The following is a 71,540-nucleotide window of genomic DNA, read 5'->3' on the forward strand; positions in this document are numbered from 1 at the left end:
TCTCTTTACTCTTAAAGTTAACAAATATGTTTTTTATATTTATCAATCTAAAAAAATAAACATTTAGTCTGATTTGATGTTACAATTAAAAAAGTGTTTGTGTTTTTATCTGAAGAGTACATAAATATCTGGTTTCAACTGTAGATTTGATGATGTTTGTGTTTGGCTTGATTGTCAGCACAAAGAGGGAGAGAGAGGGAGAGAGAGGGGGAGAGAGAGGGGGAGAGATGAACAAGAGCAGGTGAGACTCACATGTTAGTCAAATGGTTGTTTGCTAAAACTCATCAGAACATGTATCTCGTACCTGGTGTTTCTTTTTAGATGGCATTTGTTACTTTTCAAACTCTATATTTATTAAGTTCTGCAGCTTGTTTGCACAACAAGGATAAATAATTATATAAATGTTTCTGAATCTAAATATTGGACTTTGGTAGAATTAAAAAATAAGTGTAGTGCAGGTCTATGATGATTTTTAGTGCTACTATCATCTAGTTCTGATTCTGGTTCTGTCTTGGTTAAGTCCTCAGTAGTCCTGATTTTGAACTGTTGTAGTCCTGTTTTAATTCCGGATCAGTTCTGGGTCTGGTTGAATTGGGGTTTAGTCCCTGTGTCTTGATGCAGCCCTGACCTTGTTCTGCCTCGCTGCTTCATTAAAAAACTAGTTTAAGGTGTCCTGCACATGTATATAGAACAGCATCTGGCTGCAGTTTAAAGACTTTTTTGTCTCGGTCTTGGTCTCGGTCTCGTCTCGACTCGGTCTCGGTCTTGTCTTGGTCTCCATACCCTCTGGTCTTGGTCTTATCTTGGTCTCGGATTAGGCGGTCTTGACTACAAGTCTACTGTACACTAATGAGAACATGTGCACAGTGATCTCCACATTCGTTTCAGTGACACAGTGCGCTGACGTTTGGTCTTTCTTTCATCTGTGAAATGATTTTGTCAGTAAAATCTTCCACTTTTGTGACACAGAGGAGGAAGATCTGTGGATCACATGTGCACCAGAGTCTTCAGATCCTTCTTAAAATAACATCCACATGAATGCCAGCGCTCAGGATGCACTGATCAGTGTTACCTTTGTCTCTGAGTGGTTTTTATGTGGTGGCTGATCTGTGTACTCGCTGTTAAACTGTGCTGTCTTTTCTTTTCTCAGCATGTGGCAGCAGGGCTGTGAACAGCAGCAGCATCACAGGAGCTCATGATGCAGCACCAGGAAGTTGGCCCTGGTTCGCTGTCATAAACCTTTTTGTTGGAGGGTCCAGTGGTGTTTTTGGAGGGTCTCTGATCAACGACCAGTGGGTGCTGACAGATGCATTTGCACCAACGTGAGTTACTGCTGCAAGTTTACGCTTTGTTGAGGAATAATATGATGGTGAAAGTGTAACATTTATGAGCAGTAAATAATTACTAGAGATATTTATTAAATGTTTTCTCACTTCTTTTGACATTTAAAAACGGGCTGTCTAAAATTAATCTGGATTACACTAATCTGGGCGATCGTGGCTCAAGAGTTGGGAGTTCGTCTTGTAATCGGAAGGTTGCCGGTTCGAGCCCCAGCTCCAGCAGTCTCGGTCGTTGTGTCCTTGGGCGAGACACTTCACCCGTTGCCTACTGGTGGTGGTCAGAGGGCCCGGTGGCGCCAGCAGCCTCGCCTCTGTCAGTGCGCCCCAGGGTGGCTGTGGCTACAATGTAGCTGCCATCACCAGTGTGTGAATGTGTGGATGACTGGATGTGTACAAATACAGGCCATTTAAAAACAACAAGCTGAACTGCAAAGTACAGAGTTGTCTCCACAACAATCAAACCAGATGCCACATTGATTTCATCTCATCCAAGACTATAAAGTACTTCCATAGATTTCATGGTGTTTTAGAAGAGTTCATTTGTCATAGTTGTGCTGTCAAATGAAAATATTGACCTCGTTCTGTCCATTGATGTCATAAGATGGTTAGCTTAGCATGAAAACTTTAAATGGCAAACCTGCTGCTATTAATTACAACTACCTCTGTGAGGTCATCAATGAACACTGAAACTAAGATCAGGTGCAGCAATGCAAAGTGGGGAAAAGACTCAGTGAGGAAAAGTCGTTTGTTTTGTTTGTGTGCAGCTGTGATCAGCTGACCTCACGTCACAGTCACTGTCAGTTCAACAACATGTAAACAGATGTTACATGAGCTCTGTGGCTGATATCCACACCCTGTAAAGCTTTGATGTCTGCTAACCTTGATGCACTCTGACCACGCTCTGCACCAGTCCAACATAGAGCACCTCTGTAACCTTCACCACAGTGTTGTAAACTAACCAGTTTGACCTGTCTGACTCTAACCTGTGTGTCCTCAGACTCGTCCATGTCTGAGTCAGAGAGGAACAAGCTCGCCATCGGAGCCTCAGGACTGATCCTGGGTCTGATCTTATCTCTGGCTGGATTAATCTACTACAGGAGGAAGGCCCGAGGTCAGAGCAGGACTCTCACTCACAGACCAGTTCATACCTGAAACCAGTTTAAAACCAGACAACTGTTAGTTACATTAATGTTTCAAACACAGGTTTTTACTGTTTTTTGGAGGACTCTCAGATCTGGTTCAGGCTGCATGTCTTTGGACGGTGGGTGGAAGCCGGAGTACCTGAAGGGAACCCACAAACACGGGGAGAACATGCAAAAGCCACACAGAAAGACCCCGGCCTGATGTTGGAATTGAACTCAGGACCTTCTTGCTGTGCGGCAACAGTGCTAACCACTGTGCCACCAATAAAAATAAATAAATAAATTAACTAATAAATAAAATTGTAATTATATAGCACCTTTCTAGATAGAATCACAAAGTGCTGCACATAAGATAACAAGTCATAAAAATAAAAAAGACTGAGTATGATTTTTACCTAATAAGTAAATTTGTGACCCACCACACAATTAGATTTATACTGAATATAAAAAATAACTCATAATCAGTTGATAACAATTTGGTCAAAGTTAATCACGTAAACATATATTTAAAATTTATATTCTGTACCTTTAAAGAAGCCAACAAAGTCCTTTCATTATTCATTTTAACATTGCTGCAGTTTTAATGTTCAGATAATGATGTGAGGGCAAAATGATGAAGTCCAGATTTCTGGGTGGAAGTGATATCAATGAAACCAGGCGTGAACATTTTATTAAGAGGCCGGGGTTTATCCAACAACACTGACTGTATCACAGGATTAAAGCATAAATCACAGGATATCAGTTTGTATACAACAATGAATGTCAGCTGACATATTCACACAGTGACTTTGTTCAAACAACTGAAACAAAACGATTAACACTGAAGTGTTTAAAACTGTTAGGGTGCCTGAGTCGTTGACCCGGAGTTTTGAGTTTATTATATTATTTATCGTTTCTAGTCTTTGGTGTCTTTGTTAGAGTTCTGTCTTATGGTTTACGTCTCTGTTCCCTCTGTTGCAGTGTCTGCCTGTGAGTCTGTGTCTGTAAGTTCAGTCTGTGTTATGTTTCCTGTTTTACTTTGAAAGTCCGTGTCTGATGTTAATGTGTCTGGTTGTGCTTCCTTTGTCTCGTTAGGCCTGATTTGCCCCCAGTTTCATAGATCAGTATTATGGGTATGTGCAGATATATATAGCTAGTCAAGTGGGGGGTGGCAATAGTAATTCTGGACTTTATGGAAAAGATTGGGAAGAGAATTATTAATGGATTGTCTGTGTTTACAGGAGAAATGTTAGCAATTCTATTAGCAGTACAGTGGGTGAAAGATTTGAGGCCGCTGAAAACATTATTTGTTCAGATTCAAGTGCAGCCTTGGTTTGTCTACATGTAGCCGAGTAGTAAATTAATAATAATAATTTCCATTTCAGTTAACCAGGCTACATACAGACTGGTCACTCGAAAGGTAGGTCAGATATTTTATTAGAGGTTCAGCAAACTCTTTTCAGGATACATATGATGGGTCTGTCAGTAGTGTTTGTATGGGTACTGGCTCACTGGGGTAAGGGGGAATGAAGCAGCGGACAGGTTAGCAAAGGCAGCCACTAATCATGAGATAGTTGATCTGGCAGTGAATTTTGGTCAGGAGGAAGTAAAGAGTATTATTAAGCTAGAAATGAGGGGTAGATGGCAGAAACCGTGGGAAGAAGACAGGAGGGGAAGGTGGTTATATAAAATCCAAAGGGGGGTGGGAGTGAGGAGAGCCACAAGAAGGAGTAGGCGAGAGGAGGTGGTGGTGTCAAGACTGAGATTTGGACATACGGTTTGAATTCCACACTGTTCTTGATAGGGAAGCATGCCTCGGGGAAATGTGATTATTGTGGAGAGGATGAAACGTTGGAGCATGTTATTTTGCAGTGTCAGAAATATACGGTATAGAGGAGACGGTTGGTCCAAAATCTCAGTAGCATTGCTATGAAGCTTGATCTTGTAGGGTTAGTACAGAAGGAGTCAGGGGATAAATGTTATCAGGCTTTTTTCAGTTTTTGAGAGAAGAAGAAGAAGAAGAAGAAGAAGAAGAAGAAGAAGAAGAGTCCGTGTCGCAGACCGCGAACAAGTCCAGACGCTTTTCTTCCAAGCTCCTTAGACTACCCTTATCTACCCTCATCGTGCTGTGTGTTCTGTCTGCGTGAGCTTATTTTGTATTCTCAATTTTGTTACCCTTTGGAGTTCAGCGTTAAAGCTGTTTAAGTTCAGGTTTGTGTCCAGAGTCTGCACTTTGGGTCCTTTTCCTGCCTGCACACAGCCGTCACATAACAGAGGATCGCGGATGGACCCCGCAGAGTCTTCAGCCTTTGAGTTTAATGCTGAGATGGAGCGGATGATTAAGCTTCTTGACCGCATTGCCCAGGCCAAGGATTTGAGGACCATGGCGGACGGGCTACGCGCAGTAGATGCTGTCATTCTGAGCATCCCTCGGCTAACTCAGTTTTCTATGGACACTGTGCTGGGCAGCTCCATAGCTGCCTGCAGGGAGCAAGTCAGGGCTGGCGAGCTTGCTCTCTCTATCTTTACCTACACTTCTTTACTGCCGCCCCAGGACAACACACACTCTCCACCTGCCTCATCGCTACCACAAACTTCCTCTCCCTCCCCACACCAGCCGGGACCTCATTCGCCTGCCTTTTTCCTGGCGGCTATGTGGTCGGAGGATGAGGAGGAGATCTCCATTTCTCCACCGGTTCTTGTTCTCTCATCCCATAGGAAACGGCACCCTTGCCACCAACACTCCTCTCCTCAGTCATCTGTTCTGCCACCTGTTCCTGCTGAGGGGCGAGGGGCCTGTCCGGCCTTCGTCTGTTGTTCCTGCTGGGGGTTCTGGAGAACCGCTTCAGTCGTCTGTTCCCGCTGGAGGGTCCGAGGAACCGCTTCAGTTGTTTTCTGTCTCTGCCTGGGGGTCCGAGGGGCCCGTCCAGCCTTCTGCCTCCACTGGAGGGTCTGAGGGGCCCGTCCAGTCTTCGTTGCCTGCAGCGCCACCATCTGCGGCTTCCACACCGTCGCCTGCAGCGCCACCTCCTGCAGTTTCCACCTGTTCCGTCGCCTGCAGTTGCCATGCTGCCATCTGGTCCTGCTTCATCTTTGCCTGAGGTCTCCACACCGTCTGGCCCTGCCTCACCTCGTTCTGTCCGGCCTGCTCATGCTCACCCTGTCCGGCCACTTTCCAGGCTGATGGCTGAACGTCATCGGCAATGTCGACGCCCTCCTGAACGGTGTCGTTCTGTGCTGGCTTCCACGCGGCCAGCCTCCAGACCTGCCTAGTCGCCACCACTGCCCTCTGCGAGGCCAGCCTCCGGACCTCCTTCGCCTACATCGCCGCCATTGATTTTCACAGGGTCGGCCTCCTGAACTGCCCGGGTTTGGACTTTTGTGCTGTCAACCTCCAAGCCGGCCCCCTGAACTTTTTTCGGAACTGTTTTACTGGCCGCCTGTACCTTTTGTGACCCTTTTTGGTTTGGTCGGTTTTCTTTGAGTTGTTTTCTGGGCTCCTGTTTTTGCCGTTTTGGTTTCTGGCTCTTTGTGTTTCGTTTGTTTCGAAACGGGCCTGTCTAAGGGCCTGTGGGCTGAAAACCCGTGCCAGAGTTCTGACAGACAGGCCGATGATTTTAGAGCACACTGATGCAGTGTGCTGCAGTCTGTTCCTGTATGAAGGCTGAGGGAGTGGAACCAGCAGGTGATGGAGAAGGTCATGATGCTTTCCTCCTGAGAATCTCCTCTGTGTTGGCAGAGGATTTCAGCAGGTTGAGAGATTTAAGAAACAAATTAAAACGTACAGCTCTGCTATCAATCTCAACATAAATAAGGACAGGAGAGTAAACAGCAGTGACGTTTGTAGGGTTACTGAAGTTGGGCTGCCTGGTATATAATTATGTGCTGTGCGATCGCTAACGAACTGAGGACTTAATAAAAGTTAACATGAGGGTTCCTGATGGTCAGGGACAAATGCAATCACATGGCAGGATGCTGTAAACGGACCAAACTTCAGTCAGGAGAACAACTGAGATAATCCATCCACAATACGAGGTTAGTCATTAATATACTGCTGCATGGGCTGGGCTGGAGTTACATCGTAAGGGTCTAAGGAGCTTGGAAGGAAAAAAAAGAAGCCATCTATGTCCACTGTGAGCGACCATCTTTGAACAGAGGTGGTGATTTACTACACCAACTGTCTGCCATCTATAATCCTGTCTGTCAGTGCGCCCCAGGGTGGCTGTGGCTACAATGTAGCTGCCATCACCAGTGTGTGAATGTGTGTGTGAATGGGTGGATGACTGGATGTGTAAAGCGCTTTGGGGTCCTTAGGGACTAGTAAGGCGCTATATAAATACAGGCCATGCAGTTTTGAGTTCCCTCCCCAGACGCCTTAACACCCACTCACATCCTGGGCCATCTGACCTCAGGAAATCATATGATAGAGTGGAGCTAGGTTTCACAATGAGCTCACCTTAAACCCTGGCTGACTGTGACCCACACCCGTCTTCACACCTTGGCTCATTTGATTAGGAAGAGGATCAATAGGGGGTCCACTGTCCCTCTTGGAGCAGGGCTCTAGAGTGCGACCAATTTGGTCATAAATCCCAGGTCGCACCAGTGCGACCAATTGTTTGAGTAAAAAAAATAAGAAAAGTCTCTGCAAAAAAAAAGTCTCCGTGTGGTCAACAACAGACACACATTATGGCCCTATCATAGTCGAAACCAATCAGAGATAGTCAGGGGCGGGACCTCTCTGATTGGCCGTGGTCCAGTTGAAAGTACAGGTGGATAGAGAGAGGTGAGTAGCTTGAATGAAGCAATAAAGCTCAAAAACTATTTCAACAACCACCAAACAGCAAATGAGAGCAAATAAACAGATTCCACACAAAGGCGTAAACACAGAGCGACCCGACGCATCAGAATCAGCTTTCTCTTTCTCGGCTTTCTCACTCAACAGCCCGCACACGGACGCGCCGTCGGGGCTGAAAGCTGACAGCTCGCTGTTTCTGATGCGTCGGGTCTGTGCTTTGTGTTTGTGTGCGCTAGATTCTGAGATGCAGGTTTTGTCTCTCTCGCCTAACTTTTATGCAGGTGCGCCTAAGAAAAAAAGTGTGCACCAGGACAGCTGTGGCAAACAGCTTCTCAGATGAGAGGTGAAACATCTTCAAGCAACTTAGAGAAGTCCAGACGCTTCTGTGTGTAACATAGTTAAATAGAGTTGAAGTTAAATCCCGCTAAATGGGGACAATGGCGCCACCTACTGTCGAAAAAGTCACCCTGCAATATTCACAAAGGGCAAGGGATTCTGGGTAATCCTCAGAACAATGGAGGATTCCTGCGAGGTAAGGAATGCGCAAATGTCGTGGGGAGGAAAAATCATATCGCAGGCTATTAAAGTAATACAGTCTGACCCGATTATTTTTGTTGTTTATACATCATTCGTTGCGGGTCATTTCTCCAGTCTTTATGTTGAACTGAGTGCACGTTTATATGAGATTTCTTTATTGGGAGGAGAGGAAACAAAATGGGAGCATAGTTAGCTAACTCTGTTGTCGCTTTCCCATTTAGGTTTTGTGCTGATTGCCCACGACATTAAAAAGAGAGCATTCTGCCTTTTTGTTGTGAATGCAGGTATGTGACTGTGCCACACTGTTTAGAATTTACATTGTTTCATGTACAGATTTAAAATATATTTCTATATTCCTTTCATTTGGGAAACTTAACATGCAATGTTAATGGTGTTGAAGTTTTTTTCTATTTTGGTTGTATAAATTTACCACTATACGATCACATTGCAAGTGGAAATGTAATCCTCAGAATAATGGAGGATTCCTGCGAGGTTTTGTGCTGATTGCCCACGACATTAAAAAGAGAGCATTCTAACCATTGCCTTTTTGTTGTGAATGCAGACCAGAGAGGACACTACACAGAGGTCACATTGGTGCCATGACTCGTTCGTGACGCTGCTGAATCGGGCTGGTGTCTTCTCGTCGCAGCATCATCGTGGAGCATCAGCTTCCTTATTGTTTAGTCTGTTGGGTAACGGAATCAAACTTTGGGGACTGTTGGACATACTTTTATATTGGCTTTGTATATTGCCATATTGTATTAAGTCCACCTTAGCTCTATTAATATTCTGCTGGATATGGATCTAAGTGACTCTGATGACACCCCAAATGTGACTCCCCTTGTTGTGGGTAGGGGCAGAGGGTTCACAATGTTCCTTTTTCACTGGGTGACCGTCGGGTGGGGCATAGAGCAGCAGATAGTTCTTGTGAGCTTGTGGCTGAGGCGCAGTCAGTACAGTGCACTAAGTTATCTACCTCAGACCCCCCAGTAACTGATGTGAGTCTAGTCGACCAAATGAGCGACATTGTGCAGGAAATTGGGCAACGCCTGGCTGATAGCATTCTGTCACACCTGACTACGCCACACACTTTGAGCCCTGCATCTGCTACATATACATGTCCTGAGGTGACACATGAAACAACAGATCTCCCCTCCAGCCGCTCACTAGATCTCTCTCAAGTCCAGCTGGTGGCTCCACGACAGGTTAAAGACCCACCTGTGTTTCGGGGGGAGAGTTCGGACTCATTGTCTGTTGATGAGTGGCAGGAAGCCATGCAGAGCTACATAAAGAAGAGTGCCATTCTTCCAGAAAACCAAGCTGAGGAGATTTTGATGCATCTGAGAGGCAGGGCAAAAGATGTTGTGAAATTTGGTGTGAGGAATGGTGGAATTGATGTCCAGCATAATCCACAAGCTATCTACAGACTTCTGCACAAACATTTTAGTTCCACCCAGTGTTCGTCTGTGCCCCTGGCTGACTTTTATTCCACCCTGCCGAAGGACCGAGAGGATCCATATGAGTACTGGCTGAGGCTGAACAAAGCTGCTGATGTTGTTGGCAACTGTCTTAAGGAGCAGGGGAAATCTTTTGAGAACTCTGGTGTGGAGGTTGCACGCATGTTCATCAGACACTGCCCCTGCAGAGACTTGGCTCTTATTTTTAGAACCAAAACATGTGATAAATGGGCCGCTCGTGAAGTTCAGGAGGTACTGGATGAGTATCACCTGGGTAAGGGGTTCCAGTCTCCTCCACAGATGGGTGACTGTGTCTTTGTGAATAAGGCAGAGGTTAGCACAAATGGTACTCCTTGCTTGGCTGACCATGAGCAGAGGCCAGCTGTGAGTCAGGATGGCTCTGCTATTGAGAGGTTGATCAGCATGCTAGAGAAGGTGCTGCTTCAAGGCCCAGGCTATGCTCGAGCTAATGCCAGGCGACAGAGTGCCCGACTGCCGAGAATACCGGGCTTAGATGACACACCATGTTCCATCTGCAGAGATCAAATCAAATCAAATCAAATCACTTTTATTGTCACATCACATGTGCAGGCACACTGGCACAGCACATGCGAGTGAAATTCTTGTGTGCGAGCCCCACAAGCAACAGACAAACACAACAACACAAACGAGCAAAATACAAGAATGGCTACATCTGAAACTAATAAATATATGTACAATATATAATAGTGTATGCATTTCTGGATGTGTATACTAAATATTATCCTACGTGTGTGTGTGTGTGTGTGTGTGTGTGTGTGTGTGTGTGTGTGTGTGTGTGTGTGTATACACATTTTTACAAATTAAATAGTAAAAAAAATAAAATAATAATAATAAATAAAATATATAAAAATATATAGAGTTGGATATGTGCAAAACAAGTGGCATTTATATACAGTGTGGAGTGCATAGTGTTGCAGTTCCCGTAGTGAAGCTGAGGTGTCTATGAAGTGTTCAGCAGTCTGATGGCCTGATGGAAGAAGCTGTCTCTCAGTCTGCTGGTTCGGGACCGGATGCTGCAGAACCTCCTTCCTGATGGAAGCAGTCTGAACAGTTTATGGCTGGGGTGACTGGAGTCCTTGATGATCCTCCCCGCTTTCCTCAGGCACCGCTTCCTGTAGATGTCTTGGAGGGAGGGAAGCTCACCTCCAATTATCCGTTCAGAGCACCGCACTACTCGCTGGAGAGCTTTGCAGTTGTAGGCGGTGCTGTTGCCATACCAGGTGGTGATGCATCCAGTGAGGATGCTCTCAATGGCACAGTGATAGAAGGTCCTGAGGATGCGGGGGCTCATGCCGAATCTTTTCAGTCTCCTGAGAAAGAAGAGGCGCTGCTGCGCCTTCTTCACTGTTTTGTTTGTGTGTCCTGACCACGTAAGATCCTCAGCCAGATGTACTCCAAGGAAACGGAAGCTGCTCACTCTCTCCACAGCAGCGCCGTTGATGGTGATGGGGGTGTGTACTTCTCTGCACCTCCGGAAGTCCACTATCAACTCCTTTGTCTTTGCGACGTTGAGGGTGAGATGGTTGTCTTGACACCAGTGGGTCAGGGCGCTGACCTCCTCCCTGTAAGCCGTCTCATCACCGTTGGTGATAAGACCCACCACTGTAGTGTCGTCCGCAAACTTCACAATGATGTTGGAGTTGTTAGTGGCTGTGCAGTCGTAGGTGTAGAGTGAGTACAGGAGAGGGCTCAGTACACACCCCTGTGGAGCACCAGTGTTCAGTGTGATGGGGGATGAGGTGATGCTGCCCAGTCTGACCACCTGGCGTCTGTCAGACTGGAAGCTAAGGATCCAGCTGCAGAGGGAGCTGCTCAGTCCTAGATCCTGCAGTTTCCTGTCCAGCTTCAAGGGAACGATGGTATTGAATGCTGAGCTGTAATCTACAAACAGCATTCTCACATACGTGTCTCTCTTCTCCAGGTGTGACAGGGCAGTGTGTAGTGTCAGGGCTATGGCATCATCAGTGGACCTGTTGTGGCGGTATGCAAACTGTAGAGGGTCCAGTGAGTCGGGTAGTGCAGAGCAGATGAAGTCCCTGACCAGCTTCTCGAAGCATTTGCTCATGAAGGGGGCCAGGGCTACAGGTCGCCAGTCGTTCAATGAGGAGATGGTGGAGGATTTGGGTACAGGGACGATGGTGGCCATTTTGAAGCAGGCTGGGACTACAGACAGAGAGAGGGAAAGGTTGAAGATGTGCGTGAACACTCCAGCCAGCTGAGCCGCGCATGACTTGAGGACGCGGCCGGGAATCCCGTCCGGACCAGTAGCTTTGCGCGCGTTCACCTTCCTTAAGCACCTCCGCACATCCTCCTCAGACACAGTGTGCGCACTGACGTCATCCGCGGTGCGCACACTGTCCGGTCTCATGGTGTTCGCTGTGTCGAATCTAGCGTAGAATACGTTTAGATCCTCACACAGAGAGGCCGTGGTCTGCGGTGTGCTGGTTTTCCCTCTAAAGTCTGTGATCGTGTTTAGTCCCTGCCACATACTCCGAGGGTTGTCAAACTGTTGCTCCACCCTGTCCCTGTACTCACGTTTGGCTGCTTTGATCGTCTTCCGGAGTTGGTAATGTGCGTGTTTGTAGTCCGATGTGTTCGCGGAGGCAAAGGCGGTGTTCCGTGCCGCCAGTGCCGCGCGAACATCTCCGTTAATCCAGGGTTTTTGATTTGGGAAGGATTTAACTGTTCTGGATGGGACGACATCTTCCACGCATTTCCTGATAAATCCACAGACTGAGTCTGTGTATTCATCAATGTCTTTTGCGGCTACGTGAAACATTTCCCAGTCCACGTGATCAAAATAGTCCCGCAGCGCAGACTCCGATTGGTCCGTCCAACAGTGCACCGCCCTCCGGGTTGGAGCTTCCTGTTTCAGCTTCTGCCTGTAGCCGGGCAGGAGCAGGATGGAGCAGTGATCTGATTGGCCGAATGGGGCACGGGGGAGGGCTTTGTACGCATCCCGGAAAGAGGTGTAACAGTGGTCGAGAAGCTGGTCTCCACGAGTGTTAAAGTGGATGTGTTGATGGAGTTTTGGTGAGACTTTCTTCAGGTTTCCCTTATTAAAGTCTCCGGCTGTGATAAACGCTGCCTCTGGGTGCGCGGTTTCCTCACTGCTGATCGCGCTGTGCAGTTCCCTGAGTGCACGGTCAGTGTCGGCTTGTGGGGGGATGTAAACAGCCGTAATAATCACTGCTGTAAATTCCCTCGGTAGCCAAAATGGCCGGCACTTAATCATCAGGTACTCCAGGTCCGGTGAGCAGAAGGATTTGACCGGGTGCACGTTCGCATAATCACACCAGCTGTTGTTGATCATGAAACACACACCACCGCCTCTGCTTTTCCCAGTAAGATCCTGTGACCTGTCCGCGCGGTGCACAGAGAACCCCCGCAGTTGTATTGCGGAGTCCAGTACTTTGTCCGATAGCCAGGTTTCTGTGAGGCAGATCACGCAGCAGTCCCGCATCTCTCGCTGGAATGAGATCCGTGCCCGAAGCTCGCACAGCTTGTTCTCCAGAGACTGCATATTAGCCAGTAATAAACTGGGTAACGGTGGTCTGTAAGTGCGCTGTCTCAGTCGAACCAGAACGCCAGATCTTCTCCCTCTGCGTCGGCGTTTGCGGCCTCCAGGGACAGAGAACAAAGGCGTCTCAGGTGAGATGAATGGGGGGTCTGCAAACGGAGCGTCCGTGTTGCAAAACTTGAACTCCGGAAAGTTATAAGAAAGACCGTCTTTTATGTCCAGTAAGGTTTGTCGGTCGTACACAAGGAGACAAGTGCTGCTCGTGAAAAAATAAAGGAAAAGTAAAATTAAACACAGAAGAAAGCCGTTGCTTGGGGGAGCTCGCGATGAGGCTGCCATACTCGGCGCCATCTTGCCATCGAGATAGCTCCCACTCCACACTCACGCACTGTCGGGAAAACAGATTGTGCTTCCTGTGTCACCTACCTGGTCATTCGAGACATAACTGCCCAGAGGGCAAGCGTACTCCTTCCAGTGGTCATCAGGGAAACTGAACGATCTGCGTGGAGGGGAGGACAGCGCAGATCCAGCAAGTAAGCCTCCCATCTTGGATGTGACTGATATTAATGATTATGACACTTTGTATTCCACTTACAGTGGCATTGTCCCGCCAAATAAAACACTGATTGCACAAGGCTTGCATAGGCTCTCAAACACTGATAGCTTATTCTACTCTGCAGTGACTACTAGTAGTGGACAAGTTTTTAAAGCATTAGTAGACAGTGGATCTATGGCGTGCACCATAAGTGAGACAGTTGATGAGAAACTTTCACAATCTATACCTGATATTGAGAGACGTTCAGCCGAAGACATTGTCATTGTTGGTTGTGGGGGTCACCTCGTTACGCCTTCTGCTATGTATGATCTTACAGTGTCAATATATGGCTTTAAGGTGGTGATTCCTGTTCTGGTGGTTCCGGGCCAGGCTGATGACATGATTCTGGGCAGCAATGCGATAAAGTGGCTTATTTCACAGTTAAAAATGACTGTTGGTACCTAGGATGATGCTTTTCCTCATTTGGCAACTTTGCTGTCCTATTCTGATGACTGTGGTGGCAGAGCAATGCCTCCAAGTTTTGGCACTGCAAAGCTTAAGAGACGTGTCACCTTGCAGCCCTTGTCTGAACATTTAGTGTGGGCTAAGCTGCCCGCTCCTGATGCCTCAGCAGTAGGAAGTGCTGTCGTTATTGAACCCACTCAGTCTCGATCCAAACCTGCACAGATCCTAGTGGGGCGAGTTGTCACTTCCTTGTTTGGGGATGGTTGGGTCCCTGTTAAAGTGGTGAATCCCTCCGACAAGCCCCTCACTCTCAGGAGAAATGCTAAGATTGCTGATGTGTCCCCCTGTCTTTCTGTGCAGGACTTACCTGAACCTGTTCAAATTCAATCCAGTTCACAATACACACAGAACTCGTTGCCCGCACCGAGATCAGAAGCGGAGATGTCACAGCGCTTGTGTGATTTGGGCCTGCAGGACCTGGACCTCTCGTCCTGTGAAGTTTCCCCAGAATCGAGAGATAGGCTGCTGCGACTCATTGAGCAGTATGAGTCCATCTTTTCAAGGCACAAAATGGACTGCGGTGAGGCTGCTGACTTTGTCCACAGAATCCGCCTGGTGGATGACAAGCCCTTCAGACTGCCATACAGACGGGTCCCACCATGCCATTACGAGAAGCTTCGCACTGCCCTAGATGAGATGGAGGAGTCAGGGATAATCCGTAAGTCCCAGAGTGAATTCTCATCCCCCCTTGTCTTAGTTGTTAAGCCAAATGGTGACCTGCGCATATGCAATGACTTTAGATGGTTAAATGCAAGAACAGTTAAAGATGCACATCCATTGCCTCATCAGTCAGACGCCCTCGCAGCACTTGGTGGGAATGTTTTTTTTTCTACAATGGATCTCACATCGGGGTTTTACAATGTCAGACTCCACGAGGACGACAAAAAATACACGGCATTCTCCTCCCCATTTGGCCTTCATGAATATAACAGGATGCCTCAAGGCCTGACAAATAGTCCTGCTACTTTTATGCGAATGATGATGTCCATTTTTGGTGATGAGAACTTCACAAGTTTGTTGTGTTATCTGGATGACCTTATGGTCTATGCCCCATCCGAACAGGTGGCTCTTGAATGTCTGCAGATGGTTTTCTCACGACTTTCTGCCAACAACCTGAAGCTTGCACCAAAGAAATGCCACTTTCTCCAGCGGTCTGTGAAGTTCCTGGGACACATCATATGTGGTGAGGGTGTGAAAACAGACCCAAGTAAAGTGCAGGCTATAGACAATGTGGAGGAAGCAGACCTGATGGAGTCTGACGGGGTGACACCATGTGCAAGGAAAATCAGATCCTTCCTGGGGATGGTTCTCTACTACCATCATTTTATCGAGCGGTGCTCTGCAAAAGCTAAGCCACTGTTTGATCTTGTGGCTGAACCAGCTGCGCTACGCAAGAGAGGTAGAGGCCGTAAGCCTAAATTTAAAAGGGGCCACGTGAAGCTGTCTCCGGCTGACTGGACTGATGAGTGCAGGGAAGCATTCAAGGCCCTAAAACATGAACTTGTGCATAGTGTCACATTAGCCCATCCAGATTTTACTGCGCCCTTTCTCCTTGCAGTTGATGCTTCCTTTGACGGCCTTGGAGCCGTCCTCTCACAGTTGCCCCCTGATGGTAGCATCGCCAGACCAGTGGCATTCGCCAGTAAGACTCTGTCACACACTCTCAGCTAAACTATCCAGCGCATCGTTTGGAGTTTCTTGCTCTGAAATGGGCAGTCTGTGACAAGTTTAGCCATTGGCTGAAAGGGAGCCACTTCACAGTGTGGACGGACAATAACCCGCTGACATACATCTTAACCAAGCCTAGGTTAGATGCATGTGAGCAACGATGGGTTTCAAAGCTTGCAGCATACAGTTTTGAACTGAAGTATGTCCCTGGCACCAAAAATGTTGTAGCGGATGCATTGAGTAGAGCGCCATTTGTCCAGTCGTGCATAGGCCACAGGCTAGTCACTGAACCTTATGCTGCCCTATTGAACCAAATGCACGGTCTGGTGGATGGGACTGTGCAGGATATGTTGCGGTGTGCTGCAAACTGCCAGTTGGTTGTGGATCAGTCTGAGGAAGGAGCTACAACTATCCTAGCTAACCCTCAAGGTTCTCTCTCGTCACAGGATGTTTCTGCTGTGTTGGCTGCGCATGACACTGGTGGTATCAGCCATGTGAGGGGTGTGGGATCTGATATCCCTCAGGTCCCAACTATTGCCCGTCCTGCCTGTACGCCGAGAAGTGAACTCGCTAACCTGCAGGAACAAGATGAGGTTTTGGGCAGAGTTTCCTTTTTTGTCCGGCGTCACAAGAGGCCCACCAGGCGTGAATGTGCTGGCGAGTCCCGTGGTGTGATGAAATTACTCAGACATTGGTCCAGGCTCTTGATTAAAGATGGTATGTTGTATAAGGTGAAGAAAGACAGGAACATGAACATGACGATTTACCAGTTTGTTGTCCCAGACACTCTGAAGACTGAAGTTCTCCGAGGCATCCATGATACGGCGGGTCATCAGGGCCAAGTCCGCACCCTGTCTCTTGCAAGGCAGAGATTCTTTTGGACAGGGATGGAGCGTGACATCGTCAATCATGTGAAAGGCTGTTTTCGTTGTGCGGTTGGGAAAACCCCGGAGCCGAATGACCATGCCACACTGGAGAGCATTTGTACCACTGAACCGATGGAGCTAGTCTGCATCGACTTCTGGACTGCTGAACAGACTGACAAGAAGTGCGTTGATGTTTTGGTTGTCACAGACCATTTTTCCAAATTAGCGCATGCATTCCCTTGTAAGAATCAGTCTGCCAAGCAGGTTGCTCGCTGCCTGTGGAATGACTTTTTCTGTGTGTACGGCTTTCCCAGACGTATACACTCTGATCAAGGAGCCAACTTTGAGAGTCAACTCATTAAGGAGCTCCTGGACATGGCTGGCATCCAGAAATCACACACCACTCCTTACCACCCGATGGGGAATGGTATTGTTGAGCGATACAACAGGACCTTGGGAAACATGATACAGGCTTTGCCCCCTCAATCCAAAGCCAGGTAGCCGCAAATGCTTCAGATGTTGACGTTCTGCTACAATTGCACTGAGCATGAAACAACAGGTTTCGCACCTTTTTTTCTCTTATTTGGGAGAATTCCTCGTCTGCCTGTTGATGTTGTTTTCCAGCATGTTCTCCCTGATGGTGCCGTTGTTGACCACGGTGAATTTGTCACCCATTTGAAGCGTGACCTGTCTGAGGCTGCCCGCATTGCCAGGCAGAACAGCCGTATTGCCCAGGCTCGCCAGGCGAAGAATTATGACCGCAAGGCTAAGGGTGCGCCCCTCTCAGTCGGTGACAGAGTCTTGCTTGCTAATCGTGGTGAGAGAGGAAAGAGGAAGATCGCTGACAAATGGGAATCCACAGTTTTTGAGGTGGCGTCTGTGAAACCTGACATCAATGTGTACCACATCAGAGACCCTGTGACACTCAAGGAAAAAGTTGTTCACCGAAACCTACTACTTCCTGTGAGTTTCATTCCTGCAGGAAATGAGTGCATACCAGTGTCGACCTGCCCCTCGGTTGCGGATAGTGGACAAGGTGAACCAGAACTTCCAGGTGATGTGCAGGATGGTGAGACGAAGACGGTTCGCTGGCTCATGCAGATGGACCAAGCAAGTGACAGGGACTCTGCGGTTGGTCAACCTGGTTGTTCTCTTGGTGCGGCTTTCAGCATCCCAACCTCTGAGGCAGAATCGACTGTGGCCCCGCCTGCTGTGTGTGACCCTTTGGTTTCCCGGTTGCCCTCCCCTGCCCCCTCTATTGAATCTGTTGTGTCCCAGAGTGCCTCCTCGCAGCTTCTGGCGGGAGATGCTCCACATGTCGTTTCCCCTGATCTTGTGACTGACACACGACTGAGTGCAGAGGACCGTGTAGTGCGTACACAGCCACCACCTCTTTGTACTAGATCAGGTAGACCTGTGAAACCTCCAACACGTCTCATTTGTGAGATCAATGAACAACAGGTTGATGATTCAGTGTCGACAGTTGACTCCTTGTTTTCATTTGTGCGAAATATGTTTTCAGGATAGATTACTAGCCGTTTTGCAAATGTGCTGTTACTCAGAACGTTTTGGGCAATACCTGCGTGGAGCAATGTTCACATCATGGAGGTGTATACGGCATCTTTCATATCTGGGTTGGCAGGGGAATTGGCTGCTCTCTTGCTTGCCTTATTCCATATGGAAAGTTTTTTTAACTGACTTGAACTATATTGTGCTCCCACGGTCACACTGTTATGTTTTATGCATTGGAAGTTTCTGTTTTTCTGTTGTCATGCCCCAATTTAGCAGGATTTAGGAGGGGTGTGTGTAACATAGTTAAATAGAGTTGAAGTTAAATCCCGCTAAATGGGACATTGGCGCCACCTACTGTCGAAAAAGTCACCCTGCAATATTCACAAAGGGCAAGGGATTCTGGGTAATCCTCAGAACAATGGAGGATTCCTGCGAGGTAAGGAATGCGCAAATGTCGTGGGGAGGAAAAATCATATCGCAGGCTGTTAAAGTAATACAGTCTGACCCGATTATTTTTGTTGTTTATACATCATTCGTTGCGGGTCATTTCTCCAGTCTTTATGTTGAACTGAGTGCACGTTTATGTGAGATTTCTTTATTGGGAGGAGAGGAAACAAAATGGGAGCATAGTTAGCTAACTCTGTTGTCGCTTTCCCATTTAGGTTTTGTGCTGATTGCCCACGACATTAAAAAGAGAGCATTCTAACCATTGCCTTTTTGTTGTGAATGCAGGTATGTGACTGTGCCACACTGTTTAGAATTTACATTGTTTCATGTACAGATTTAAAATATATTTCTGTATTCCTTTCATTTGGGAAACTTAACATGCAATGTTAATGGTGTTGAAGTTTTTTTCTATTTTGGTTGTATAAATTTACCACTATACGATCACATTGCAAGTGGAAATGTAATCCTCAGAACAATGGAGGATTCCTGCGAGGTTTTGTGCTGATTGCCCACGACATTAAAAAGAGAGCATTCTAACCATTGCCTTTTTGTTGTGAATGCAGACCAGAGAAGACACTACACAGAGGTCACATTTGCAAGCTCCTTAGTTGTATAAAGTGCTTTGAGTGCTCAGATTGATATAAGAACCAGTCTGTTTGGCTGTCAGCATTCACACTGGCGTTTCTCCTGCACACTTTGTTCTCCAGAAACTGTTCTGGTATCCAAACTTGCAGCTTTTTAAGACTACACCACTATTACTGTTCATTCTGTAGCTGTTAAACTTTTTAAAATATTAAACTTGTTATTACTTTTTATTTCCATTCAAATGAATGAAGAAATCTTTAAATCCTCTTTACACCCACCCTACTTTGTAACCTCACTAGTTCAGCATACATACAGTTGGCACTAATAGGGATCATTTCTGTAGCAGAAAATGACCTGTGATTAGATTCATAGATGACCTGCAGATTGTTGGTCTGCTGAACAGGTTTCATGTGAGGCGTGTTCACTCATATTTATCACCTGTGGTTAAACGTGCAGGTCCTCAGCTCCATCAGCATCTATGACACCACCTTGGTCATATAATAAATAATAAATTTATGTTTGTCAGGACTTTCAGCTGATGGGCGGAGTCAGCAGTCAGCTGTGCACGAACACGCAGGATCCAACATGGAGGAGACTCAGTCAGCTTTTATAAGGAATTTATTTCAATATTTCAAGAGTTTCATTTATAACTAATTCATGTCATTATACAACGAGCCGCTCATCAAACTATCTCAACTCTGTGTGAGTGTGTGTGTGTGTGTGTGTGTGTGTGTGTGTGTGTGTGTGTGTGTGTGTGTGTGTGTGTGCATAAATGAGTGTGTGTGTGTGTGTGTCTGTGTGTTTGTGTGTGTGAGTGTGTGTGTGTGTGTGTGCGTGTGTGTGCATAAATGAGTGTGAGTGTGTGTGTGTGTGTGTGAGTTTGTGTGTGTGTGTGCATAAATGAGTGTGTGTGTGAGTGTGTGTGTGTGTGTGTGTGCATAAATGTGTGTGTGTGTGTGTGTGTGTGTGTGTGTGTGTGTGTGTGCGTGTGTGTGCATAAATGAGTGTGAGTGTGTGTGTGTGCATAAATGAGTGTGTGTGTGAGTTTGTGTGTGTGCATAAATGAGTGTGTGTGTGTGTGTGTGTGTGTGTGTGTGTGTGTGTGTGTGTGTGTGTGTGTGTGTGTGAGGCAGGCTAATCAATACTCAGATTTAATGATACATCAGTGTTTCTGTCAGTGCTCACAAACTAACGTGACCTCAGGTGACCCCGCTGAGTGCACGTATGTGTGATGATATTACATCATCTATAAGTAGGATTACTTTCATTATAATAATTATTATTATTCACACGACCCTGATATTCAGTCTGGGAAACCCCGCTGGAACCCATCTACACCCAAAGCACTGTGGGTAACAGAGTCCTGTGAGCGGGACACATGCCCCGCCCCCTGATGCTACCCCAACCTCAAGCTTTAGCTCCGCCTTCCCCTCAGCAGGGTAATTTCACAGTCTCCACCCTGCCATCTGAGCAGGGAATCATGGGTATTGTAGTCAAGCACAGACCCACAGGCAGCATGTGTGGCCTGGATCAGCTGAGACTTGTGGGTAATGTAGTCCTTCTGTGCTGTAGACATTTGTGGGTGGAGTTTATCCATCACCACAACTGGGAAGTGTTGGTGCTGCAGTCCAGACGTTTTTGCTTAAAAATGGAAGTGTTTCAATCCAAACTGTCCATCAGGAGGGGATTATGGGAGCTGTAGTCCATATGAGGGCAGTTCAGTGTTCAGCCAAGAAGGATTGTGTGCGTTTAGGTCAAGACAGAGGATTGTGGGTCATGTAGTCCAGCATAAAGTTGTTGCAGTCAAAACCAAGGAGGATTGTGGGTGCTTTAGTGGAAGCAGGGGGAAAGACAGGGAGTTGCAGTACAAACACAATGCGGTTTGAGGAGTTGTAGTCAAAACAAAGGGTGGTTTTAGGAGTTGTAGTCCAAACACAGTGCGGTTTGAGGAGTTGTAGTCCAAACAAAGGGTGGTTTGAGGAGTTGTAGTCCAAACAAAGGGTGGTTTGAGGAGTTGTAGTCCAAACAAAGGGTGCTTTGAGGAGTTGTAGTCCAAACACAGTGCGGTTTGAGGAGTTGTAGTCCAAACAAAGGGTGCTTTGAGGAGTTGTAGTCCAAACAAAGGGTGGTTTGAGGAGTTGTAGTCCAAACAAAGGGTGCTTTGAGGAGTTGTAGTCCAAACACAGTGCGGTTTGAGGAGTTGTAGTCCAAACAAAGGGTGCTTTGAGGAGTTCTAGTCCAGGCAGAGGAGGACAGTAGCAGATGAAGTGTGGAAAGGGAGGGCGTGGGGGTGTAGAGGTGCAGGCAGAGGAGGATTGTGGGTGTTGTAGTCCAGTGGTTGTTTGTTACTTTAAGCCCTGAAATAGACTGTGTGTTTGAGCCCCATCGTTTATTTACAGTCACACAAGTCTGTATGTACACTACACACCAACACGTGCACACTCACACACACACACACACACGCACACACCATCTTCACATCACACAAACCAATAAATAAATAGATAAATAAATAAATAAATAGCATGATATAAATACTTCAGTACCAGGGGCCCGTTCTTCGTACCTCGCTAAGTAAGTTAGCTGGATTAGATTGTTGACGATTTCGCGTGATCTTGGATCGTTCGGTTCCCCGAAGCTCATCCGGGACTTGCTGTCATAGCAACAGAGCCGTAAGCGTAAACCTGCTCGGGAGCAGGTTTACTTTATGTAAACAGGATTAGATCGCGGCCACGCAGGTATGTCCGCTTCATTTATACGAAAGCAACAGCGATATTCCACCACTGTTTCACCATAAATAAATAACATCAATGTAACCAAAGATAATGCAGCACTTGATCCTTGTATTGATGTCACACAGATACATACAGGTCATTTCCTAAAAAAGGGAAATGTACTATTAACATTCTATTACATGTATGTGATTATTACAGATGTAATTCATAGTTCAGAGTAGTAATTGTAAATTACTTCGTGTAATCAAGATGAGAGACCACGGCTATAAAAGCCAAGGTGGATTTGGGAAGTCTGTCGCAGCCATGTCCTGTCTGTATACGCGAGCCACCCATTGCGGAAGGTGCAAGATTGATAAGGAGAGTCCTCAGAATCCAGCGTATATTGCGGGATAGACAGGATCCTTTAGCTCAGCGCGACAGTGTGCTCATTGAGAGATATCGATATTCCCGTGAGGGTATTATTCACTTAACCAACTTGTTGACGAGGGGGTGCAGGACCACCACCTGTCTTTTTTTTGCTCTGCCCTTTTCTTGGTTGCTGTTATGAACAAACAAACAGATTATTCCAGGGTCTCTTTCCAAGAGACTAAAAGCAATATAAGTGATAAATATTACCATTCTGTAGAATATTCTTATATTTCACTTTTACTTGTTCCCATGTTCTAGTGGGTCCTTTCGTGGCTCTAATGTGAAAGGGGATATAATATAACAATATAATATAATGTAATATAATATTGGATAATATAGTGTAATATAATAAATCTATAAATAAATAATAAAGTGACTGAATAGTGGTATTGTCATGCGCTTTGGGTGCCTTGAAAAGCGCTATATAAACCCACTCCATTATTATTGTTATTATTAAATTACTTACGAGTTTGATTTGTCAGCAACTTCCTGCCAGCCCTCTCTCCTTGCTTTTGCAGCCTTTGCAGCGTTCCCTTGCGTTTTAATTAAACTCTGAAACTCCTGAAACCCCTCACTCAAGAGTTCTTGCTCTGCTGCCGGAAAATACCGAACGCGCTCCTTCGACATTTTCACCGACCAATCAGCGGGTTGCCGATCAATGTTTCTACTATCAATGCGTAGCCCCTTTTACGACACCCAGTGATGTCACATTACTGCGTCCAGCTGTACTAATCGTCAACAACAGGTGTGTTCGGGGAACCGGATTAGCGAGCTCACGGTTAGCGCGATGGTTTTGTCTTGGATGTGTCATTTGATCTTGGATGTAGTGAGCGACGTACGAAGAACGGGCCCCAGGTCTACAGGCTCTGATTCATCATATACTGATAATAAACCAATCAGTGTGAGTCTGTCCTCCTCTCAGATTAAAAACATCCTGATCCATCAGTGCGTGCGCCCGTCACCCTCCCAGAGAAGAAAACAAAAACCCGCTGGAGGGAGGGAGGAGCCTGGGCGTGACGTTAACAGCAGTTCCCGTGAAGACAGTCGGCCAATCAGAGCCTGTCGCGTGCGGGGACCCAGATGTAGGGTCCGCTCTGCTCCTCGATGACCACTTTGACGTGGTGGTAGACTTCCTCGAAGCTGTCGCCGTGCACGATGGCTGGAAGACAGGCAAAGATGGCATCAAACCCCGAGACGCTCGTACGTTTCACACGTGAACGCTCGTGAACTTAATCGTTGTTTTACCTGTGAAGCACTCCAGGAAGTCCTGCTCCAGCTTGATGGCTCGATCCAGAGCTTTCCTCGCCTGCTCCTCCGACAGGCGCTTGTTCAAGTCCCTGCACCAGTGTCACACGTGTTAATTCTCACAGCGACATGAAATGCTCTGTGGCTCCGCCCACATAACCACAACACTTTGAATCAAATCTTTAAAAAAAATTTTATTTAAAATTTTAATTAATTTTCTTTTAAAAAATAATTAAAATTTTAAATAAAATTTTTTTTATGTCATTCAATTACAATTTTCTTTTAAAAAATGTAATTGAATGACATTTGAGATTTTCATGTTTGAACTTTAATTTACTTTAAGAATCAAAAATTAAGAACCTCCCTGATTCGCAACCTGTGGTGTTGGGGGCTTTTTGTCCCTGGTAGGGTCTCCCGTGGGGGCCCAGCTGGGCACCCACACTAGAGTCTGTGGATGAGGCACAACTCGTCTATCACCAGGTGGCAGAAGTCAGAATCCCATCTCTGCTTTTGCAGACCTCTGTCTGTTACTGGATCTGGGAGGTTGGTCTGATTTGACCTTTATGGGCGGAGTCAGAGAGCAGTTTGATCTGACCTCATGATTTTACGTGACGTGTACTGTGACGTGTACTGCCCCGCCTCGATGAAGCGGTGCGACTGGATGTCCCGCTCCATCTGTTCCCGTGACGCCACAAAGTGGTAGTCCCGCCCATCCACCTCGTAGTCCCTGCGAGGGCGAGTTGTATCTGTGAGAGAGAGCGAGGCACACATTAGAAACCTGTCTGTTCAGTTCCTGTTTGCCCACCTGTAGGCGGAGCCTTACGGGGAACGCAGGAGCCGAACTTGTCGGGGAACTCGGACAGCAGGTCGTCGTTGACGCGGTCTTTGGTGGGTCCCAGGATGATGATGGGGCGGGCATAGTCCACTGAACACACACACAGAGGTCATGTGACCCACAGTCAGAGGCGGGAACAGTTTGATTTAGAGTCTGGGGGTCAAAGGTTACTGGTGACACTGACCTTCAATCTGAGTGATGAGCTCGTAGCTGTGAACGAAGCCTTCTCTACCTGCAAGAAGAAGAAACACCTGAAAACACAGGAAGTGACATCATACGAAGATCTGACCCATGACGGGGACATGATGATGAGGAGGGTCTGAGGTTACATGAACCCTCAGTTTGACTGAGTCACGTGGTTAGAAGTGAGAGAGGTCAGAGGTCACTTCCTGTCTGAAGGTTCCTGTGATGCTGTGATGAGGTCAGAGCTGATGGACGTCTCTGTGTTTTTGTGTTTCTGAGTCTGAGTGACTTCCTCTGGATCCTCGCAGAGGAGAAAACAGGAAGTAGATACTTCCACTTCCTGTCTCTTCAGCACAGGCTGCAGGTTTTATTTAACTTCCTCACACTGAACATGGAGCTTCGATGAATGACCTCTGACCTCTTCCTGTTCCTGAGCTCTCAGGTTCCTCCTCACTGATCATCAGGAGGTCAAACTATCATCACAGGAGTGTGTGTGGAGGAGTCACTGATGAATAACCACGCCTCCTCCTCCTCCTGTGTGTGTGTTATTATTTTACCTTTGCTCTTAATCCGTGACCACTCCTTCCTCTCCACTCTGAAACACACACACACACACTGGTTTCATTGTGTATTATTGAATTTATCTTACAGTATAAAGCACCCTGAGGTGGCAGTCAGTGTGTGTGTGCAGCATTCACTGACCTGTGTGTGTGTGTGTGTGTGTGTGTGCAGCATTCACTGACCTGTGTGTGTGTGTGTGTGTGTGTGTGTGTGTGTGTGTGCAGCATTCGCTGACCTGTGTGTGTGTGTGTGTGTGTGTGTGTGTGTGTGCAGCATTCGCTGACCTGTGTGTGTGTGTGTGTGTGCAGCATTCACTGACCTGTGTGTGTGTGTGTGTTTGTGTGCAGCATTCACTGACCCGTGTGTGTGCAGCATTCACTGACCTGTGTGTGTGTGTGTGTGTGTGTGCAGCATTCACTGACCTGTGTGTGTGTGTGTGTGTGTGTGCAGCATTCACTGACCTGTGTATGTGTGTGTGTGTGTGTGCAGCATTCACTGACCTGTGTGTGTGTGTGTGTGTGTGCAGCATTCGCTGACCTGTGTATGTGTGTGTGTGTGTGCAGCTTTCACTGACCTGTGTGTGTGTGCAGCATTCGCTGACCTGTGTGTGTGTGTGTGTGTGTGTGTGTGCAGCATTCACTGACCTGTGTGTGTGTGTGTGTGTGTGTGCAGCATTCACTGACCTGTGTATGTGTGTGTGTGTGTGTGCAGCATTCGCTGACCTGTGTGTGTGTGTGTGTGTGCAGCATTCGCTGACCTCTGTGTGTGTGTGTGTGCAGCATTCACTGACCTGTGTGTGTGTGTGTGTGTGCAGCATTCACTGACCTGTGTGTGTGTGTGTGTGTGCAGCATTCACTGACCTGTGTGTGTGTGTGTGTGTGTGCAGCATTCACTGACCTGTGTATGTGTGTGTGTGCAGCATTCGCTGACCTGTGTGTGTGTGTGTGTGTGTGCAGCATTCACTGACCTGTGTGTGTGTGTGTGTGTGCAGCATTCACTGACCTGTGTGTGTGTGTGTGTGTGTGCAGCATTCGCTGACCTGTGTGTGTGTGTGTGTGTGCAGCATTCGCTGACCTGTGTGTGTGTGTGTGTGTGTGTGTGTGCAGCATTCGCTGACCTGTGTGTGTGTGTGTGTGTGTGTGTGTGTGCAGCATTCGCTGACCTGTGTGTGTGTGTGTGTGCAGCATTCGCTGACCTGTGTGTGTGTGTGTGTGTGCAGCATTCACTGACCTGTGTGTGTGTGTGTGTGTGTGCAGCATTCGCTGACCTGTGTGTGTGTGTGTGTGCAGCATTCGCTGACCTGTGTGTGTGTGTGTGTGTGTGTGTGTGTGTGTGCAGCATTCACTGACCTGTGTGTGTGTGTGTGTGTGTGTGTGCAGCATTCACTGACCTGTGTGTGTGTGTGTGCAGCATTCACTGACCTGTGTGTGTGTGTGTGTGTGTGTGTGTGTGTGTGTGTGTGTGTGTGTGTGCAGCATTCGCTGACCTGTGTGTGTGTGTGTGTGTGTGCAGCATTCACTGACCTGTGTGTGTGTGTGTGTGTGTGTGTGTGTGTGCAGCATTCGCTGACCTGTGTGTGTGTGTGTGTGTGTGCAGCATTCACTGACCTGTGTATGTGTGTGTGTGTGTGTGTGTGTGTGTGTGCAGCTTTCACTGACCTGTGTGTGTGTGCAGCATTCGCTGACCTGTGTGTGTGTGTGTGTGTGTGTGTGTGCAGCATTCGCTGACCTGTGTGTGTGTATGTGTGTGTGTGTGTGCAGCATTCACTGACCTGTGTATGTGTATGTGTGTGTGTGTGTGCAGCATTCGCTGACCTGTGTGTGTGTATGTGTGTGTGTGTGTGCAGCATTCACTGACCTGTGTGTGTGTGTGTGTGTGTGTGTGTGTGTGTGTGCAGCATTCGCTGACCTGTGTGTGTGTGTGTGTGTGTGTGTGTGTGCAGCATTCACTGACCTGTGTGTGTGTGTGTGTGTGTGTGTGTGTGTGTGTGCAGCTTTCACTGACCTGTGTGTGTGTGTGTGTGTGTGTGTGTGTGTGTGTGTGCAGCATTCGCTGACCTGTGTGTGTGTGTGTGTGTGTGTGTGTGTGTGTGTGTGTGTGTGTGTGTGTGTGTGTGCAGCATTCACTGACCTGTGTGTGTGTGTGTGTGTGCAGCATTCACTGACCTGTGTGTGTGTGTGTGTGTGTGCAGCATTCGCTGACCTGTGTGTGTGTGTGTGTGTGTGTGTGTGCAGCATTCACTGACCTGTGTGTGTGTGTGTGTGTGTGTGTGTGTGTGCAGCATTCACTGACCTGTGTGTGTGTGTGTGTGTGCAGCTTTCACTGACCTGTGTGTGTGTGTGTGTGTGTGCAGCATTCACTGACCTGTGTGTGTATGTGTGTGTGTGTGTGTGTGCAGCTTTCACTGACCTGTGTGTGTGTGTGTGTGTGTGTGCAGCATTCACTGACCTGTGTGTGTGTGTGTGTGTGTGTGTGTGTGCAGCATTCACTGACCTGTGTGTGTGTGTGTGTGTGTGTGCAGCATTCACTGACCTGTGTGTGTGTGTGTGTGCAGCATTCGCTGACCTGTGTGTGTGTGTGTGTGTGTGTGTGTGTGCAGCATTCACTGACCTGTGTGTGTATGTGTGTGTGTGTGTGTGTGCAGCTTTCACTGACCTGTGTGTGTGTGTGTGTGTGTGTGCAGCATTCACTGACCTGTGTGTGTGTGTGTGTGTGTGTGTGTGTGCAGCATTCACTGACCTGTGTGTGTGTGTGTGTGTGTGTGCAGCATTCGCTGACCTGTGTGTGTGTGTGTGTGCAGCATTCGCTGACCTGTGTGTGTGTGTGTGTGTGTGTGCAGCATTCACTGACCTGTGTGTGTGTGTGTGTGTGTGTGCAGCATTCGCTGACCTGTGTGTGTGTGTGTGTGTGTGTGTGTGTGTGCAGCATTCACTGACCTGTGTGTGTGTGTGTGTGTGTGTGTGTGTGCAGCATTCACTGACCTGTGTATGTGTGTGTGTGCAGCATTCACTGACCTGTGTGTGTGTGTGTGTGTGTGTGTGTGCAGCATTCACTGACCTGTGTGTGTGTGTGTGTGTGTGTGTGCAGCATTCACTGACCTGTGTGTGTGTGTGTGTGTGTGTGTGTGTGTGTGTGTGTGTGTGCAGCATTCGCTGACCTGTGTGTGTGTGTGTGTGTGTGCAGCATTCACTGACCTGTGTGTGTGTGTGTGTGTGTGTGTGTGTGTGTGTGTGTGCAGCATTCACTGACCTGTGTGTGTGTGTGTGTGTGTGTGTGTGTGTGTGTGTGTGCAGCTTTCACTGACCTGTGTGTGTGTGCAGCATTCGCTGACCTGTGTGTGTGTGTGTGTGTGTGTGTGTGCAGCATTCACTGACCTGTGTATGTGTGTGTGTGTGTGTGTGTGCAGCATTCGCTGACCTGTGTGTGTGTATGTGTGTGTGTGTGTGCAGCATTCACTGACCTGTGTGTGTGTGTGTGTGTGTGTGTGTGTGTGTGTGCAGCATTCGCTGACCTGTGTGTGTGTGTGTGTGTGTGTGTGTGTGTGCAGCTTTCACTGACCTGTGTGTGTGTGTGTGTGTGTGTGTGTGTGTGTGCAGCTTTCACTGACCTGTGTGTGTGTGTGTGTGTGTGTGTGTGTGTGTGTGTGTGTGCAGCATTCGCTGACCTGTGTGTGTGTGTGTGTGTGTGTGTGTGTGTGTGTGTGTGTGTGTGTGTGTGCAGCATTCACTGACCTGTGTGTGTGTGTGTGTGTGCAGCATTCACTGACCTGTGTGTGTGTGTGTGTGTGTGCAGCATTCGCTGACCTGTGTGTGTGTGTGTGTGTGTGTGTGTGCAGCATTCACTGACCTGTGTGTGTGTGTGTGTGTGTGTGTGTGTGTGCAGCATTCACTGACCTGTGTGTGTGTGTGTGTGTGCAGCTTTCACTGACCTGTGTGTGTGTGTGTGTGTGTGCAGCATTCACTGACCTGTGTGTGTATGTGTGTGTGTGTGTGTGTGCAGCTTTCACTGACCTGTGTGTTTGTGTGTGTGTGTGTGCAGCATTCACTGACCTGTGTGTGTGTGTGTGTGTGTGTGTGTGTGCAGCATTCACTGACCTGTGTGTGTGTGTGTGTGTGTGTGCAGCATTCACTGACCTGTGTGTGTGTGTGTGTGCAGCATTCGCTGACCTGTGTGTGTATGTGTGTGTGTGTGTGTGTGCAGCATTCACTGACCTGTGTGTGTGTGTGTGTGTGTGTGTGTGTGCAGCTTTCACTGACCTGTGTGTGTGTGTGTGTGTGTGTGCAGCATTCACTGACCTGTGTGTGTGTGTGTGTGTGTGTGTGTGCAGCATTCACTGACCTGTGTGTGTGTGTGTGTGTGTGTGCAGCATTCGCTGACCTGTGTGTGTGTGTGTGTGTGTGTGCAGCATTCACTGACCTGTGTGTGTGTGTGTGTGTGTGTGCAGCATTCGCTGACCTGTGTGTGTGTGTGTGTGTGTGTGTGTGTGTGCAGCATTCACTGACCTGTGTGTGTGTGTGTGTGTGTGTGTGTGTGCAGCATTCACTGACCTGTGTATGTGTGTGTGTGCAGCATTCACTGACCTGTGTGTGTGTGTGTGTGTGTGTGTGTGTGCAGCATTCACTGACCTGTGTATGTGTGTGTGTGCAGCATTCACTGACCCGTGTGTGTGCAGCATTTGCTGACCTGTGTGTGTGCAGCATTCGCTGACCTGTGTGTGTGTGTGTGTGTGCAGCATTCACTGACCTGTGTGTGTGTGTGTGTGCAGCATTCACTGACCTGTGTGTGTGTGTGTCGTGTGTGCAGCATTCACTGACCTGTGTGTGTGTGTGTGTGTGTGTGTGTGTGCAGCATTCACTGACCTGTGTATGTGTGTGTGTGCAGCATTCGCTGACCTGTGTGTGTGTGTGTGTGTGTGTTTGTTTTTCGTTTTAGGAGGACAATTTTCAAGACAAATCAAAGAGCTATGAGGACCCTCTGTTACAGGAGGACATTTTGCTGTCCTCATAAAATTGACCTTTTAAAATGGTTTCTGGGCATGTTTTAATACCCAAAAAGTGTTTTTCTCAAAAGTCTTTGTAAACCAAAAACTTGACATATGTTGTATATTTGTGTGTCCGCCACTGCCCCCTGTCGGTTGGAGTTGTCCCTGCATGCCGCACACACAAGCGCGGGAAATTATACACGAGCGCGGGACATTATACACATGGCGCGAAATTGGAAGCTGCGCATGCGCATTTTAACATTACCCATTTAGACCATTGATATTTACATCAATGATTTAGACTGACTGATTGGGCGCTTCTTATTCATCCATCAATTTTGGCAGAGTTTTGACACGCTTTGGAGAAAAGGTAAGAAGGTAATTATAAAACTTTTAAAAGACGGGCGTTCTGACAGACACAGTGCTTCAGAGTAGGCACAGCCGTGGTGAGGCGGCAGGTGAGGGAACGACGAGGTACGGTGGAAAGCATACGGCGGAGAGCGCACCGCGGGGACCGGACCACAACGAGGTGAGGACGGCGGAGCGGGCCGGAGCACGCGGAACGGTTCACGGAGGTCACAGCAACACGCGGGGCGGGGATTCCCGGACTGTCCCAGGGTTATTTTTACCCTGGCCTAATCTCATCACTTGTTTCAAGGTAAGAAATTACACAAGTGTGTGATGTTTCACTGAGTTTGAAAGAAGGCCTTTTTCACGACAAGATCACTTGTTTAATGTAAAATGGCTGCTACTGCTATTAGATGATCTTTGCCCAAATACCAAGGAAACATTGGAAGGCAAATACAAATAAACTCTTGTAGATTTATGAAATTAAATTGAGACAGTATTGGTGTCACTCTGCACACATTTGTTTATAAAATATTGTAAAAAAAAAAAAAAAACCATTTGTTTTGCTCTTATAGTTGTGTTGATGAAGCACATGATTCCTGAGAGATCTAAAGCTTAGTTTGACAGACAGGTTTAGGCTAAGTCAGAGTTAGGCTTTAGTTAAATTAGGACATTTAAGTATCTTTAATATCTGCAAGTGCATGCTTTCTGTTAAAACAACTCAGACATCAGCCTTGTCTGTGTCTGTTATGTGAATGTAATGAAAGCATAGAACTCAATTGAAACAGTTTCAGTATCCATGCTATTAGTGAAATAAGAGAAATTGGGTGGAGCATGTCAGAAACTTGACTTAATCAACACAGGTGGAACACAGTCAAGTTAATCTGCACAAATACAGCCTCGCCCCCATCCATTTATCTGTTAATCAGAATCCCTCCAGCACTCATCACCAAACTAAAATAACCTTAAACTAATAATACGCTAACATGGGGGGGGGGGGGGGGGGGGTGCTTCTCATTCAGCTTTACTAATGCCCTTGTAAGCATAAAGGCTTGAAGTTTTGATGTGGTTTACATTTTTATCTTGATTTCCTTAGCAAATCATGTCACGGAGAACCACTCCCCTTCAGGATGCCATTAATCACATCCTTGCAAGAAGAGACAAGAATTCAATGTTAGAAATCAAATTTATTAATTCAGTTAAAGGTGAGTGACTTTGACACACTGCAGGCTAGACTGAGGGGTTACGCATCACCAGTGGTGACCTGTACAAACATCAATATAAATTCAAATCTAAGGTATTTTAATAATAATTTAGTTATTAGCGAGCCTGGCTATTTATGTTTTCTGCACTTGGACATGTTTTCTTTATTATATATGTAGAATTGAAAAAAAGCACAACATTGCATACTTGCAATTTACAGATATACATATTTAATGAATTGATTATTTGCAGTGCTGCCACGCCTGTGTCTCTAATATGGTTGTGTCTTCAGGTCGTGGCATCTTCACTTTAGCCAATTTCAAACAAGGAGACTTCGTGGTCGAGTATAGAGGGGAGCTTATTGATGCAACTGAAGCTGAACACAGACGTAACCTGTACCCCAGCGCATGTTCAGTCTTCATGTTTGAATTCATATGGAAGCAGAAGACTTTGTGGTAAATTCAAAATGACTGAATGTTTACATTTCTATTGCAAGGTCAGGATTTCTGAAGCAAACATCTCATATTGCTCTTTAACGAGTCCTTACCTCTAGTACCCGGCCCCGTCAGTCCCCAGAATCTATAGAAGGGGGAGTGACGGACCCGTGGAATAGCAGGATCTCATTCTTACTGAGGCTCCGTCATTTCCCGGTGACCCTGTGGTCCCCGGGAACTCGCAGTACTGGGGACTGACGGGACTCCCACATATGCTGAGGGCCCGTTAGTCCCCGTATTCAGCCTGTGTGTGCCTTCTCTAATACACACTCACGGGCGTAATGTACGGGGTTAGAGGGGTAATAATATAAGCCTACATTTTACAGCTAAGACAGTGTGCTCACGCTGCTGTGAAGATTTAAAATATAATATAGAGATAGAGAAAATAATAAGAGAAAATAATAAGAGAAAATTCAAATGGCCAGGGCTGAATGAGCGGCCCTGTGTCTGTGCGCATTTGGCACATGTGGACACGGAGACTCGTGCACTGTTATACTGTGTCCAAAACTACTGTATAATATGTACAATGCCAAAATAGTACATGTCAAGTGTTCTCTGTCTGTGAGGTAGGTAGATGGATGGCTTGATGGATAGGTGAAAAACCTTTCAACACAAAAAATAAAGAACATTTCATTAATCATTCAGATAAATTAAATGCATTATACAGAAGACAAATGAAATAACAAAAATATACACTTCAGTAAAGCCACTTTTGTCTAAACTATCATTTATCCTAGTTTTAGTTTCACATTCATTAGTTTTTGAATCAGAGGTGAGTAATTTCAAACAACAAAGATGAAATAAACTGTGGTCTACCTTACATTTTTTACACTTTCTGTAACAATTACATTTTTAAAGTATACATTTTAGAGTTTACAAATATTTTAATAAAGACTTTAACCAAGGATTTTCTTTTACAAAGAATTATTTTCCTTAAATTAAACCAAACATATTTACACTAGTTTTAAGATTTAACCAAGGATTTGGGGTAATTGCTTTTAGTATTAATTAACATAAGTGTGGGAAACACTATCTACATAAACAGTTTATTCAAACTTAAACATTTATTTTAATATCAATATAATTTTTTAAACTTAAATGCAGTAACTATTTCCCAAAGCATAAATACATTTCCACAATTGAGCTTCCATAGTTCCCAAACATAAGCAGCAAATATGAGTCCAAGCTTACCGATAGCCCGTCTAACTCAAAGTTTTCCTCAAAGTGGATTGTGCTTGGTTTGCTGTCCTCTCAGCATGTCACACTCGGGTCAAATGACTGCTGCATGCATTTTAAGGTCTACTAGGCACGCCCGCCCTTGATTGCTCTAATTCAACTCACCTGGCGGAGCAGTGCGCACCAGGCTGCGCTTAGCTGTAGATTGCACAAGGTCTAATCAGCGGCCACGCGCAAGCAGCAGCACAGAGCAGGTAGTGGGCAAGAGGAGGAAGAGAAGAGTAACAGCCACACCTACTAGGTCAGCGCGACAGTACAACAAAACCACGTTTAAGCTCTAAGCACAAGTAGAAGCGCAAACACTTATCTCAGTCAGAAAGCAACGCGTCCTTGACTGATGGACCCTCTTTAACTTATCAACTATGCATTTAACAACTAAACTTGTATTGGATGTTGTGTTTGTGTTGGTGCTTAAAAATTATAGTATAGTTCATAGGCGTGTCACTATAAATGTTTGTTTAATGTATGTTTCCAAATTTGCAGTATTGATGGAGCACTTGAAGATGGGTCATTTGGGCGACTAGTAAACGATGAACACAGGACACCAAATTGCAGAATGAAGTTGATTGAAGCAGAAGGGAAGCCACATCTCTGCCTTTTTGCACTGAAGGAAATTGCGGCAGGAAGTGAAATTACTTATGACTATGGTGGGAAAGAATGGCCCTGGCGGAAAAAGGTGGGTCATTTAAAAAAAAATTTCCCCCTATGAATTGTTGTTTAAAACTTACATATCTAGATGTCACAATTAGGGCTGCAACTAACGATTATTTCAATAATCGATTAGTTGTCGATTAATCGATTAGTTGTTTCAGCCCTAGTCACAATATTTAAATGTCCTCTTGGTGGTATTCAATCTGGTTTAACTAAATCTTGAATTTGTATGACTTTCCCAAGTGATGATTGCAAGCTTATCTGTTTTGTGTCCCCTCCACAAGTGTGTTTTACTGAGTGGCCACACACTGGAGGTGAAACAGTGAAAGCATCAGTTTGAGCTCAGATGTCATTATGAGGCTGATGGCCAGTGTCCTTGTAAACCTTGGGTTTTTCTGTGTCAGACATATACATGCACCTTTTACTCACAGTCACTTTAGCTTCTTAGTATTGTCTTACTTTGGCTTCACTTAACTAGGTAAGGGTTAATCACTCTGTTTCCTTGCAGTTAGGGTGAGAGTTAGAACTGTATTTAACTGAAGGTGAAACAGAAAATGCTTAACTATGTGTGTGTGTCTGACACAGACAAACTCAAGGTATGTGAGAACACTGTCCTGACATCTGAGCTCAAACTGAGTCTTTCATTGTTTCATCTCCAGTGTTTGGCATACTCAGAAAAACACACGGGTTGAGGGGACACTGGTTAGAAAAGACCACTTGTAGTGGATTAAATACATTTCCACTGTAGCTGCCAGATGTTTACAATATTTGTTCTACTTTTCATACCCAGCTAAAGATCGCAAGCATCCCTTCTGGTCAACAGTGTGTTGCAGAGCCTATTGCCCATGACGTGGAGCACCATGTGATCTCTACAGACTCATTCACAGGTGAGTCCCTGCTTGAGTAAGCACTACCTGTTAAACCCTGGGGTCTTGCAAAGCACTATGTCTCCATGTCTTGTGTTCTCTTCTACAGACAGAGAATTAAGAGCAGAGTGTCAGTCATCTAGACCTACAGCAGACAACTCTGAGCATGAGGTTAGCATGGATTCATCTGTTTACTAAAGATTGTATCAATGTGTAGTTTGGTAAATAGTGTGGTTTGTAAAGATCATGTTTATCAATTGATTACAATTATACTGCATGTGCAGTCTTTAAATCATTGTAAGTACAGGTAGTCATCATTTAACATTGCATTTCCCTCTCAACATCATTTGGGTGTTTTAAGGTTTGACTGAGAGTGTCCCTCTTGATCAGATGGACACTGTACCATTGATGCTTGTTCATCTTTGCATCTTTTTAGGTGCATTCTGTTGGAGGTCAGCGTGGCACTTCTTCTCTGAAAGAGTTAATTGGTGAAGTTGGTGTCCAGTATCAGGAGTTGTCACCCCAAGCGTTCTCAGAAGAACTTACCAGTGGTCAGTTTTGAGTAAATGTTGTTAACTTCTGGCAATGCATGACATGCCTGAAGGTTTGCTGCATGAAAAATGTGCCAGTATTGGGACATTTCTGATGATTCTATAGTGTCTTGATGGATATTTTGAGTAGAATTGTAACAGTCAAGGATGTGAATTGATTGCGTTATGCGTAGATGTGTTTTTTTTGACTTAACGAAAGTCAAGCACTGAATCTCCTTATGTTCCCTTGTACAGAGAGTAAATCGAAAGAGGTGCCACAATCATCCAGAGCTGTGCCTAACGACTCTGCTTGTGAGGTGAGTTGAAATTGACCTTTGTTTTAAAATTGACCAATGGTTAGAAGTGTTATGGTGTTTACATGAAACTCCATTTTGAGTATTTTAGCAAACATCTGGCAGCGGTGGTGGAAATGTCCTCTATTTAGAACAGGAGGTCTTTTCTAACCACAGTGTCCCCTTAACAAGTGTGTTTTACTGAGTGGCCACACACTGGAGGTGAAACAGTGAAAGCATCAGTTTGAGCTCGGATGTCATTATGAGGCTGATGGCCAGTGTCCTTGTAAACCTTGGGTTTTTCTGTGTCAGACATATACATGCACCTTTTACTCACAGTCACTTTAGCTTCTTAGTATTGTCTTACTTTGGCTTCACTTAACTAGGTAAGGGTTAATCACTCTGTTTCCTTGCAGTTAGGGTGAGAGTTAGAACTGTATTTAACTGAAGGTGAAACAGAAAATGCTTAACTATGTGTGTGTGTCTGACACAGACAAACTCAAGGTATGTGAGAACACTGTCCTGACATCTGAGCTCAAACTGAGTCTTTCATTGTTTCATCTCCAGTGTTTGGCATACTCAGAAAAACACACGGGTTGAGGGGACACTGGTTAGAAAAGACCACTTGTAGTGGATTAAATACATTTCCACTGTAGCTGCCAGATGTTTACAATATTTGTTCTACTTTTCATACCCAGCTAAAGATCGCAAGCATCCCTTCTGGTCAACAGTGTGTTGCAGAGCCTATTGCCCATGACGTGGAGCACCATGTGATCTCTACAGACTCATTCACAGGTGAGTCCCTGCTTGAGTAAGCACTACCTGTTAAACCCTGGGGTCTTGCAAAGCACTATGCCTCCATGTCTTGTGTTCTCTTCTACAGACAGAGAATTAAGAGCAGAGTGTCAGTCATCTAGACCTACAGCAGACAACTCTGAGCATGAGGTTAGCATGGATTCATCTGTTTACTAAAGATTGTATCAATGTGTAGTTTGGTAAATAGTGTGGTTTGTAAAGATCATATTTATCAATTGATTACAATTATACTGCATGTACAGTCTTTAAACCATTGTAAGTACAGGTAGTCATCATTTAACATTGCATTTCCCTCTCAACATCATTTGGGTGTTTTAAGGTTTGACTGAGAGTGTCCCTCTTGATCAGATGGACACTGTACCATTGATGCTTGTTCATCTTTGCATCTTTTTAGGTGCATTCTGTTGGAGGTCAGCGTGGCACTTCTTCTCTGAAAGAGTTAATTGGTGAAGTTGGTGTCCAGTATCAGGAGTTGTCACCCCAAGCGTTCTCAGAAGAACTTACCAGTGGTCAGTTTTGAGTAAATGTTGTTAACTTCTGGCAATGCATGACATGCCTGAAGGTTTGCTGCATGAAAAATGTGCCAGTATTGGGACATTTCTGATGATTCTATAGTGTCTTGATGGATATTTTGAGTAGAATTGTAACAGTCAGGGATGTGAATTGATTGCGTTATGCGTAGATGTGTTTTTTTTGACTTAACGAAAGTCAAGCACTGAATCTCCTTGTGTTCCCTTGTACAGAGAGCAAATCGAAAGAGGTGCCACAATCATCCAGAGCTGTGCCTAACGACTCTGCTTGTGAGGTGAGTTGAAATTGACCTTTGTTTTAAAATTGACCAATGGTTAGAAGTGTTATGGTGTTTACATGAAACTCCATTTTGAGTATTTTAGCAAACATCTGGCAGCGGTGGTGGAAATGTCCTCTATTTAGAACAGGAGGTCTTTTCTAACCACAGTGTCCCCTTAACAAGTGTGTTTTACTGAGTGGCCACACACTGGAGGTGAAACAGTGAAAGCATCAGTTTGAGCTCGGATGTCATTATGAGGCTGATGGCCAGTGTCCTTGTAAACCTTGGGTTTTTCTGTGTCAGACATATACATGCACCTTTTACTCACAGTCACTTTAGCTTCTTAGTATTGTCTTACTTTGGCTTCACTTAACTAGGTAAGGGTTAATCACTCTGTTTCCTTGCAGTTAGGGTGAGAGTTAGAACTGTATTTAACTGAAGGTGAAACAGAAAATGCTTAACTATGTGTGTGTGTCTGACACAGACAAACTCAAGGTATGTGAGAACACTGTCCTGACATCTGAGCTCAAACTGAGTCTTTCATTGTTTCATCTCCAGTGTTTGGCATACTCAGAAAAACACACGGGTTGAGGGGACACTGGTTAGAAAAGACCACTTGTAGTGGATTAAATACATTTCCACTGTAGCTGCCAGATGTTTACAATATTTGTTCTACTTTTCATACCCAGCTAAAGATCGCAAGCATCCCTTCTGGTCAACAGTGTGTTGCAGAGCCTATTGCCCATGACGTGGAGCACCATGTGATCTCTACAGACTCATTCACAGGTGAGTCCCTGCTTGAGTAAGCACTACCTGTTAAACCCTGGGGTCTTGCAAAGCACGTTGTCTCCATGTCTTGTGTTCTCTTCTACAGACAGAGAATTAAGAGCAGAGTGTCAGTCATCTAGACCTACAGCAGACAACTCTGAGCATGAGGTTAGCATGGATTCATCTGTTTACTAAAGATTGTATCAATGTGTAGTTTGGTAAATAGTGTGGTTTGTAAAGATCATGTTTATCAATTGATTACAATTATACTGCATGTGCAGTCTTTAAATCATTGTAAGTACAGGTAGTCATCATTTAACATTGCATTTCCCTCTCAACATCATTTGGGTGTTTTAAGGTTTGACTGAGAGTGTCCCTCTTGATCAGATGGACACTGTACCATTGATGCTTGTTCATCTTTGCATCTTTTTAGGTGCATTCTGTTGGAGGTCAGCGTGGCACTTCTTCTCTGAAAGAGTTAATTGGTGAAGTTGGTGTCCAGTATCAGGAGTTGTCACCCCAAGCGTTCTCAGAAGAACTTACCAGTGGTCAGTTTTGAGTAAATGTTGTTAACTTCTGGCAATGCATGACATGCCTGAAGGTTTGCTGCATGAAAAATGTGCCAGTATTGGGACATTTCTGATGATTCTATAGTGTCTTGATGGATATTTTGAGTAGAATTGTAACAGTCAGGGATGTGAATTGATTGCGTTATGCGTAGATGTGTTTTTTTTGACTTAACGAAAGTCAAGCACTGAATCTCCTTATGTTCCCTTGTACAGAGAGTAAATCGAAAGAGGTGCCACAATCATCCAGAGCTGTGCCTAACGACTCTGCTTGTGAGGTGAGTTGAAATTGACCTTTGTTTTAAAATTGACCAATGGTTAGAAGTGTTATGGTGTTTACATGAAACTCCATTTTGAGTATTTTAGCAAACATCTGGCAGCGGTGGTGGAAATGTCCTCTATTTAGAACAGGAGGTCTTTTCTAACCACAGTGTCCCCTTAACAAGTGTGTTTTACTGAGTGGCCACACACTGGAGGTGAAACAGTGAAAGCATCAGTTTGAGCTCGGATGTCATTATGAGGCTGATGGCCAGTGTCCTTGTAAACCTTGGGTTTTTCTGTGTCAGACATATACATGCACCTTTTACTCACAGTCACTTTAGCTTCTTAGTATTTTACTTTTGCTTCATCTAAATAGATTCCCCTCTCTCTAACTCACAAATCTCAGGAATTGAATAGATATGCTTCACTATTTTATCTAAAAAGTAACTCCTATCTCCCTTTCAATCTCTCCTGAAGGATTGGTAGAAAATATGTAAAATGGTCAAACATTATTTTTAATTCGTCATAAAATATTTGGGTAACAATGTTTTATGTTTCATTTCATGTTTTTAATTTTTTCCAGTGTACAATTCATAGGCTGGTATTTGAATCGGTGAAACTTGACAAATGCGGGATATGCCATTCACCTTTGACAGCTATCAGATGGCACGGTCTAAGATGCAAGCGTAAGTGTATTATTTATCTTGTGTTAATTAATGCATTTTTTCACTATACCATAAGTTACCATGAGTCAGGTCTACATTTTCATATGTAAAGAATAAAAAAAATCACTTCAAAGTTTTATCAATTCAAACCATTGCAATGATACACAGTGTAATGGCAGATACTATCACATATCATGCATTTGAGTTTGTCTGCTTAGTGTGGCAGAGAACAGAGAACATACTGTAATAATGTATATTGCCCTCTTACTCTTTGTTGATTAGACTGTTGAACTTTACAACTTTAAATCTTTGTTTCACTCTTTCAACATCAAGCTCATATAAGCTAAATAAGCATCTCACCGCGCGCAAGGCATGCCGGTCCGGGTCAAGGGTCACGACTACCCAGCGTGCATCGTAAACAGTAAACACTGCCGCGTGTGATAGCGATATTGAATATTTTGAGCGTCCTAAAGTCAATGTTTTAAAAGAATTTGGTACGAAACGGGGATACAGTGCTGCTGGGAAGAGAAAGAAAGAATTCGTGGCCCTCGCTTGGGCGTTTTCACTACAAAAAGCCCCTATAGTTTTAACAAAACAGCAGGAGTGGGAGGCTATGCTACCTTGGATATAAGTCTCTGCTCGAGATCGAGACTGACAGTTGTCAGATGACAATTCCAGATCCCTTAGAGCTGAGGGAAGGTTGGTACAATGAATCAACAGCTGCAAATAAACTTTCACTTTCAAAGCCTCATATTCGGAGCCATCAGCCTCTGTGGTGCCCGGAGACGCTCGTGCGGGGTTTGGCCACTGACGTCTGGCAACCCTGGCACAGCACTTCCCCGTAGGCCTATATCCATGGATGTATTAAAAGAACCAAGCCTATATCTGACGGAGAAGTATAATTCAGCCTTTACATCGTGGGTAGTGGTGTACTCTGACCCGGCCGCGTCGTGCATGCGTACTGACAATGCTGATTTAGCTTATTTGTGATGTTACAATGCAAAAACCACAGTTCCTGATTTGATCTGTTATATAAAGATAAAGCAAAATGCACAAATGTTTAATTATATTTAAGAGAGTATCAACATGTATGAAGTAAACTGCCCTCAAGTCTGTTTGTCATTCTGTAATTACACATATACACACAAACTTGGAAGATGATATTTGATGATAATAAACCCTTTGAGTAAACATTGCATCAAACTTGCAAACTTCTTACAATGTCAATATAGGAAGCCCAATAAGGTACTGGGTCTGATTAATCCAGACCTATTCCAATAGATCAATCAGGCAATTTGCAATACAAATGCTTGATGGTGTCTCTACACATTTTCAATGACTTTTTAGTAGAAGTCCTTTTCATCTCAATCCTTATTAATTAATGTAGGATAAACATTTTAGCTTTTCTGTTTCTCATTAGATCGTATGTATGTATGTCTGTCTGTCTGTCTGTCTGTCTGTCAATTAGTCTGTTTTTAAAATAACAATGTTTTATATCTCAAATCTGATGAAAAAATTTATTATTAGGATGATTCAGTATATCATATTCATAAGTTTAAAATGTGTCTTAAACTTAAAAAAAAAAATCTGCTTTTTATTCTGAATTATGCGTTGGTTTTAAATTCACTTTATGCTTGTTTATATTTAGTGGTCTTCGTGAATATAATTTGTGATGTGTGGGATCGCTACTTTTTAAATTATAACTTAATGAATCATCGGTTGTTGTCTAATGCTGTGGTTTCTTTGTATTTGTAGAATGCCGTTGTGTGTGGCATAAGATCTGCCTCCAGACATCTTCAGAAGACTGGGATATGTCCGACGTAAGTGTACAGTGAAATTCAACCTGGAAAGACTCAGATACGGAGAAAGAATTAGACATGCTTTATTGAACATTAAATATTTGGCGGTCAGACCCCGGCGGGAAAACTGTTGATAAAAGCATTGCTGATTGAAGTAGGAGGTCTTCCCCTGGGGTCTGGACACTGGTGGTGGTATGGAGGCAGGGGGCAAGCATGGGGGTGCAGGGGTGGTGGAGGGATGCGAAAACGCTGAGAGGCCGAGCTATGGGTGAAAGAGCTTAAATGCCCGGATGCTGAATGGAGGCATAGGTGCGAGGGAGCTCCGGATTGGCTGCGCCGGAGTGAGCAGCTGAAGGGAGTTGAGATGATGATGATGATGATGGAGATGATGTGCAGGTGTTTCTCCCAGGTTGAATTTACGCAGGCTTCATTATAATATAGTTAATATTGACGTAGATGCAGTTCGTGAAGATTGCCACATGTTGCTTGCTCTTCCTTTTTCTTTCATCACAAAATTATAAGGATAATCAGTTTTGTAAGTGTTGTCTCAGATAGAGAATTGAAAGCAGAGAGATTTTGGACTGGATAGAGTGTAGAAGTTATGTGAGAGAGGCCAGAAATAAACACATTGTAAAAATATTACTTAGATTTTATTATAATCCTTTGTAAAAAAAAACAAACAAAAAAAAAAACAGTTTCATACAATCTAGTCTCAAAGGTTTTACAAATTTTGATCTGTGGGGGTCATTGTGGGAGGGGCTCCGGGACCAGGTTAGGGCTGGTGTCTTAGTTTTTTTTGTTTTGTGTTTGTTTTTTTTGTTAATGTCATTGTTCAAAAAATATAAATTGGATATTAGAAATGGGACAAATATCAAAAAAGTACTGAATCGATCACAGATTGCAAATTGATCAAGCAGAATCAAAATACTTGCACAAAATACATATCTGCTGCACATTTTCTTCTTTAAATCAGGAGGTATTTCTTAGTACTTTTAAGACATCTAGAGACTTTGGTTTACGTCCCGAGCTCTGTGACGTGAACAATTTAGCATTTATCCTTCCCATGTTTATTTCTGTTATTTAATCTATGCTGTATCTACGAACAGGGTGATGTCTCATCTGATGAAGAATACATCCCAAATTCTGCATCAGATTCAGAAAGCTCAGGAACAGAGTTGTCTATTGAGTTACCTGGACCATCAAAAAACTCCCATGCTGCTAGCATGCCTGATTTATGCGTTACTTTTGCTGAAAAAGAACAGACCATGGATGTTAAGAACAACTTTGAGCACATTTTGAATGATCTTGAAACTACTGATGATCTTCATCCCGACCAAGAACCAGACAGCTCAGAGTCATGCCAGCAGAAAACAAAAGATGCATGTAGCGAAAAGAGTACTGTGGATATTAGCCAAAATGAATCCCCAACCAAGTCAACAAAATTAATCAAAAGCACAGTCAATTTTTGTTTTGTGTGTGGAAAACCTCAAACAAAATTTGCACGTCATCTGGAGACGCATGTAAATGAAAATGCTGAAGTCGCCCAGGTGCTTCAGTTACCCAAATCATCAAAGGACAGAAAAGTTCATCTTGAAAGGTTACGAAACCTTGGTAACTTCAAGCACAACTCTGCTGTTAAAACCACAGGATCAGGTTGTCTTAAAGTGAAAAGGATCTCAAAAAAGAGCAGCAGCAGCGCTGAGACATACGAGTACTGCTTATACTGTAAGGGTATGATATCCAGAAAAGAAGTTTCTCGGCATATGAAAAGATGTGCTTTAAGACCAGAGAATAATGCTGAAGAGAAGCTGAAAGATAGAGTCTTTGGTATAGCATCTACTCAATCCACAATGTCTCAGCCAATTTCAAGTGAACTCTACTCAGTACTGGGCAAGATGCACAAGGATGATGTGTCTAGTGCAATAAGGAATGATCATTATATTATGCAGTTGGCTCAGTCTCTTTTTAATAAGCATGGAAGTGACAGATCAAAGCATGAGTATATAAGACAGAAAGTAAGGGAACTTGGGAGATTACTTGTGACTTTGCGTCACACAACAAGAATCCATAATATGGAAGAGGCAATAAAACCAGCCAACTTCTTTATTCTTACTAATGCTGTCAAGAGAGTTTCAGGTTTTGATACTGAAACCAGCACATTCAAAGCCCCAAGTTTGGCCCTGAAGCTTGGACATTCTCTCAGAAAAATAAGTGATATTATCATGTGTCGTGCTCTCATGGAAGAGGATCAAGAGGCGATCGATTCAATCAGGAGGTTTCACACACTTCATGAAACAAAGTGGTCTGAATTAGTTTCCCATTCAGCCTTATCAAACCTGAGTGAGGCAAAATACAACAAGGTCGACAGCCTTCCACTGACCAGAGATGTTCAGAAGCTGCAGTTATATCTTGGTCAGCAAGTGGAATCAGCTAGGGAGAAACTAGGTGATAACCCAACAGCAGGAACTTATGCAGCACTAGCAAAGGTGATCCTTTGTCAAGTGATTTTGTTCAATAGGAGGAGGGAAGGTGAAGTAGCACGTATGACTGTCAAAAATTTTGAAGATCGTGACATGTCCAAACTAAACGATGACATCAGCTCTGGGCTTACAGAAGTTGAGAAAAGGCTTTGCCAACAGTTTGCCAGAGTGGAACTGAAGGGGAAAAAAGGACGAAAGGTGGCTGTGATCCTGACTTCTGATATGACCAATAACCTGTCACTCCTCGTTAGTAAGAGGAAAGAGTGCGGGGTATCTGAAAACAATATGTACCTTTTCGCCATTCCTTGTAGTGATGGTCACTACAGAGGGCAGTTTGGTCAGTTTGCAGATGCTTGCGGAGCTGAACATCCTCAGAACCTCAGATCAACTAACCTTCGCAAACAGATTGCCACGATAAGCCAAGTCATGAACTTGAAAGATAATGAACTAGACCAGCTGGCCGATTTCCTCGGCCATGACATTAGGGTCCATAGAGAATACTATCGACTGCCCCAATCAACAATTCAGCTGGCTAAGATCTCCAAGTTGCTCATGGCCATGGAGAAGGGAACTGTGAAGGATATTCAAGGAAAAACTCTGGATGAAATTGGTGGTATGCATGGTTTATATGTTGTTAAATCGGCTTGGTGTTTGTGAATATGGTTGGTCTAATAACATTTTTTCAATTTTATAGATGACATAGATGGGATGGCTACTGGATCACAGCAACTCCCTGATGCTTCCACATTGCGAGGTACTGAAATTATTGTATTCTGTGTTATAGACTTTGTAGTTGTATTGATAAAATATTTAAAATTTACATTTTTATATATTTAGATAATGTTATTGCAGTTCTGTTTGTACTTTGCTGTGTAGTTAATACCATTTACAGTGAGGAAAGTAAGTATTTGCTATTTTGCATGTTCTCCCACTGTAGCTTGCTATCGCCAGTGTGTGAATGTGTGTGTGAATGGGTGAATGACTGAATGTAGTGTAAAGCGCTTTGGGGTCCTATGGACTAGAAAAAGCGCTATACAAATGCAGGCCATTTATACAAATGCAGGCCATTTACTTAGAAATCATGGAGGGATCTGAAATTTTCAGCGTTGGTACATGTCCGCAAAGAGAGAGATGCAACAACACCACGAAGTCCAAAGAACACACCAGACAGGTCAGGGATAAAGTTATTGAGAAATTTAAAGCAGGCTTAGGCTACAAAAAGATTTCCCAAGCCTTGAACATCCCACGGAGCACTGTTCAAGCCATCATTCAGAAATGGAAGGAGTATGGCACAACTGTAAACCTACCAAGACAAGGCCGTCCTCCTAAACTCACAGGCCGAACAAGGAGAGCTCTGATCAGAAATGCAGCCAAGAGGCCCATGGTGACTCTGGACGAGCTGCAGAGATCTACAGCTCAGGTGGGGGAATCTGTCCACAGGACAACTATTAGTCGAGCACTGCACAAAGTTGGCCTTTATGGAAGAGTGGCAAGAAGAAAGCCATTGTTAACAGAAAACCATAAGAAGTCCCGTTTGCAGTTTGCCACAAGCCATGTGGGGGACACAGCAAACATGTGGAAGAAGCTGCTCTGGTCAGATGAGACCAAAATGCAAAACGCTATGTGTGGAAAACTAACACTGCACATCACTCTGAACACACCATCCCCACTGTCAGATATGGTGGTGGCAGCATCATGCTCTGGGGAGCTTCTCTTCAGCAGGGACAGGGAAGCTGGTCAGAGTTGATGGGAAGATGGATGGAGCCAAATACAGGGCGATCTTGGAAGAAAACCTCTTGGAGTCTGCAAAAGACTTGAGACTGGGGCGGAGGTTCACCTTCCAGCAGGACAACGACCCTAAACATAAAGCCAGGGCAACAATGGAACGGTTTAAAACAAAACATATCCATGTGTTAGAATGGCCCAGTCAAAGTCCAGATCTAAATCCAATCGAGAATCTGTGGCAAGATCTGAAAACTGCTGTTCACAAACGCTGTCCACCTAATCTGACTGAGCTGGAGCTGTTTTGCAAAGAAGAATGGGCAAAGATTTCAGTCTGTAGATGTGCAACGCTGGTAGAGACAGACCCTAAAAGACTGGCAGCTGGAACTGCAGCAAAAGGTGGTTCTACAAAGTGTTGACTCAGGGGGCTGAATAATTACGCACACCCCACTTTGCAGTTATTTATTTGTAAAGAAAGTTTGGAATCATGTCTGATTTTCGTTCCACTTCTCACATGTGCACCACTTTGTTGGTCTTTCACATGGAATTCCAATAAAACTGATTCGTGTTTGTGGCTGTAATGTGATAGATTGTGGGAAAGTTTAAGGGGGCCGAATACTTTTGCAAGCCACTGTATACGTTTTCGCTTGCATGTGCCAGTTAGTAACCGTGATGCAGCGTTTTGGACCAGCTGCAGTCGGCTAAGTGACGACAGACTAACACCAGAGTAAAGACCATTACAGTAGTCGAGGCGAGATGAAATGAAAGCATGGATAGCTCTCTCAAAGTCTCTAAAACAGAGAAATGGCTTCACTTTAGCAAGTAGCTGAAGATGAAAGAAACTGGTCTTGATTACAGCATTAATCTGTTTGTCAACCATTAGAGTCAAAAAGCACTCCTAGGTTCCTCGCATAAGGATTTTTAGAAATTTCTAAGGGGCCAAAGTCGCAGTAGTCACAGAGACCAAACACAATCACCTCTGAGTCTTTGAGTCAGCTGCATAACAATGGAATGAGATTCCATGTTTTTTTTTTTTGTTTTTTTTTTTTGTTTGTTTTTTTTAAATTGAACCCATAGAGAGCATATAAATTGAAAAGAGAACTGGGCCAAGAATGGACCCCTGGGGGACCCCACAAAAAGTGAGGTTTTTGAGGATGATTTATCCCCCAAAAATAAATGTATTATTATTAATAATAAAGTAGTTGTTGTACATGTACAGACCATAAATATGGAGTCCAGCTGTGTTTGATGCTGCTGGGCAGACTGACCACTGGGAACCTCTGAGCTCTGCTGGTCCACTCTGTGGAGGAACCAAAAAGAGTCAGAATAATACAACAAAAACTTTAAAACTTAAAATGCAACCTTCTGGTCCTCTGCACAAACATTAAAACACAAAAAAAAAAACAAAAAAAAAAAACTCCCACTTGATAATGCCTGTGATGGAACCACATCTGACACAAAGACGTTCATTTCTCTTATTGTCAATAGAAAATTGTACTTAGTAGTCAGTATAATCTTTTAATGATATAAGTTTGCATATGGTAGAATAGTGCATGTTGACCTTTTGATGACTTAGGCTGTTGTTCACTACAAGACTTGTTATAAATTTCTTCCCACAGCAATAGTGACAGCTGGACACTCTTATCTTCACTTCGCACCTTGTTTTATTGTTTGTGATAAACTATGTCTGTTTTAGGCTAAGTGGCTTTTGTTTAGATGAACGTTTGGACTTCCAGACAAGCAGGTTTAGGGAAGTCTTTATGGGGTCACACTCTGACCCCACACACACACACACACACACACACACACGTATACACATCCACATTCCAATGTAATGAACAAACGCACGCACTGATGTATATAAATAAAGACCAGGGCAGTGGCAGGGTGCGAGTCTCGGAGCCCTCACTCCCGTGCGAGTGCTCTGTGACTCCCCTTGCTGCAAGTAAAACTGTGTGTTTCTCCTCTCTGATTCTCAGCTGAAGAAGTGTTTTAGAATACATCTCTTGACACTTATCTTAACATTCTCTTCACTGTGTACATCCAAGCCCTGATAACAAAAGCTGAACAGTGATTTTTGGCTTTGTAAAAATACTTTTAACACAAAATGGCTATTAAAAAACATGAACAGCTAAAGATTCAGTATCCTCAGAGACTTTGCAACAAAACTATGAAACCTTTTGCTGATATTATAGAGAACATCAGCAGATGTCAAAGATAGCAAGAAGAGTACCACTGATTTCAGTCCCCAAAAGGTTGATTCTGTTCATCTGGACGTTTTCAGTGGGAGAAACGTTTCGTCACTCATCCAAGTGACTTCTTCAGTCTCAGCTGACTGCAGGTTTCAGTCTTATAAACAGGACATTTGCATAATGACTGAAACCAGTCCACTGAACGAACAATGGGCTGGGAGGTCAGTGCCTTAATCTTAATTATGCAAATTCTCATGGCCATTGATCAACAACCACTGATCAATGGCCATGAGTCCCATTCACAGAGAGTTGGGGAATGGCTGCAATCACAGCATTGTAAGATGGTGACAGATGTACCCTTAGGCCCCTCCTTGATTCAGAGATGGTCTTTCCCTTTTCACGTAAATGGCCTCCTTGACCCTACACTCAAACCAGCGTTCCTCCCTGTCCAGGATGTTACATCCTCATCATTGAAAGAGTGTCCACTGGCCTGTTGGTGTGAATAGACTGCAGAGTCCTGGCCTGACGAGGTGTCTCTTCTGTGTTGTGCCATCCTCTTAGCCAGAGGTTGTTTAGTTTCCCCGATGTATAAATCCTGGCAATCCTCCTGCACTTAACAGCGTACACTATGTTACTCTGTTTGTGTCGGGGGACCCGATCCTTGGGGTGGACCAGTTTTTGGCGCAGCGTGTTTTGGGGTTTAAAAGCCACTTGGCATTGATACTTTAAACAGTAAAAAAAAAAAAAAAAAAACAGAACATAAATGTTAAACTAAAAATCTGCAACAACCTGAAAACCCCCGGGCTGGGCCATCTCCGGCACACCTGCTCTCCATCGGGGTGATTACCTGAAGAGCTACTTAACCTGGCGCTGACGCATGCTCCACGCCAGTCCGTTAATCACCTCTCTGTGGTAACTAGACTCCCGTGAAAGCGTTGCATTAAGATCTTTGTTGTGGCTCTTCCAAACTGTGGCCGCGGCAGGCTAAACATGAGGACACAGATGACTCGCAACAATAAACGCATAAAATACACTTCTGTACCATTTGCTCCTTTTATTCCACATGCAACTGTCACATATACAAATCAGCACGTGGGATTAACTATTAAACAAATGCACAGATTGCACAAACAAATAACTGCAACTCACCAATAACTGCACTAACTACTATGCCAACTTACAACCTGGTCTATGGCATCAATTAGTGCACAAATATACAAAAACCATCAAGTTCCAGTTAAAATACATCAAAATCATTCAAGCTGCGGTCAACAGAAAGTTTTGCCTCATGCTCACCCTACCTTTCTGCTCATCAACATCAGGTGCCGTGAACAGGTGAGTGCAACCACATTTATCATCTACCACACCCATGAGACACGCCCCACACCCGTGCACCAATACAGTGAGTCCATTTAAACCAACCCACTTAGTCAGAAGAACAACTCATATGGCTCCTACATACCGGCCCCTAATTATTTTAGAGCAATAATTACATCATACTTACCATGTAGGAGAAATATTGATAAACATGATCTATCCTTTATCAAACATTCAAAGATACAATTTTAATTCAAAATAAACAAATACACATTAATACAAATAGACATTTGAAAAAAGTCGATCTTCATGACTCTTCTGTTTCCTGTAGAAGACACACTTTAGTGATCGGCCTGTCCAAACAACCAGTCTTTGTTTTAACACGAACCCGACGTACAAGTCCTTTACTGTCAGAAATTGCTTCCACAATCCTTCCAGTCACCCAAGAGTTACGAGGCGCAGAATCATCGACAACGATAACCACATCCCCAGGAATGAAGTTCCGTCCGATTCTCTGCCACTTCTGACGCTCTTGAAGCTGGGGCAGGTACTCCTTAACCCAGCGCTTCCAAAACAGGTCAGACATGTACTGTACTGGCCTCCATCGACGTCGTCCATACACGTCCCCCTTCTGAAACACTCCTGGTGGTATCAATGGCTTGGTCTTAAGCAGCAACAGATGGTTAGGAGTCAAGGCCTCCAAATCATTAGGATCAGTAGAGGCTTTGGTTATTGGTCTACTGTTCACAATAGCCTCTGCCTCACAAAGAACTGTACAAAGGCCTTCTTCGTCCAAATTCTGCACTTTCAAAATGGAATTTAACACCTTCCTGACAGACCTTATGAGACGTTCCCAAACGGCGCCATGATGGGAACCAGCAGGAGGATGAAAAATCCACTTTGTGCCCTTTTGCAGCAGCATCTCATGAAGCTGTGCCTGATTCCATCCTTCCACTGCCTCTCTCAACTCACGTTCACCACCCACAAAGTTCACAGAGCACACTTCTTCCAGTGTAACCTCCTGGTCCAGTATTATGTCATTTCCTCTGGGAATATTCCTGTCCTGTTGCTGTCGGTTGCCACCAAACATGAACCCAAAGTCACCAAAGAAACTGGAGAAGACATCGCTGTGAAAACTGTGGTGACCCTCTTTGAGCCCGTACTCTCCATACATGTCATACTGTTTCCTTTTCTCCTTATCTGAGAAGACCTCATAGGCTGCACCCAAGTCTGCGAACTTGTCCAGGGCTTGCGGGTCGTCTTGCTTTCTGTCGGGGTGTAACTGCAAAGCCAGCTTTCTGTAGGCCTTCTTGATGTCCCTGATTAATGCACTCTTGTATTCATTTGCATCAACAGCATTAACTAAATTGGCCATTTTAATCTCTGGATCATTTACAGAGAGCTTTCCAAAATCAAGGTTCACTGGCCAATTAATTTCTGGTTCAGCAAGAAACTTTGGCCCTGACAACCAGGAATCATCCTTGACAAACATCTGTTTAAGGCTCATAGCTCGCTGTTCTACAGCCTTCCTATTATTTGGCATGTTTACCTGATTGCACCTAAAAGGTAAACCAATGGTGTAATGACCATCAACCAACTTAGCAGAGTCCATCACTGACTTCATAAGCTGCTGATCTTCTCTAGACAAAGCCAACTGCTCATCCTGAATACATTCTGGAAAGTCAGTCTTCATTTGACGTTCCCACAGCTCATCCAATCTTGCCACGGAAATCCTATTGACACTCACATCAAAAACGTCAGTCTTACGATCCTCTCTGAGAGGACCACTCACCATCCAACCCAGCATAGTTTTTACTGCATTGACCTCCATCTTGACTTCTAACAACCTCCCATGGCTCTAAAGCCTTGGGCACATTGGTCCCGATCAACAGGTCTATCCCGGAATTTATCTCCAGTATGTTAATATGGTGCAAATGTGGCCATTTATCGAGATCTTCCTGTCGGGGAATATTACGTTGATGAACAGGCATGCTTTTCTGAGTAAATAAGTCAGGCAAGTCACAGTAGTAATCTAAATCCAAACCAGCTACTTCCAAATCTGAAGCAACATAACTACTGACCATTTTCTCCTGACCCATTGTCCGCAAAAGAATGCCAGTTTTCCTTCCTGAAAGATTCAGCCTATTCATGAGCCCTTCAGTACAAAATGAAGCTGAACTCCCAGGATCTAGAAAAGCATAGGTTATCAGTGACTGATTACCTTTCTTGGCCTTCACTCTAACTGGTATTACGGATAGAGCACTATTTTGCTCACCGGCCCCAGTAACACCACTGCTTTGCACCGCACATGAAGGACCTTCATCTGGTGGTTCTCCCCCTCCTATAGTTTGCACTGCAACACTTCCCCTCTGCTTAGAGTAGATATGTAAGAGCGTGGGGTGTTTCTGATTACAGACTTTACACAAGAGACGTTTCCTACAGTCTCTGCTTCTGTGCCCAATGCGCAGACAACCATAACACACGCCATTCTCTTTCAAAAAAGATAATCTGTCACAGTGCAACTTTCTTTCATATGAAGGACACAAATCCAACATGTGCCCTGCTCCACAAAACAAGCAAACCTTGGTCACAACTGAACCACTCTCTCGCCTCAATGCTGGCTCAATCTTCCCTTCCACCTTGGCCACTGTAGTAGCAAAACTACTCCGCTTAGCCTTAGGGTAAAACTGAGACTTACTATTCCTCGCATCTTTTCTGGTGGCTGTCGGAGGATCCTGTATATCTCCAAACAATGGGTCACTTGCAATCTTAACTTGCCTTTCGACAAACTCAACATCGCAAAAAAACACTTTACGTTGAAACCTCTCCTGCAGATCGCAGACAACATTCCTCCACTTATCCCTGAGCTTATAAGGCAACTTTTTTTATAACTGCTTGCATATTAACAGAGACATCCAACTCATGCAAGAACTCAACGTCTCCCATTGCATTACAACATTGCCTTAATAAAAACCCATATTCCTGCAAAGCCTTCACATCATCAGATTTTATAGGTGGCCATTTACTGACCCTTTCAATGTAGGCAGCAGCAATTTTCAGCGAATTGCCAAAGTTCTCTTGGAGCAAAGATTTAGCTTTAGCATATCCATACTCAGCAGGCATATACTGACAGCTTCTGACCATTTCTCTTGGATGGCCTCTAGTGTATTGCTCGAGAAAATATAAACAATCCTTAGCACTGTGAGCTTGACTCTCCACCATGTGCTCAAAAGCTCTCATAAATGTTTGATATTGCAAAGGATTGCCATCAAATAACTGAATGTCACGTCTTGGTAACAAAAACAGAGACTGCTGCTCAGCTAATAAAGTTGTAATTTCATTTTGTTTCTTCAAAACTGTGACTAGATGATCATAACCCTCACCACCTTGCACTGTATGTGTGAGACTGCGAAATCATCTGAGTAGTTGAAACTGTCTCTGACTGTTCCAACGAAATGACCTTAGGCTGAGAAATATTTTTAACCTCGGGCCTCACATCCAATACATGTGCTTGATGATCACTTGCATCAACACCCTGATATGGTCGCTCTGGTAACACAGGTTTGAATGTCTGAGCATTAGGATTTAAAACACCTAAACTCCCCTGTTCTTGTTCTAAATATGAGTTCATTCCATCGGATTTACCATTAACAGCACTTGAGACTCGGGACATTTCAGAAGCTTTTAAAATATTCACCTTTGCTGCTGAGGCTGCTATTTCAGTTTCTAAGTCAAGCAGCTCCTTTCTTTTCTTAAGCTGTATTTCTTGTTCTTCCAAAGCATGCCTTTCTTTCAACAACCTCTGTCGAACAAGAAGGGCAGCCATGTCAGCCTCTGCCATTATGCGTGCTGACAAGGCAGATGAAACCATTGAGCTACTGAGTGATGATTTACTTTCCCTACAACTTTTGTTTCCAACATTAGAGACGCTATCACTTGGATTAACATCATCTATCGCAGCACCTTTACCAACATTCCCGATGTGCCTAGAAGCACCAGAACCATTTCCAGCAGGTAATACATCAGAGGAATCAACACCAGGTGGATTTAAATGTGGCAAATCAAGCTCAGACACCTGATTTTTACTCTGAGGGTTTCCCTTTGCATCATGAAGCCATTTCTTTATCTCTTCCATAAACTCAGTATTATGTGCTCGCACACTTATAAACCAAGCAGTTTGTTTTTCTTGCTCTTCTTGAGGAAGCAAAGGAAGCAAGGTTTCATGCAGATGAGTCGCCTCATTAAGCAACACAGACAAATTCTCTAACTGAGTCTGAACAGTGGAAACATTATCCTCAGATTGCTTTAACTCTTTAATAATCTTTATGACCTTTTTAACTTTATTAATCTTAGTGTGACGTTCTGTTTGAAGTCTTTCAATCTGATTCTCCAAAGCCTTAGCAGTCGGTTTTCGGCTGTCTTTTCTTTCCATCCACATCACCACATTGTGTTAATTGGTGTGTCTCCATTTTTTTTCAAAACATTACAAAATCCAAACACTGAACTGCACCTATGCCACACAGCTTCATTCCAACACATCAACTTGATGACATTCCCCTCATAAAACCTTGGACACACAATTAACAGGAGCAATATCCCCCACTATCTGCCTATTAAACCTAACTAACTCAACCTAGTCTTCCGTACATACTAGCGGTGGGTATTTATGTACCTCCATACTGTCAGATGTGAGGAAGACAAACTGTCTTAAACATAAATTATAAACTGCGGCGGTACTCCCAAGCCAATGGCTTCAGCCGCCTGATGCACAATAACTAGAAAGCAAATCAGTACAACGCCTTGTGCAGCTGTACTGCTGAAACCTAACAGGGGAACAAGACTCCTGAAAGAAATCTGTTCTGTGTAGCCAAAGGCTTAATCTAAAAGCGGGTGGACAAAGGCAACAGCAAACTATAAAACTCTCACCAATAAAACTCATCTATATATAAATAATCCAATAAAACCTCCAAACTTTTCTGTTGACAATTTATTACGGCTCTTCCAAACTGTGGCCGCGGCAGGCTAAACATGAGGACACAGATGACGCGCAACAATAAACGCATAAAACACACTTCTGTACCATTTGCTCCTTTTATTCCACATGCAACTGTCACATATACAAATCAGCACATGGGATTAACTATTAAACAAATGCACAGACTGCACAAACAAATAACTGCAACTCACCAATAACTGCACTAACTACTATGTCAAATTACAACTTGGTCTATGGCATCAATTAGTGCACAAATATACAAAAACCATCAAGTTCCAGTTAAAATACATCAAAATCATTCAAGCTGCGTTCAACAGAAAGTTTTGCCTCATGCTCACCCTACCTTTCTGCTCATCAACATCAGGTGCCGTGAACAGGTGAGTGCAACCACATTTATCATCTACCACACCCATGAGACACGCCCCACACCCGTGCACCAATACAGTGAGTCCATTTAAACCAACCCACTTAGTCAGAAACAACTCATATGGCTCCTACAATCTTATTTGAGCTGCGTTAAATCTGCCTACTTGTGTCTAGGTTTCGATTCGGCGTCCAGTGTCTGCCACCTGCTCAATTGGATCACCCAGTGCATCATCTGGCCCCTTCACTAACTCCACGGATTCCCTTCTCACGGACTTCCACACTTCCCTCCCGAGCTCCCACGGTCCCGCTCTAATCTTAAGCCAACTATTCTAACTCAGTCTTGATGTGTTTTCCCCGCTTCCCGGCTCCCTAGTAATCTTCTCCACTTTCTGTTGCAGCCTCCCCGGGTTTTTTAGTTCCTCGTTTTGCTCCTTTGGTTTTCCCGGGTCGCCTTTTGTTATTATAATAAAGTGTCCTTTTCTGCTAGCGCTCGAGTCTGCATCTGGATCCTTTTTGTGCACGCACGCCGCGGCGCATGACAAATATACAGTATCTCAAAATTGAATTCAAAGATAAAGTTAATAACCAAAGAGATACGAGAAAATAGCTCAGGTAGATTAAATAATTGGTTGTTGCGTTTATATTTTACAGATTAATATCTGAAGTTGGTAGTCCAACTTGTCCATTTCACAGATATCTAAAAAGATATCTCTGAAGATCTGAATATTATATACATCTCATACTATATATCATCTCAAAACTTTTATCCAGAGTTTAGCTTTTTCAGGGTGCAATCTTGTCCGTTTACTGAGAAATCTTACTGTCGGCATTCTTACTGTCCGTATCTGTGATGGGGTGAAGGTATTACTACCTTGGATATTTTATTCCTAAAATATATTTACAGTTTATAATCTCATCTATGAAAATAAAAGTCAAAGAAATGTTTATCGTCTAGAACTAAAAAGCAATGAGGAATCACTGAAGGAAAACACTTCGGACTGCACAGTCAAGGGGACAACTAGATGAAGTGCAGGGGGAGAACTACAAGAAGTAATGAGGAAAACAGCAACACTGTTGAAACTACTTGTGAAAAATCAGAAAAGTTGACTAAATACCAAACACACGTGACAACAGGTTACCAAAATAAACAAACTGATGGAGACTTAAAACGAGATGACAGACCACTGAGCAAAAGACAACTGATGGAAAAGTATTCCTAACAAAATCATTATAATAAAATTAATGATGTGATAACTCTTTCCATGGGGATACACTGAGGAGAAGAAAACTTTGATAAAATTTAAAGTAGTCAGTGTACAGCTTGTAAAGTTGACGTCTCCTCAAAATAACACAACAGACAGCCATTAATGTCTAAACTGTTGGCAACAAACCTCTAAGTGAAAATGTCCAAACTGTCAATATTTTGTGTGAATTCCACCATTATTTTGCAACACTGCCTTAACTCACTTGGGTGTGGAGTTCAGGTGAGCTTCACAGTCATACATTGTATCAAAGTGTCATATTGTCAGGGTATCCCCTAGAGATGGCACGATACCACTTTTTTATGTCCGATACCGATACCGATATCATAAATTTGGATATCTGCCGATACCGATATGAATCCGATATAGTGATTTTTAATCAACAAAACTGTTTTTTAAATATCTTGCTGCATTTTGTATAAGTTCATACTCAAGTTTAAAACAACAACTACACTAAAGCTATTCTGTTATACCTGTATGCAAAAAAGATATTTCATAGTTCAGCAATACTGATCAATCTAATAAACTTAAACCTACACATACTCCCTATTCTGGTATTTTAAAGAGTACTTAGCATAAATATTAAGCAACCTAACTAATAGGGTTCCAACTCCCAGCAACAACAAAAATAAATAAATAAAAAATAGGGAACCACCCCTCACGCTCCACCTCATGATGCTTAATCAACGTAATCAACCTTAATTTGATGCAGTGTGAAAAAAAATGCACAGAAATCAATTATTTTTCAAGAAATATTAAATAGATTCAACATCTTTCTTCAACAAAATTGCAGACTGCACAGATGGTACCTTCCCAAAGGAAAAAGTACTATAGCTTACTAGGGTATTTATATTAGACTTAATAGTCACTATATACAGTAATTGACTTCTATTCCTTTTACATCAAATTAAAACTTTGTGTGTCAGATAATTATTTATTAAAAGCTAGACATTTTAAATGAGAATAAGAAAGAAAAGTATGTCTTTGTGCCCCCTTTTCCCAGTTAATGCCCTATCAGCCCCCCTGGCTAAACTTTGCTAGATCCGCCCCTGCACAGTTACCAGCGTCAGCTACGTAGAAAAAGATCCTCGAGTAGAAAGTAATATTAAATAAATTCTAACAACAGCTGATCAAGCTTAAACGTGCTGCTGTTGTTCAGCCGCTGGTTTCCTCTTTCTGGTGCAAAGTGGGCCAAAAACAAACCAGAGAGACGGACTCGCGACAGAAAAGCCAATCAGATGATCAGTTTCACGATTGAAGTAGCAGCCGGAGAGCGAGAGGCAGTCGCTTGTTAAGCTTAACGCAGGAATGCTTTACAAACATTCAGAGATGGACTTACACACTTGCTTTACTTCTCTCGGGGATAACTTTGTCGGAGATGAAATGCCGGGTTGCTAGCGAAGCTCCACATGCTATCCAGACCACCGACAGGTCCCGCATGCCACAGCCGCTCTATCACGTGATGCATACTGCTCCGACGTGCTAACGTTCTGAGGCGAGTTACGGCGTGTTGCAAGTTTTGTGAGGTGCTTTCGTGATATTTAATGGATCGGATTACATTTTTTATTTTTCTCCGATATCCGATCCAGTAATTTAGGTCAGTATCGGACCGATACCGATACGTAATATCGGATCGGTCCATCTCTAGTATCCCCATAGAAAGATATAACAAAATATTTACAAAAATGTGAGGGCTGTACTCACTTTTGTGAGATATGGTAAATGTATATCAGCTGACCTTACATTCACACACAGGCTGAAACTGAGATGTTTACTCTACAGCAGTGTGGAAGTTCCTACCTACACTGTGTTTGAAGCAAAGCACAAAGGAGACGCCTGCTGGAGCAGCTGGAGTCCTACAGACACTCAGCCTCTTCACTACAGAAACACCTCCTACAACATCCATTCTTTACACTCTGACTGCTGTGTTTGTGGAAACACTCCAACACACACCGCTTCACATATGAACATGGAAATGTGTGTGAAAAAGAGCTGAGTTGGCATTAAACATGATGGAGGATTTATTCACAGACACTGAGTCACAACAACATTTACACACACATTACCTCTCTGCAGGACGACACGTGCCTGATTTAAAGTCAATGAGTTTCTTTGACTGGTGTTTAAATAAAAAGCAAAAATTTGTTTATATTCTAACATGTTTTTTTTCTCTGATTTTATGTAGTGTTAATACTTGTGATGTGTTTTCTCACCAAATAAATCTCCTCAGCAGCATTTCAGAGATTTGGTATTCACCACTTTGCAGGAGACCAAATAATCTTTCATTCAATTCCTTTCTGCTGTAGTTCATATTAGAATAAAATGGTTTTTACATGTTTCACTTCCTGTTTGCTAAAGTGGATTTTCAGTTCTTTGGAAATCAAAGATTTGTTTTAAAGAGGCAATTTAAATGGGATTGAGGGAATGAAGTGTTTGCACTGCAGTTTATATCCAACAACATCAAGCAGTTAAATCAAAGAGTTCATGTTACTAACAGCTCACCTCTCTGCAGCAGACACAGGCCAGACTTTAAAATTAAGAGGGGGCTCTTTAGACCGGTCACTCTGTAAGGACACAGAGCTGGGTGGAGGTCCAGGCTGGTCCCTGTGAATAATGATGGAGCAGTGATGTGAGTGCTGAGCTGTGACATGGAGAAGAGTCATGGACAGTTACAGATGGTCATCTCACCTCTGAGCTTTGGTCTGGCTCTCATGTTCCCCACACAGAGTGCTTTTAGAGGGAGGGGCTCCCTCCTCTCTGTCCTCACACTGATCCATGCTGCTCAGCTCACACACACTTTCTACCTGCAGAGGAAACACAAATCATTCATGTGCACTGACCCCTGGACTAGGTCATTGAATGTCTGTTGTGAGTCGCAAGTAAGTTGCCTGCAATGATACTTAAGGTCCAGCAGGTGTCAGTATGGAATGTGCTGAAACGCTTCACGAGGCCTCATCTACCCATCACTACTTAATTGTGTGCTGTGCATCATGTAGTACACATGGGGTAATGAGAAGCGATTAACACCTTATGACCAGCTCCTGACCAGCAATCGGTCACAAGAAAATCGAATCTGTTTGAAATCCTGGTCGCCGCTCGTGAGGGTATCGCACTGTTGAAGCAGTGCCAAGAGACAATTTAACAAAACCTCACACATTGCGCATGCGCAAACTCTGAAATGGAAGTGAAAAAAACGGAGCAGCGGCAGTGCAACGTGTGATCTAGACACACTGATGGAGGCCCAACTTGTAGAACTTTGGCAAGCTCATCCGAGCTTTTTCCAATGTGGCCTCACAAATTATCACAACTGCAACAACCGTGAACAGAGTTGGATGGGCATTGCTGCTCAATGTTTTTCATTGGCAATTTAGCAAAGTTGATGGTGGTGTTTGTGCTGGAACTAAGCTGCACACAGCTGATGTTAGCCAGGAAAGCATTACACACTGACTTTAATACAAACACACACAGTTTGTTGTGTGAAGAAATCAAACGTGAGCTGAACAAACAGTAAAGTTCCTAAAGACAAACTGTTAAAGGAGGAAACAAAGAAAACTTACAGTTTCTTCACACACCAACAACAAGCTCCACTCCACGAAGCTCAGGAAAGAAGGAAACACCCAGAGAGGCGTTTGAGGACACTCAGGAGCATGAAAATCTGTGTGCTGCGTTCAGGTGCACCTCGGAATATCCGAAATCTCTGGCAGGTTGTGATTTATTCCTGCTGGTTTTCCTGTTTGAAACACAACCATGTGTCATCACTTTGTTGTTGTTCTTCCTGCAGCGTTTGAATGTTTCAGCACTAAACTGATGTTTCTTCAAAGCTCATTTCAACCTGTTGAAGTCATGAATGAAGTGCAGACTGAGTGTGAGAGCCAAAGTGAATGTTTATGATTTATTTATTATGGTGGCGCAGGTTTAGATTTTTCTGCACCTCGGGTGATTGCATGGGGGCGTGGTCACATGTTATTTACCTGATGCTGGCGTTCTCAACGGGTAAGTCGAGTCAGCGGGTTTTTACACGTCATTTGACGTCACCTTTCAGTCCTGTTCTCAAATGATAAAAGTTCGAACTTCCTGGCTGTAGGAGAGACGAGGAGGATCCTGGTGCAAGAAGCACAAATGATGCAGTTTGTTTCCTGTTCACACTCAAAGTGACTAAAACCAGATTTATGAACGTGTCATTTCTCTGAGTCACTGATGGAAACATCAGCTTGTATGAACTGTTCAGTCTGATGGATCCTTTGAAGAGTGTCAGTGTGCTGTTGGAGTAAAGCTTAGTTAGACTTGGACCTGGTTGGTAGTAGTCATAGATCTTGACCACGGCTGGCTTCAGGTTGTCCACTGGGAGCTCCTGGATGATCTCTAAGCTGTGGCTGATGGGTGTGTCCTTTGATAACTGGACGAGACAGAAACAATCGCAGACACAGTTTGTCCCAAAGATCATCATCAGTCTGGGTTTAGATCTCATGTTAGCGCAAACACGTTTTATTGATCATCATCTGGTGTCCCCACTGTGGACTTCTCTGACCTCCTCTAAGGACACCAGAACAGGATCTTCCTTTGGTTCAACACGACTCACCAGGAGGCCACGTTTGAGCTGTGAGGAGATGACATCATCACAGTGATCACATGACGTGTTGGTAGCGTCTGTCTAATTACTCACACTCTGGGAACATCCAGGACCTCCATGTTTGTAGTTTTCTCCTTCCCACTGTAGCTGTGTTTGAACAGTGTGTGCACACATGCTCTTCATCACCCACAGTGACTCCACGCTGGTACAGAGCTCTCCTCTAACCTGTCACATACTTACAGGGATGTATTTCCACAGTCAGTCTGGCAGATCCACCTGTGGGCTCCACCTCTGTGTGGACTTTCACACTGAGAGTGGGGACATCAGCAGGTGTTGGGATGTTGTAGGTGGCACAAATCTGGGAAACAAACAGAACCAATCACAGCTCAGTGCAGCCTGCTGTCACTTTTGTACACCGTGACACTTTTATATTTATATCTCTATATTTATCTATTTATCTTAATATTTATCAGAGTACTTGATTGAGTTACTTACTTACTTACTTTACTTACTTACTTACTTACTTACTTACTTACTTACTTACTTACTTACTTACTTACTTACTTACTTGAGTTATTGAGTACTTGGAGGATTTTGTCAAAAGCCTAGCTGCAGCGTTTTGCACAACCTGCAGACGATCCAGAGAACCTTTGCTTAGACACACCAGGAGACACCAGGAGATGCCGGACTAGAGCAGATACTGAAGGACCCGTCCCATCCTGGCAACAAACTGCTCCAACTCCTGCAATCTGGTAGAAGGTTCAGCATCATCCGGGCAAGGACAGAGAGACTCAAGAGGAGCTTCTATCCCCAAGCCATCCACACACACCCGCTCTCTCACATCATCTATAACTGACTGACACAGGACTCTCTTCCAGACACTCTAAACCAAGGTGTACCCCCCCCCCCCCCCCCCCCCCATTTTTGCACATGTCGAGGAGCGTGTCAGGCTACATTTCACTGTGTGTTATACTTGTATAACTATGCATGTGACAAATAAAGAACCTTGAACATAAACAGCAAATTACAATAATCCAAGCGTGACGAAATAAATGCATGTATAGCAATCTCCAGTTCAGAGCGAGATAAAATCGGGCTTAGCTTAACCACATTTCTTAAATGATAAAAACAAGACCGAGCCAGAGATTTCACATGCCCATCCAATGTGAGACTCGAGTCAAAGGTGACACCTAAATTCCTGATAGAGGATTTAACATAGAGTGAGAGAGGACCGAGGGCTTTCACTATCTGCGATAGAAACCTATCAGGGGCGCATACGAGGACTTCGGGTTTCCCCTCGCTGAGTTGGAGGAAATTTGCAGCCATCCAACGTTTGATCGAATCTAAGCAATCCTTCAGATGCTGAAGCTTAGATAAATCCTGGGGCTTAAAAGAAACGTACAACTGTGTTTGGGGAGTGCGACTCTCTGTGCAGTGTCTATTTGTGTCTGTCTATATGTTGGGTGAGTGCCGAGTATTTGGTGGTGCATATGGGGTGGGAATGCACGTCTGTGTCTGCGTGTGCCTGTTCGTCTGTGTCTATATGTCAGGTTGGGTCTTAGACTCGACCTCTCTGGGTGCATCTCAGGCCCTCTAAAGTACGGAGGCCTATCTCCCCTCACCACACTCCCTGCCGGTGGCTGATGCCCTCAGACGTTGGTGTGTTGGTGGTCCTTGTCGTCTGGGGCTGGGCGCTCATGTATGTACCGGATCACTCCTGGTGGCCGATTGGTGGGGCCTGGCGGCTGTGGCCCGGCTGGGCTCCTTCCGGGGGGTGGGATGCCCTCAGGCCTCTGGCCTCTGGGTCTGAAGCTCGGTCCTCTCTGGCACAGCTGGCTGCCGGCAGAGCCCGCGGGCACGCCACTGCAACCCCCTCTGGCCTCTGCTCCGTAGCTGCTGGATGACCTCTCCTTTGGGGCTCTACTCAGCTCTTCCCAGGAGGGTGGCACGGTTCCACCCCCCTTTGGTGGTCCTCCTCGGGTCCTTGTACTCTGGGGCCTCTGGACATCTGGGGCCTGGATCTCCTCCATACCTGCTTCATACCCTGGTGGACGGGGCTGTGGCCCCCCCACACTCCCTAGCAGATCGTTACATGGAGAAACCTTTGGAATGCAAGCATGCTGATCCACACAGGTGCACACACGAGTGTTCACAGACGCGGACTACAGCTTTCTTGGCTGCTGCCTCAAAGCACATTGTGCGCTGTCTATCTTGCGTGCTGCACAATATCGTTTAATATTTAATATCTATTGATATCTACTGCTAGCTAGTTTATTGTGATGGTGCTGTTTTTTTATTATGTTGCTCTTTGTTGTTTGCTTTCTCTTCTGTTTTTTTTCTCCATACAGGTGATCCAGGTGTTTTGTTTTCTTTCTTTCTTCCCCCCCTTCTCACCGTCTCTTCTCCCCTTTGGTTTTCTTTCTCTCCCTCTCTTTCTTTCATTCTTTCTCCCTGTCCTATCCCCCAGTCATGTCTGTCCCGTTTGTAGCAACTGAAAATAAAATTCATAATTATAATAAAGGTCAATCAAATGGACCAATATGGCAAGGCCATGATGATCCACTTGGTAAAATAAATCCGCTTGGCATCTCTCTTGGCCTTAAGACAACAATTCTGATGGCTATAGATCCAAACGGGACAAAAAAAAATAAAATAAAATAAAAAAGAAACGTACAAGTGAATATCATCAGCATAACAGTGATAAGAAATGTCCTCAAAAGAGCCCATTATATGCTGGAGGGGAAGAAGATAAATTAAAAACAATAAAGGCCCCAAAACTGACCCTTGAGGGACACCATAAGTAAGGGAGGTAGAGGATGACCTAAAATCGGAGACCGCCACAGAAAAGGATCGGTGATGGAGATAAGAGGAGAATCACTCTAAGGCAGTTCCAGATACACCAACCCAATTTTTCAGCCTTTCAATGAGGATGTGATGGTCAACTGTGTCGAAAGCTGATGTGAGGTCCAACATGAGTAGAACAGAGCATTTACCTGCATCATTATTCATCAAGATATTGCTTGAGACCCTAAGAAGGGCTGTCTCCGTGGAGTGAAATCGACGAAAACCGGACTGAAACCATGTTTATGTAGAGCTGCCATAAGTTGCTGAGCCACAACCTTTTCTAGAAGCTTAGTAATTAACGGTAACTTAGAGATAGGTCTGTAGCTGCTCCAAAGAGAGGGGTCAAGCTGAGGTTGTTTTAAAAGTGGGAGAATAGCAGCGTTTTTAAAATAAACCGGAACTATACCAGACGCCAGTGAAGAGTTGATTAAAGTGAGCACACATGGGCCAATAGACTGGAAGACATTTTTGAATAATGATGCAGGTATAATGTCAAGTAAACAGGAGGATGCTTTCACTGAATTCACAAATTTTACCAGCTCAGGTAGTGAAACAGGAGAGAAAGTATCCAAGATAATGGGCCAGGATGGGGTAGAGATCGAGATAACAGGTGCTGAGTGTGTAAAATTCATTCTCACATTATGAATTTTTGCGGGTCGTCCAGCCCTGGCCGTGAGGTGTCCCTTATTTATTTTTCAGGGAGTTGGCAACCGTAGATGAACATCATTCAGAGAACAGCTTCCAGCTTCTTTTGTTCTACTACAGTTTGGATGGATTTGCATTGCAAAGAGACTGAAGTGGATAGGGTCAGGAGGTCAAAGGTCAGAGCTCCTGTGGGTCTGAGGGCGGCCTCACGCTGGAGAAGGATGAAGGAGTCTGACCTGAGCCAGTGTTTGACATGAACACATCAGCACTGCTGTCAGTGAGCCTAACGACAGCCGTTAGCATCATTTCAGTGTTTCAGTCATAAAAACACTTCCTGTCACTGTGGTGGTTACAGTGACATCATGCAGTTTGTGTTTTGGCTGAATATTACACAGCTTCACTCCATGTACACCTCACGATGAAGAACAAGCTTCGAGGGCAATCAATCTCTCCCTGAAGAGAAAATGCAGTTCGAGAGCAACTGCGTCGACTTCAAGACTCAACAATGTGAACACACAGCAACACTGCCCTAAACCTTACAGGGTTCAGCAGCATGTACACATGCCATAGTGGATGGAAGCATGCGCTCCCAATCACAAGCTCGGAGGTTCATCATATTTTATTTGTTAACAAATTCTATTCTTCACACACATTGATCTCATGATCTCGTCTTGTTCCTTTATACTCAAACACAGTACTCGAACTATAATCTTAAAACTATAAACTTATAACCCTGTTATTAAGCAGAAGTGGGAAAATCTGGGGACTTGATTTGAATTCTGATTGTTGTATTTGTTTGATTTTCCTGTTATATGGTGATTGTTAATATAAATTTAAATTATATCTGTATAAGAAGAGCTCATTCATCATGTAAATGAATCAATCTTTTGAATGTAGAGAAAAGAGACACTAACACATGAAGCACACACAGCAGCCAAAATCCTCAAACACAGACTGAGAAACAGTTCAAACCTTCTATTGACTTTTTATGTTCAAACATCAACATGATAGAAAAAACTAAAGACACAGTGGAAAGTAAATTGTTGATGCATTTATAGAAAACAGTGTTTGTGTGAATGAGGCATGTTGTATAAAGCTGTTTGAGTGCTGAAAAAATAGAAAGGTGCTGATGAGAATCAGTCCATTCACAGTTTACCTGACCTGCTATCTGACCACTACTTTTTCATTTAGCATCTTATTTTATTTTCTTCCAAGATGGGGCTAAGTTTGTCAGGAGTGTCGTGTGCGGAGGCGAGGAAGAGATGACCCACACACAGGACTCTTGGTGCAGAATGAGGAGGTTTCTTGGATACAGAGACAACAGAAGACAAGATGGCTGGCTGAACTGAATGGACTGGCAAACTAACTGGCTGACTGAACTCAACATGCGACAAGAACAACATCAATGACACAACGGTGGACAGAAGGAAACTGAGGACTTAAATAGTCTGACTGATGATGACGATTGGAGACTGGTGAGGACACAGCTGAATATAATGACTAATGACACATGCAGTGGAACTAGAAGGTAAAGCACAGAGACAGAAGGCTGGCACAATGAAACACAAGCGTGTAGAAAATAAACTGAACATGAACAAACCTACATCACTGGGTTAACGACCCAGGAACCCTGACAAAGTTGGATAATGGAACAAGTGTCTTTACCCAAAGCAACAATGAGAAAAGCAACATTTACTCATTCTTATGCAGAACCAGTGCTGAAGAATCAACTCAAACATATCAACAGACTTTTGGGCTTATATACAAGTTCAATGACTGCAGATGAATTATAGCACGTATGCAGAACACTAAAAGCCCCAATCCTACTTTAAGATGAGAAGGTTTCAGGTATTTCCTGTTTTCCTGTTTCCTGTTTCCTGTTTTCTACTGTGTGTGTGTGTGTGTGTGTGTGTGTGTGTGTGTGTGTGTGTGTGTGTGTGTGCGTGTGTGTGTGTGTGTGTGTGTGTGTGTGTGTGTGTGTGTGTGTGTGTGTGTGTGTGAGTCATTGGTCTGGCTCAGTCTGTATAAATGCTCAGGATATGAGAAAGCACAGCTCACTCATTCCACATTAGGAAAGAGTGATACTCCTGAAAGTCCGGACTCTTCATTCGTTTTTTTGATCATCACTCACATCTGGTAATGGCGGGACAAGGAAAAAAATCTAACTATACTGGACCAAAACAATTTAAAGGGAGGCATTTGAAATTGAATGAGTTGGAAAATGAAGCCCAAGATACTCATATGTACGAGAAATATCTCAAGAGCAAGAGCAACATCCCCCTATACCCTGGACCTAAAGAGTTTTCACCAGAGTTTCATGCATCTGATCTAAAACACGACACGCATAGATTTAGTTTACAAGGAATCAAGAATGATGAAGGCTTCAAGGATCCAAACAATGGCTCAGAGGATCCAGATGGACTGTCCCTGGTGTGGTTCAGTCTGGCTGTGCAAGAAAGGGAGATCCGATCAGCTGAGGAGACGCTCCTGGAGAAGACCAACATGCATGCAGAGCCGGGCTTCCTGAAGAAGTTTGCCTCCTCTCCAGCGTTCAGTGAGAAGTCCAGGTATGGAGCGTATCGCTTCACCTTCAAGGTGGAGGACGTGCTGAAGGCCTATAGCGAGCAGGTACGGACTCCTTCAGTTCATATTAATGCCTGTATTTACAGGTGTCTACTATTATTTTCTTATAGTTGAGATGTGTAAATGTCAAAGATAGAAATTCAATAAATTTCTTCTTTATTTAAGTAGCCAGTCCATCCATCACCTGAGACTGAAACAGACTCCAGCGTATTTTCCATAAAACAAAAAAACAACAAGTAGAAAAAGACAGAAAGACAGTAAGATGTTAGGGAGGTTATTTTGGTTAGTATTTGACTCTGTGTCTTTCCCTCAGCGTTCCCCCAGTTAAGTCATTCCTGTCTTCATGTTTGTCTACACTGTAAAAACTGTGATTGGGATTAATTAGAATCTAATAGGAGAGTAATAGTAATTATTACTCAGTAAAAACGTGTATGAGTAGTTTTAATCAAATCTAAGCAAAATTCAACAATTTTGAGATGTTCAGTTATTTAAATTTACACAGTTTTGTTTGGGGTAAATTCAGCAATGGTTTGTTGAGTAGATTTAAAAAAAATGTTTGAGTACTAAAAAATTTTAAGAAATCTAATAGATTTAACTGATGAAAGCATTTTCATTTTAATCATTGTACACTTCCGCCCATAATCCTTTGTGCCACGTGCAGGACACACGCGCTTCATGAGTGGACGTCTCCATTTTGTCAGAGGTAAGACTTCTTAATTTGTTCAAATATAAGACACGGTTTAAACAATAACGTATATCGGTTTTGAGTAAAGGTTTTAAACAGTATGATACGTCGAAATTTTATTAATAATCATCACTGTAATGATAGTATCGTATTTTTACACAAATGGCAGTTAGTGGACTGCTAGCACAAGGTCACTTTCCAAGCCTTCACGACTGTGTTACTGAACAGCTTTAACTAACCACATGTTTTACCATATTAAAAAATATCAACGGTATATTCCGATGAGTTTTAACGTCTTTCATCCACGTTTAAAAGTTCATGAAAAGGTTTTGCGGTCAGTTGTGAGTGATTTTGTCAGCCACAGTCAGTTTTTCGAACTCCAGTTTCCAATAATGGCGGCCGCTACTAAGTTTTAAAATTACTCTTAGTAATCTTTCTGGGTCACAAAATAAACTTTTAACATATTTTCAGGCACGAAAGTAGCTGTGTAAACATCAAATATCTGCTCCGTTTATCAAGATATCGCATGTTTGCAAAAGTGCTTCGACGTTTTCGGAGCATCTGCTACCCACCAGCTCGATAGCAAGCCGGGAGCTCGAGGGTCACTGAAGCCGCTGAGAACGGCACAACTCCCGGCACATCATTTTCAGATCACCGCGGGGTTTCGCTACTCAGTTTAAACGTAATGTATAAGTCACTTAGACAACCTAAAAATGTTATTGTTTGGTTTTTTTCAGTGTTTTGTTTGTTCGTGAGTAAATCGGTTTGGCTGAGATTAAAGTTATTAGATTAGATTAGATAAAATAAAACTTTATTAATCCCCCGGGTGGGTTCCTCCTTGGTTTTTACACAGCTGACTAAATGTCAAAAATGATAATGTTGCTTTCCTTTCAGGTAATGGAAGATCCCTCAACTTAAATTCACCTGATCAGCATGGGATTGAAGTTGCAGGCTATCATAGCCAAGGTATTTTCCACAGACATTTCAGCTTGGAATTTTATTTAAAGAATTTTTTTGTCAAATTTCATTTGCATGGTGCACAGCTCCACTAATTTGTTTGCATGTTTTTGTCAGTGCAAGAGGACGCCAGGACGTCACTGATATAATTAACAACACAATTATGGGTTTCATGTTTTAATTGTATTTTAAATACATGTCTATTCTTAGTAAAAAAAACAAACAAAAAACAAACAAAAAAACACAAGTACAGGTATTGCTGGGTTTCTGTTTTGTCCCAAGAAGGAAAAACCCTTTCTGACGAACATAAACTAAATTAGATAAAAAAAACTAAATGACTAAATTAATGTAATTTACTAAAACGACACATTTAAAGATTGAACCTGTCAAGCATGTTGACAATACCTTTGTGTTGACTGTCAGCACCCAGGCATGTGCATTAACATCAGCTAATTATCGCACATAATGCTCCATGTGATGATAATTTGATATTTAACAGTTTTTTTTTATACTGCCAATTCTCACAGTTTTGTCTTAATAAATGGTCACTTATCTGATGGTAATTTTTGGAATTCTTGCTCATTTTCAGTCACCAAGCAATCCTAGCAATAACATAACCAGAAATCTGGTTATTCAGTGCTTGATGGTGTACCTTGGGGAGTCCATTGATCAACTGATCAAAGAGTACAGTGTAAGTGTTGAAGTAGAAACATTATTCTGTTTTTGTTATTCATATGTGTTTGTCAAGTTTCAAATAATTTGAGGCATTATCATGTTTTATTTGTCATTCAGCTACAGGATGTGTCCAGGAAATATTTCATGTGTGCAACTACAGTCAGAAAACCCATGTGTTTGTTGTTTCAGGATGCTGATGAGGATGGTGTGTCACAAGATCTTTCTGAACAGAGGATGAAAATCTACAAAATCAAGGCTGTTGGATCTGAGGAGGATGACATTGGCATTGTGCTGGAGGGTGTGAGAGTTATGCCTGCTCTGGGCAATTTTCCAAGAGCATGCGCAATGCTGGTTGGATTGACATATGCAGTCGATCTTGCCTATCCCAAAGAGCTAAAATACACCTTGGAAGTATTCCAGAAACTTTTCCTTGAACTGGATTGTGCTAAGCTCTCACCAAAAGTGAACAGCCTCAAGAACAAGTTATTGGCTTAAGTGAGGACTCTGAAAGAATGAAAGGGAAGTAAGCTCACTGAAAACCTTTGGTTTGTCTTTGTTAGATGCAGCTATCTTTTCAGTTTTTAAGTTAATTTCATCTTATTCATATCTTACCCAAATGACCTGCAATGTGTCAGGCTGTATTTGTGCTCTTCATTTTAATGTTTGTTTTTTATTACCTACAAGTTTCTTAGGAATATTCTGTTTGAAAGGCAACAAATTGGAGGAATCACTAGTGAAGCTTTTCTTTGTTTATAGTGTATGTTACTATAAAACATTAGTTTAAAACAACTTTAAAATTTAACAGAAGTGCAGTCCTGTAGCTGTAGAAATGTTACTTCCTCTTACATGTGTCTTAGATTTTCTCAGGTTAAACATCCAAATTGGGATAAAAGGTTGATTTACATTATTGATATTCCATGTACATGAGTGAAAAACCTTTGTTCTACAGTTATATTGAGTGATTCAATTTAACAAAAGATTGACAAACTAAAGTTTTTGTTTGTCAATCATAAATAAGTAACAGAGATAAAGGAAACGGTAAAGGATATTCAAATTTCAGGTTCATGTTGATATTACAGTCTAAAGATTAATTTCTTTTTACAAAACTGGTTTACATTCATGCAGTTTATGTTGCTGTTGCTCTGTACACAAAGCTGTGTGATAAACTGTTTATGACACTAAAACAAATTTACAGCAGAGGAATGTATTTAGGAGATCAGGAGATTGTTGATGAGAATTCAGTGTATACGAGCAGAAAAATGTTATATTATAAATTACTGTGTTTTATTTTCCACAATAAAACAAATTACTGTTTTGATGTTTTCTTTGTGAAATTGATTCATTTTACTCAGAAAATAAGTTAAATTCATTTCATTTTCTCTTATTATTCAGTCATTATTTTTAAGGTTTATTTGGAAAATTATTGAATCCAATTTGAGTTTTACTGAAAAAACAAGAAGATTTCATTTCTTTGTAATGGATATTTTAGGAAGTTTTTACTAAACCTTTGCCAGATAGTTAGTAAATTCAAAGTAATTTTTCTCAGAGACTTATTTCATATCAATTATTTTTTTTGGTAAAGTTGGGCAATTTCAACCTTCAGTTTGAGATTTTGACCCTAAATCCAACACATATTTACAGTTTAATTCTATTAATATCTACTTTTGTTTTCTATTTGAATTTAATTAACATTTTCTCTACATTTTACATAAATCTTTTGAAATTAAAATCTACTTAATTATTTCAAGTGTCACTTTGTTGCCATAACTTTTTTAAGTAACCTCTAGTCACAGTTTTTACAGTGTAGATGTCTGTTTTCTCAGTTGTTTTACTGTGTGTCTCACTGTGACTCTTATCCCTCGATCTCCTCCCTCTGTTCGTTGGGTTTTGTCAGTCTGTGTTGCCGTGTGTGTCTCATACTTCCTGTTTTTGACAGTCTCTGGTTCTGTGTGTACTATGTTCAGCCATGCTTCCCCAGGTGTGTCCTTTTTGCCCCGATTCCCTTGTGTATTTAGTGCCTCGGTCTCCCTCTGTCCGGTGTCATGATCTTCCCAGGTGTGTGTTCTGCTTGACTGTTTAGTTCCTGGTTTCCTCCTAGTTTGCTTTTATGAATTTTGTAACCCAGCAATAAAGCTGCATTTTTGATTTAGTCCTGTCTCTGAAAGGCAGTATTTTGGGTCCTCGATCTTGCCTGCTTCACACTGCCACTTGACATAAAACTTATGTGACTGATAATCTGCTAACCATGTTTAGTGTTGTTGGTCCATGTTCTGAGCCTCAGGCTGATAATTTATAGAAACAGTCTCTGTGAGTTTTCCACTAAAACATTTTTTTCTTTTCAGTTTTGTTCGGGGAAGCAGCCCTGTATGCGTGTTCTCAGAACGTCGCTGTACAAACAGGAAGTGATGTATGCTGTGCTGGTCCACAGCCCAGACCACAAAGAACGCTTCAAAGACTTGTATCCTGAGGTGTCTGATGACCCGGATGCCGTCTGTGCTTACAGACATGGACACTTCATCTGGAGGCCACAGGCCATGTGTGAGACACACAAGTAAGAAACAGATAACAACATCCATGGATGTATATGCACTATACAGGTCATCATGGCCGTACGAGAAACAATCACATCTGGAAAACAGTTTCCCACCTGACACCCTCACTCTGAGCTGTTTTATTACAGTAACTTTAGTGTATTTAATGAAGCCATGCATGTTTTTATCAATATTATCTGAGCTACAGGGGCTTGAAGAAGATGCAGGTGAGTCTAAAATGTCTGATCCTCAATAACTCCACAGGTAACCCAGATACCCACATGGAATATCCAGAACTTAGAAACACATTTGACCTGATCAGCAGCAGGATGTTTGTCTGTAGTGAAGTGGCTAAAAGGGACATATCATCCTGTGCCAGCTGGTCCTAAACAGTGATATGAGCATGGAAAACTGCACTTTTTGAAGTTTTCTCCAGTGAATTACCAAAAATCAAGTCCACAGGTGTCAGTTTGCTGCATGAGTTTACAGTTCTTTTGTGAGGTGATTCAAACGTTGCTTCTCCTCAGGTAC

The 71,540-nt window shown here is 43.6% G+C and overlaps 2 protein-coding genes and 1 long non-coding RNA gene across 7 annotated transcripts in view; 2 read left to right on the forward strand and 1 right to left on the reverse strand.

The window, feature by feature from the left end:
* The first annotated feature begins 29,821 nt into the window (after positions 1-29,821).
* Positions 29,822-44,551, forward strand: LOC113029369 (uncharacterized). 5 transcript variants are annotated; one of them, XM_026180206.1, is made up of 20 exons: positions 29,822-30,556; positions 31,343-31,451; positions 31,742-31,904; positions 33,663-33,855; positions 34,621-34,717; positions 34,806-34,867; positions 35,133-35,247; positions 35,482-35,543; positions 36,218-36,314; positions 36,403-36,464; positions 36,730-36,844; positions 37,079-37,140; positions 37,815-37,911; positions 38,000-38,061; positions 38,327-38,441; positions 38,676-38,737; positions 39,304-39,406; positions 41,141-41,205; positions 42,291-44,277; positions 44,359-44,550. In XM_026180206.1, exons 2-20 carry the CDS (start codon positions 31,349-31,351, stop codon positions 44,499-44,501), a joined length of 3,765 nt encoding a protein of 1,254 aa, XP_026035991.1. In that variant the 5' UTR covers positions 29,822-30,556; positions 31,343-31,348; the 3' UTR covers positions 44,502-44,550. The 5 variants fall into 5 exon arrangements, with proteins under 5 accessions (XP_026035991.1, XP_026035994.1, XP_026035990.1 ...); XM_026180205.1 differs by lacking the exon at positions 29,822-30,556 and having other exon boundaries at positions 31,252-31,451; XM_026180207.1 differs by lacking the exon at positions 29,822-30,556 and having other exon boundaries at positions 31,252-31,451; positions 42,291-44,418.
* A 2,105-nt stretch (positions 44,552-46,656) lies between these two features.
* On the reverse strand, positions 46,657-58,241 carry LOC113029266 (uncharacterized). The gene is made up of 3 exons (XR_003273377.1): positions 58,208-58,241; positions 58,022-58,123; positions 46,657-46,686 (listed from the first exon to the last, which is right to left on the reverse strand). It is a non-coding gene; the product is annotated as an uncharacterized LOC113029266 (long non-coding RNA).
* Positions 58,242-65,646: 7,405 nt separating this feature from the next.
* The window catches only part of LOC113029859 (uncharacterized), a 6,106-nt gene continuing 212 nt past the window's right edge, over positions 65,647-71,540 (forward strand). Inside the window, exons 1-3 of the mRNA XM_026180887.1 lie at positions 65,647-66,206; positions 70,821-71,029; positions 71,537-71,540. The exon at positions 71,537-71,540 is cut by the window's right edge and continues 108 nt beyond it. Of these exons, the coding sequence (XP_026036672.1) occupies positions 65,718-66,206; positions 70,821-71,029; positions 71,537-71,540 (702 nt within the window). The 5' untranslated portion in view covers positions 65,647-65,717. The remainder of the gene's footprint in view (positions 66,207-70,820; positions 71,030-71,536) is intronic.

The sequence above is a fragment of the Astatotilapia calliptera genome, chromosome 9, assembly GCF_900246225.1.
Source record: "Astatotilapia calliptera chromosome 9, fAstCal1.2, whole genome shotgun sequence".
NCBI lineage: Eukaryota > Metazoa > Chordata > Actinopteri > Cichliformes > Cichlidae > Astatotilapia > Astatotilapia calliptera.

Bases quoted from the DNA above. Each gene is read 5' to 3' on its own strand.
- LOC113029369 (XM_026180206.1), top strand. From the start codon at position 31,349: ATGTCACGGAGAACCACTCCCCTTCAGGATGCCATTAATCACATCCTT. The intron at 33,856-34,620 runs GTGGGTCATTTA...TTTCATACCCAG, and splicing joins AATGGCCCTGGCGGAAAAAG to CTAAAGATCGCAAGCATCCC. The intron at 36,845-37,078 runs GTCAGTTTTGAG...TCCCTTGTACAG, and splicing joins CTCAGAAGAACTTACCAGTG to AGAGCAAATCGAAAGAGGTG.